Source organism: Pezoporus wallicus, unplaced genomic scaffold (assembly GCF_028554395.1).
Source record: "Pezoporus wallicus isolate ANWC-B61680 ecotype Strahan unplaced genomic scaffold, APGP_CSIRO_Pwel_v1 scaffold_2146, whole genome shotgun sequence".
Lineage (NCBI taxonomy): Eukaryota > Metazoa > Chordata > Aves > Psittaciformes > Psittacidae > Pezoporus > Pezoporus wallicus.
Window position 1 is genome coordinate 4845440 of NW_026639769.1, and position 72089 is coordinate 4917528.

The 72089-nt window shown below is 41.3% G+C and overlaps 1 long non-coding RNA gene across 1 annotated transcript; it reads right to left on the reverse strand.

The window, feature by feature from the left end:
• Positions 1 to 13947: 13947 nt before the first annotated feature.
• LOC130602860 (uncharacterized) lies at positions 13948 to 25360 on the reverse strand. Its single transcript, XR_008972996.1, has 4 exons — positions 25081 to 25360; positions 22257 to 22435; positions 14851 to 14951; positions 13948 to 14057 (listed from the first exon to the last, which is right to left on the reverse strand). It is a non-coding gene; the product is annotated as an uncharacterized LOC130602860 (long non-coding RNA).
• Positions 25361 to 72089: the final 46729 nt, after the last annotated feature.

Genomic DNA, 72089 nt, shown 5'->3' on the forward strand with positions numbered 1-72089 from the left:
CTTTTGCAGTGTAATGACTGCTGATTTGGAGCTTTAATTGCATGCATTTGACAAAAACAGAACTGGAGTGAGTTTACTATTGTTTTGATATAGTCTCAAAAGGGAAGCTTTTTACTAGCATTTTAATATAGCCCTTTGTAAACGCTTGGCAAATAAAAATTCTGAGTCCAATCCTTCTGCTAATGGAGTCACTGAAAAAGTTCCCTTTGGCTTTACTAGGAGCTGGAGTGGGTTCAATATAAGTGATACACTCTTGTGTTACTGAGTCAATGTGTTTTATATATGGATGCTTTTTGCTGGGCAGTACATTGGCTTTTTATGATTTGGTGATACACAAATAAATTATTTGAAAAGTCAATATTTCTGTGCCTTTTTTGAAGGTGAATTTAAATTATTACAATGTGAGATAAAAAATTGTTCTCAAAGTCAGAGGTAGTGTCTTCGTTCATGTATTCATTCCCCAACATCTCTATGCTACAGCTTGTATAGTCAAGGATATGGCCAACCATCCTAAACTGCCTGAGCCCTTTTAGTACCATCTTCCAGCAGTGAACCATAATTCCATATGAGGCAGGGAGAAGATGCTCCCATATCAACATGCAGCTGGGAAGCAGCTTGTTATCAAAGATAAAGAGGGACCAGAGGCTTCATAGAATCATAGAATAGTTAGGGTTGGAAAGGACTATAGATCATCAAGTTCCAACCCCCCTGCCATGGGCAGGGACACCTCCCACTAAACCATATCACGCAAGGCCTCGTCCAGCCTGGTCTTGAACACTGACAGGGATGGAGCATTCACAACCTCCCTGGGCAACCCATTCCAGTGCCTCACCACCCTAACAGGAAAGAATTTCCTCCTTATATCCAATCTAAACTTCCCCTGTTTAAGTTTTAACCCTTTACCCCTTGTCCTGTTACTACAGTGCCTAATGAATTGTCCCTCCTCAACATCCCTATAGGCCCCCTTCAGATACTGGAAGGCTGCTATGTGGTCTCCACGCAGCCTTCTCTTCTCCAGGCTGAGCAGCCCCAACTTCCTCAGCCTGTCTTCATATTGGAGGTGCTCAAGTCCCCTGATCATCCTCGTGGCCCTCCTCTGGACTTGTTCCAACAGTTCCATGTCCTTTTTATGTTGAGGACACCAGAACTGCACACAATACTCCGAGTGAGGTCTCACAAGAGCAGAGTAGAGGGGCAGGATCACCTCCTTCGACCTGCTGGTCACACTTCTTTTGATGCAGCCCAGGATACGGTTGGCTTTCTGGGCTGCGAGTGCACACTGAAGCTGGCTCATGTTCATTTTCTCATCAAGCAACACCCCCAAGTCCTTCTCCACAGGGCTGCTCTGAATCTCTTCTCTGCCCAACCTGTAGCTGTGCCTGGGATTGCTCCAACCCAAGTGTAGGACCTTGCACTCGGCATGGTTAAACTTCATGAGGTTGGCATCAGCCCACCTCACAAGCGTGTCAAGGTCCCTCTGGATGGCATTCCTTCCCCCCAGCGTATCAACCGAACCACACAGCTTGGTGTCATCGGCAAACTTGCTGAGGGCGCACTCAATCCCACTGTCCATGTCAGTGACAAAGATGTTGAACAAGACCGGTCCCAACACTGATCCCTGAGGGACACCACTCGTTACTGGTCTCCAGCTGGACATTGAGCCATTGACTACAGCTCTTTGTCTGCAGCCATCCATAGCCATTCATGGACAGACTCATATTCTAAATGACAACTGGTTAATTTTCTTCATGTAGCATCAGCCTTTCTCTTCAGAAGTGGGCCTAAGGGTTCCCAATAGCTATCATGGAGCAAAAAATTAGTAAGAACCAAGTTCACACTATTATATTAGTTTCCTGATTTATCCCTTGAGGGCACCTGGTAATACCCTTTTTCTAGTCACATGCTCCCAGCCCTTCTGCTTGATTCAAAGTGGCAAAAAGTAGAAATTACAATTAAAATTGCTGCTATGGGATTCTTCTGCTCCATTAACTTGTTTCCAGACTAGCAGCATTGGAGAGATGAAGGGAGGGAGTGGGAGTAGAAGCAGTCTTTGGGGCTGTCTTTTAACAGTGCTGATGCCGAGCGCTGTGAAAGGTTAACGCAAAAAAATCTATTGTCATCTCACTGTGTCCGTTTCTATCTCCTCTAATCATACGGGTATGGATACGCCTGCTAGTGCAATCAGGTGCTGTTGATGTGGTGAGCCTGCCTAAAGAGGGTGTTGGCAGCTGCCCTCTATTTGTGCTGGAGGAATGTACTGAACACTGTAAAAAACAACATTTAGCCTGTACTATTGTGGCCTGCTGCTTTCTGTTGTGCATTAATTTCATACTCATTGCATAAGGGATATTAGGCAGCACTTCTACCCTTAGGCCCTGCCATTAGCCGATTTTCATGAGCAGACTTCCATCTACTCTTTTCTGGCCCTGTGACTCCTACCACCCTAAACACTGCTCCTGGGAAGTCCACCTACTTTCTCTCTGCTTCAAAAATTGCTGCCTTCCACCACTTCCTCTTTCATACCTTTAAAGCTAAAACATGACCATTTCTAAGATGGATTAAAAAATTGCTCGGAGCTGGTTGGCTGCAGGATTCTTGACTTCCAAAGCAATTCACCAGGCTGGCACCAGAATGAATTCAGGTTGACCATGTGTAATAACTTATGTACTCCCTCTCCTTTTTTACCTTTTTATGGGCAATTCTCAGGAGTTTTACTAGAAGGAAATACTACTCAGCATGGCTGGCAAAGGAATTATTACCCAACATGGCTGATTTTGTGTAACTTCAGAGCTCCTATTAGCTCTTTCAAACTCACAAAGGTGTCATACCTAGAAAAACATCATTGAACAAGAATAAGGAGAAATCCCATCTGGCGTACAGTAGTGAGGATAGATCTGGGATCGATAAAGAACAGAAAGAAGGGGCAGAGTGCGAAAAGGGTGTGTTTGTGTGTGTGAGTGTGTAAGTAGGCTGAATTAATGGGGAAAGAGCTTCAGTGTCAGAAGGAAGTAAAACAGGTAAGTCCACAGTGAAGCCGTGTAGAAATAAATAAATGCAGACACAGGCGTTGAGATTTTTTCTTCTCTTTCCAGCTTTGATATTGACCTGCTTCATGCACTTACACAAATACAGTGGCTTTCTCGGCTTCAGTTTCTTTACCTGCAAAATGCCACAATTCTCCTAGGAATGGGGCTTTTCTTTTATTTATTTCAAACATTCTGGCTTTCTAGTGAATTTATTGTGGCTTTCTGCAGCCTGCCATATGTCTGATTGATTGACCAGACTAAACAATCCTGACCCAGGAGGTCTTGCAAGGGCATGGTGAGACCTTAAGTGTTGCCTTTACTCATGTTCAAAACTGTTCCAACCAGAGCCTAAGCAGAAGCCAAGAATAGCTGTTCATCTGCTTAATTTCCTTGACAGACCAGATGCGATAGCCATTCTCACTGTCTCTGATAAAGCTGGGCCCCAGGAAGGAGAACATGGTCATTTTCCATTTAAAGCAGACCTGGTGGAAAGTGGTCCCATATCCATCTCTTGAGGACCTGTGCAGGGAGGTGAGCACACTGCTTCTGCATTTTCCCTTACAGTCCTAACAGGAGTTCCTTTTTTATGTTATCTCTTTGGCTTGTTTTAAAGTTGCTGAAACCAGGTTCCTAACATACTGGAAGTGTTCACTCTACTGCTCTTGCTCTTGAGATTGCTTGGTTCTTGTCAGCTCAAGCTTTGCTTTCTTGTTACATTATGCCATGACTTGCAGCGAGAGAATTGTCTCTTCAAAAAAGGTACCTCTTTTGAAGGGGCTAATTGCTATGTGTGCTGGGAGGGCATGTCAGTCTAGAGCCAAAAAAAGGAACATCACTGATTTGCCAGAAAGTTTCCTCATGAACATTAAAAAGATCATAATGAAAAAATGTGAAAATGAAGTTGCAGTGATCCCTTTGCCCCGTGCAGGTACAGATCCAAACCTTTCCATCAGAGATTCATCAGCACAGAAGTTTAAAACCTTTGTTCTTTATTACCTAAACAGCAGGGCTGAGATGGGGGAGAGGGAAGGGAAGCAGTGGTGAAACTTATCCTCTGTGCTGGGGTATCTGAGTGATTTGCATAAAGAACCTCTCACTAAACACTCCTCCTGCAGCAACCTCTGCTTCCCAGATTGGCATTGTGTCGAATGCAATTACTGTGGCCTTTGACATCTTAGGAGGAGCGCAGAAATAACCAATGAAGTCACTTTTTTCTTTCCCGGACTGCAATTTTTTGACTCATTCTCAATCAAATTGCTGCTCACTCTCCTCTTGAGAGAAGGCTGCGTATTGTGTTTCTGTTTATCCTCTACCTGGTTAGAGTCCTTGGGCTGCTTGGAAGAAAGTTGTTGGGGCAGAGTGGTATGGCCCTCTTAAAAAAAAAATCAATTAAAAATAAAGCAACTTTTTTTTTTTCATTTTTGTGGGTTGCAAGAGCAGGAGAATTCTAGGCAAGGTACTGCAGGCTTCTCTTCCATCTTATCTGCAGTGTTTTCTTTCTCTATTTTTTCTTTTTCCTTTTCCTTACTTCACACAGGTTCTGATGTCAAACTTATCATGAGAAATAAACCGAAGAACACATTAGGGCTTACTTGACAAGAATCTAAGGCCTAAAAATCTGGTTGTGCTTGCTTCGTCTAGGAAGAAAGAATAGCTGAAGCTCAAAAGCTTGTACTTGCTTGTTCTCCTCAGACATTCAGAGCACCATTCTACATTTATTGCATAAACTCCATTAAAAAGATTCCCTTCAGAGAGGCGCATGCTATGGTAGGACACTAGAGAGATAAAGGGGCTTTGCCACACATGCCTTCATAAATGGTCCATATTACCATTAAATAAGGCCTTGCACACCCAAGCGTAAAAGCATAGCTTCTGACTCAATAGAAACACTGTCATAAACCTTGTAAGCTCATGGGGTTTATGGACTGAGTGGAGCCCAGGGGATTAAACTACTGATATGATAATTAGCCTGGCATTCAATGCTGCTATCTATTATGTTAGGCAAATAAACTATTTACTGTGTAAACGAGTTTTAATGTTCTTTTTCACACCTGGAGTCAAGTGAAAGATTAGGAAACAGCTTTAACCTATGGAGGAAAAAAATACGGGAAGGGAAGCAAGAAAGCTATTTGCCACGATTTTGTTAATAATCATTTCAGGTGTATAAATATAGCAGCTTGCCAAGCCTTTGGCTGTCAGAGCAGTGTTTGTGCAATAGCCCAGCTTTATACTAATTTTTACCGCACAGCTCTTAGGAGACCTGTGGAGAAAGGTGACTCGGTATTTAAAGCCTTGACCTAAGACTCAGGAGACTTTTATTCAGAGCTTTCTGCTGCCTGCACAGATCAATATAGTTCTCTCTCTACTTCTGCTCTTCATATCAGCAGTTATAAGGTCTTTAGGACATAGGAATTCGATGCTTGTTTGCTGTTTGGGATGATGAAGCATGATTTTGGTGGAACCTCAGGGCTCTAGTATGACCACCCATTAATTTGAAAAAAAAAAAAATAGAAAGAAGTAAAAAGAACAAGTGGCTGATGGACAGAGTACAACAGAGGTGGCTTTCTTGCTCTTCGAGGTGGATGCTCAGGTGTTCCCTGCATGTGGCTGGAGTACATTGGGAGCTTTGCACAGCTGAATCCTGGTTAGCAGTGTTCTGATATGTCTCTCAGGCTGGAGGACATTGCTACTGCCTTATAAACCAAGTACAGCATTTCTGCACAACATGTCTTATCTGAAGAAAAAAGATAACAAGTCGGGATTGAAATTCTTCCAGAACTTTGACATCTTGCTTAATGCTGGTATAGTAGAGACTCACAGCAAGGATCAACACTGCACAAAATGAGAGCCACAGGAGCACAGGCAATCCAGATGATGACCTGTCATCTACTGAACGGTGATGAAGAGAAAAAAGAAAGCAGCATTATTTTAGTGTCATCTTAAACACTTCCCAAATTTGACCTCCTGCTGATGCTTTTGTCCCACTTCTCTGGGAACAGCAGGGTACACAAGGCTCTAGTTGATGCCTAATTCAACAGGCATCAGTTAAGTGACAGTGAGTCACACCTCCTGATAAAGGGTGATGAGTATAAGAGATCTCATCTAATGGAGCATTTAAAGAGTTTAATTATATACAATAAGAATAGGATTACCATAGCTAATGTGTGATCTCAAGTTTCCCTCCAGCCAGCATTTTTTATATCTTTATACTGTTAAGTTAAATACTAGGAGAATATTAAGCTACCTTGTCTAATTATTTAATGTTTACAAATGTTCCACAAGATCTAGATTTCTGTCTTTTTCACTCAGCTTGTTTAGGGCTCCTACTAATTACAGTAAGAACCGAAATGTGGCTCCATTAACCTAGAGGCATATTTAGAACACTCTGGCAGGTTTAACCTCTCTCTAAGTGCTAGGTGTGTTAATTACACTGACACATCCTCTGCACTTGCTCTTAAGCAGGAGGACACTGTAAACATTTTTCTTGCATTTAAAATGTAGTTCCAAGTATGTTTAAAGTGCTATAGGTCAGGCACAGTACATGTGTAGAAATCAACATTTAGCTCACCAGCATCCATGCCCCAGCCCATGCACATGTGTGTCCATCCATGGGCCTTGTTTGATTTAGATCTGGCCACTCTGTTTGACTATATAGTCACTGCACAATCAGTATTATTTTATAAAGCACTTTGAGTATTAGACATGCAGTATAAAGCCAAATTCATGCCTGAATAAAGACTTGTAGTGTGCAGCTATTTTCCTGCCATATGCACATAATCAAGAAGGAGATAAAAATGCGGTGTGTATTATTATGGGTAAAGGGCCAACATTAGTTGTAACATATTTAAATTAGCTGCTACCATGAGCCCTGGAATACATACCAGTCAATTAAACTGTCATACAGATGTACAGAGAGGAAGGTGAAAGTCATAAAACCAAGCAAGTAACATATAATAATGTATCAAAAGGTGTACGGGGAAAATGTAAAATGTTAATAAGCAGTCATTTTATAGCTAACCAGAAACCAAATCAATGTCTCATAATAGATCTGAGTGAATTATTTGCAGCAAATAATGTATTCAATTTAATTTAGCACTTCTTTATGTTTGCAAATTATCTGTAGGCAGACTTCAATTTTTATAAATTTGTTTATTTGGCATTATTTTGTGAACAGTTTATATGAAGGTATTTTGCCAGTGAATTATTCACCACTTTCTGGTTTTGCAGAGATTTGGGATTTGGAAGTCGGCATTTCCTTTGTGTGATCTCCCACACCACATAATACAGCTCTCAGCTGGGTGGCCGCTTGCTTTTCAAAGCATGGGGCCTGGCTGATGAGCATACCTGGTAACAGGGAAGCTTTCTTGTGAGAGCTAAACATCTTTTCACATCAACTCTGTTCTGTGAATAGCTTATAACCTTTTTCAATCTTGTGAAAGTTTTTTTCCATATGAAATTTCTGAGTGATCTAGGGTGCAAACTTGCCTTTTCCTTATATCATCTCAATTAGGGAGTATGTTCAGTCCAGGAACAGAAAAAAAGTAATGTGGAAGAATAATCCCACCCACAAAACAGTGAGAGCTATGCTCACAACTGCTTCAGCATATCACTATAATTATGTGCTTAAATGCAAGTTTGCTCTTTTCTATATTACAGATATAAAATTAATGCTTAAGTTTGTTAGTTACGTTGCTTGCTGGAACAGCACACTCAGCAGTAGCTATGTTCCCAGCTTAAGAAAAAGGCATGTCATCTGCACTGCATACAGCAGGTGCTAGACTTCGGCCAGGGCCTCTTGAATGGTCATCATCATAAGAACATCCAGATACATGCGTTTGCTTGAGGGTCAGTGAGGCTGGCTGGCCTCAAACACCCTTGCAAACAAAGAGAAAAACAGATTATTTTTATTATTTCTACCCTGCTGCCAGCATGTAAATGAATTGTCTCTTTCCCACATACGAAAGTCAGCAGGGAGAACTATTGTTTCGCTTGGGGTGCTTTCTCTGCATATCTTAGTGAAAAACCTGTACCTATTCTATTGCCATAAAATATATTAATTATATTTAAACTAAAAATAGCTTCAGGGATTTCATTTTCGTTTCCACTATTTGTGATATAAGATATCTTGTTTAAAATACTGCACCTGACCTCATCAACACCTTGTGCTTCATATGCTGAGAAAAAAAAGCAACAACCACTGGCAGTATGAAAGGCTTTGTATACAGAGGATATATTTGCACAGTGCATCACAACAGCTACAAAGCAAACTCAGGTTAGTGCCATGGATGGCTCACAGTCATAATGTGAAACTTCAACTTACCCACTATGTAGTCACAGCAGGAAATAGCTAGAAAACAGAATGAAAATGTTCTTACATGCTTATAGATGCTGGGCTGAATCTTACACCACTTCTGACTCTACAGATTTATGTCAGATGAGGATCTACCCACTCCATGAAAACATGCAGATGGAGGTGTACTTCAGGAAAGTGAAAAGAATTATTGTATGGGGGGTATTCAGAAACAATTTGCTGCTATTTTGGGGAGGTCAGGAGTCAGCTCTCATAAAAGAAGACCTCCCATTTTACATCATTTCTAGAAAGGAAAGGAGGTAGAAAAGCAGTCTGGGAAAAGAATGAAAGCTAAGAAAGCAAAGCCCACTGTCAGGTACAACTTTCATCTGACAGTATCCTGGAACTGCCTCTGCTTGGCAGCCGAGGCCCAGACACAATCCACTATGAAAAGTCCAGAGAATGGAAAAATTTCAGTTGGGCCAGCGACCTTCATCTTTCTGGCCTCTATGTTAATAATGTTGTGTGTACAATCAGCAAATCATCTAAATCACAGGCTGTTTGCAACAGAGAATATTGATTATGGACTGGGACATTTCTAATGTCTTAATGGAAAAGAGTCAGTGTCTTCTCCATCCTTGCAGTTCCCTGGGCATGATGCATGGCTGTGCTGAAGTCAGAGCCAGTGGGAGATACACCTGGTCCCCCCTGGTTGGACTGGCTTCAGCAGTGCTTAAGGGGGGGCATAGGCTCTGGCAGGGAGCTGAAGGATGTACTAGCTCTCATTAAAATCCTTCTCTAGAGCAGTCAGATGAGCTTTGAAGTATTTATAGCTGACTCACTGAGTGCAGAACTGGAGTTCAGTTTTGACAGGAAAGCCCAGGTCATGTCAACAACCTTGTCAAGAAACAGCTTTTCCCTCCAGCATTAGGAGGTACCACAAATGACATATTGCAAAACCAGTAAGAGGTTTGTTTACAAACACATCAGCTGATGTTTTCAAAAACAGGGCAGCAGTCCAGATAGGGGGCTGACACAGAAATTTTACCATTCTCTCACCTGTGTTTTTCCTGACCAGTGTACCAAAACTATACAATTTTAGCCCCCTAACAATACATAAAATTTTTCTCAGTTGGGTCAGCTTGTGAAAGTCAGAATGAAACAACAGTTCTTATCTGGTTATGGATGGTATCACTAGCAGAAGTATAAACTGGATCCTTGTGCTAGACCTCTGCCTGAAGTCACCCCCAGCTGACCAACCTGCAGACTGTTATTTTGGCTCAGAAACGAAAGACCAGAGATTATGTTAGCTATATCATTTGTTGAGTGCTCTAATTGGCAGAAACTGTTATATCTTGGCTGCTTTTAACCCCAATGGGCCAGCTAGGCTCAGATCTTTACTATTGTATCCCATGGCATGCATGCTGCTCAGAAACATGAACAGGCTGGTTTCCTCCCCACCATTACATCTTAGTTACCCAGAATGACATTAGTGTATTCACATTTGGTCTGAGATCCTTTAGTATGAGTGGAAGCATCGTGCTGGGGTAGACCTGAGGCTCAGCCAAGCCCATGGTCTACAACGATCCCTGGAGTGGATGACTCATGAGTTCACCCAGAGAACAGCCCTGAGGCTTCTCTAATGTGGTACAGGAGCCTGTATGTTCCCAGAGGAGGCAAGTAAATGGACCAAATGCAATTCTGTCTGTCCTCTGCTCTGAGCTGAGCTCAAAATCACAAATAACTTTATCAGAAGGGGAAGCTTATGTGGACAGACATGTTCTAAGCTAGAAAGTTCATGCCAAAAGGCATAATAGCATGAGCATACCATATTCAGTGACTTCTTCTGGCTCACGAAATCGAACTCTTCTCTCTGGTTTCCGCTTTTCCCCCACAGCTTGATCTGCAGGTTGCCTTTTCCTCAGTATTGAAGGAGGATAGCTACTGTCATCTGTCTAAAGAGTTGATCAAAACACAAAGAACATGGACATTTAAAATGGAATAATGAATCTGGGTGAAGCTTTGAGCTTTTGTTGCTATTACCATGTCCCTCAAAGGAAATTATATTAAACACATCTGTTTGGACATTTATAGTCAAATGACTGTAATATTTATAGCAAGATAATATGGATATTACTTCATTGTCATGGATCTTCAGTACTCTATTCTAAAGCTCTCTTTTAAGGTTGGTCAAAGTAACAGCAAAGTGTTCAGAAAGGATTTCTCTGATTTGGAATGAACAGTTACTGAACAGCCCTGAGGTAGAAGGACATAAATGTGATACAAAAAATATGAGCTATAATATTGATAGCACCTTTGAAATGTTCTTCGAAGCTAAGCATCTCGGTTCTCAGCGCAGTGTTGCCATTTCAACAACTGAGGCTATGCAGCAGTCTTGGGTTTAGACACTACCCTGGTGGGTATGAGAATGTAATTTGTTTGCACTTTGATATCACAGTTCTGTTGTTGTTCTGATTTTTTTGCTTGGAAGTCACACTCAGGCCTTGATAACAGAATCAGATTGCTGTGGATTCTGCCAGATGACAAGAAACAGGGCTGCAGTAATAGTAGTAAGTCCCTCTTCTGTATAGTCATACTCCCACAGTCAGCTCCCCAGAGTGAATCTTAGAAAACCAGAGATTCTCCACATTTTGCTTACTTTAAGATTGAAGTAATCTTTTCTATGCCTTTTTCTCCCTTCCCTCTGTTTCTCTGCTAGGTAAAGTGTATTATTTTCAGATTATTTGTTTGCTCCTTCTAGTCACTGTCCCTGCTTCTTATTTTTCCTTTGTGCGCCATTTCCCCACTCAGTGATTGCATTCTCCTTCCTCCATGTTTTTCTTCCTGCTTTAATATTTATACTCTTCAATGCCTGCTACTTTTGCCCATTTTTAGACTCAAACACCTTCACCCTATACCTTTTCTCTTTGGATGTTTTCTCCACACTTACCATTTCTCGTACCTATTCATTGTGCTGCAGAAGCAGAATTAAGTCCAATTAACTACAGGCTAGGGGGGTCAGACCCCACAATACAGAGGATAAGTAGATTTCTCTATGCATAACACTGGATAATCTCAGAAAAGGACATAACATAACCAGCAGGAACTGCCATGGAGTAAGGAAAGTCTTCAGCTTTGATACCTTCTCCTGAGGGATTTATGAAACAGATTTTGGCTTAATTTTTCACTATTAAAGATTTTCTTTCTGATCTTGGGGTCGTATAAGCATACATACCACCTCTGTCTCAAGACTGGGGACAGGGTTTGTTGGAGCTATGTGGTTTTTATTCAGGAGCTCAGAAGCTGGAACACCCATCCAGGTTATGGAAAATCTAGATTCAACTTCTGTGTAAGTCCAAAGGAATATGAACCAACATCTCTTAAATACATGCCCTCATTATCAGAGCTATGTTGCACACATGGCAGCAGGGAATCAGTTGCTGCCACTGAAGCTGTCTTGTTTGGCCTTGAATAATTAAATGTTCATTGAGTTAAAGAAAGAAGGAATGAAAGAATGACTTTACAGCTTGGTGTTTGGGTGCTCCCCTCGGGGTGGGAGAAGTCTGCTACTATCCTTGCTCCAATGAATACTTAATATGAAATACTTAAATATTCATTGGAGCAGTCAGTGGGAACAGGATCTCTCATCTAACAGGTGAGTACCCTAATCACTCTGCTATAACCACACACACACACTTTCTGGCATAATGAATATTTAATTATTCTGTGTAAAATGAAACGGGTTTAGGGAGACACAGCCCAGCTCAGGCTAGCAGTGGTTATAGCTTTAGCTAGGAGGGCTCCGTCTGTGGCAAAACCAAGTAAACTAAACTTTATATTTGAAGAGACTTAAAACAAGTGTTGCTTTTGTCCATATGAGCTTTTCCAAACACTTAGCAGCAACATCACATCAGGAGAGAAAAGCATTAAACAACTAGCTGGTTGGGTAGCACCTACCCAAGGAGGACCTTAAAGAGGAAGTAGTATTCACAATATTTACTAAACTTTAATAACTTATGGAAATCAAAGCTGTCAGAAGTAGTGATGCATTCTCCCTTCAGACAGAAACCTGGTCTTAACATACTATGACAAGAGCTCGAAATGTATTAAAGTGCTAGTCAGTAAATTACATGCCCTTAAAAACAAGCCATTTCTGAAAAGCTCCGGGTGTTGGACATAAGGACTTTACTGCCCATCAAGAGATTACTTACCAGCAGCTCCTCTGCACTAGGATCAGAAGGTGGGGCTGGACATATTTGGGACATGTACTCTGGATGCCAACATGAAGCCTCCCACACGAGGCTTCAGTTAGAAAACCACTCGCTCAAGAAAATGAGAAGGATCAGGGAAAAGCGTCTGGAAATCCCTCTACAGTGAAGACTGAGCAGGCAGTGCCACTGAGCAGATGGGAGCAGCAGCAAATGACAAGGGAGTGGAAAGAAGAGTTTCCGCCCTTCATACCAGTGTTGGCTTGGGAAGGATGACGTTACTTGAAATGTACTCAGTAGCCAAAAATAGCACATAGTGATAATACTGATTGTGCAGCTGGAAAGCAGGGCTTCCCTGGCAAATGCAAAGTTCTTCAATGGAGCAAATCGCAGATAAACACCTACATATTTATGTGTGTAATCGTGAAGTTGAAGCTGTTCCTTTTTTTTTATAATTATTGATGCATTTCTGTGATCATGGTGATCTCCTTTCCAGAAGCCATCCCCAATCTCAAAAATCTTGCAAGTGGGATTGCTTATAATCCTTCTCCCATTCAAAATATGTGAGTAAAGCCATCAGGAAATAATACAGATGTAGTGGGATTACATATATCTCTCTTCGCTATAGTTATGGCCTCACTTTATATGCTTTACAAATTTGATCCATTATTATAGTGATAAAGTGGGATTTTAACATTAGACATTTCTACAGATATTATAATAAGATTATTGATAAGAAAAGAGGTGATTTACTGCTCAAGAGGCTTCAACAGCCCCTTGTTAAATGCTGAAGGTTGGTCATCATCAAATACGCAATTTCCAGTCAGAAATACGTAGCATGTCTGCTGAGATATGGTGGTTTGCTGTCTCTAGAAGCAGAACCATGAACATTTTTTGTGGTTCTTTTCCTGGAGCTATTTGTTTGCTGTGACATACCTAAAGTACTCAGTTTTGTGTTATTTTCCAGGTGGTTGCGTGGATTCTCCCATGGCATGCTCAGAATGGTCCTTGGTTTGCACCAACCCAGTAGAGCGAGGGTTGCAAGATGCTTACATTGGCACTAGGAAACACAGGGCACAGCAGCTCTGTGGGTTTCACTGTTTAAATCTTCCTTTCAGAGATTCAGGAAGCAGGTGAGTAGATGTGAAGGGTTGGGATCCTGCCCCAGAGAAAACCAGGCCAGCACAGCAGTGGAGACCCCTTGCTGTGGCTGATGTGGGCTCAGCAGCTCCCTTGAGACTTGCTGCCCTCTGCCAGATCAGCCTCTGCACAGATCTGCAGTGCTTGCAGGAGCTACTGTCCTCAAGCCCTTCCCTTCCAGCTGTGAAAGCAGTGTCAGCATGGTGGAGAACAGATTTCACTAGGCTGGGGGTCTTCACTGAATGTACCATATCTAAAAGCCACTTGGAGAGAGTCACCTTACCTTCTCTTTCCTGTACATTGAGGTGATGGAGGGCTTTTCCTCATGCTGCAACCGGCTCACAGCTGCAGGGCGTGTGAAACATGCTCTCAAAATCCCCTCTCTGCTGCGTCCTGCAAGTGTTTCACAGCAGTTAATTTGGGGTATCTAAGCTAAGCTTTTGGTGGGGGAAGTGTTAGTAGTAGATTCTAGACAGATTGTTGACAAAGCCTTCCAAACTGTGGTCCCTCACTTCTCTGGCTCTTCGTTCCTCCTGTTGTGGAAATCACTTGCTACTAATTCATATAAGAAAATTTACCTGCCTACTTTGGCCAGCAAAACTGATAAAGGTGGGAAGACAGAAGTCAGACTCTAGCCTTCATCTGGCTTTGACTTCCTCCATGTGAACTATCTCATTTATTTTTATCAGTGACATCCAGCAAGGCACATAAGAAGGTCTTGTGCAGGTCTTATTCTTGCAGAGCGGCATTGAGCTTGTGAGCCTTCAGACCTGAATGAAAAACCTTGTTCCTATCTTTTTCACAGAATCTGGTTTTATTTTCAAGAAAGGTCTTATGCTTTTCTAAACAATTGGTCAGAAACTTTTTGGTATTTTCTTAAAAAAAAAAAATCTGCAGAAAAGTTAAAAGGGTTGATTGTTTTTGAGAAATGGACATATGGAGAGAACATTTATCATTTTCAATGCCAGAAACTATTTCTTTTCAGTTCTAGATTCCCCTTAAATATAAATATTTTTTCTGTTACTTTGATTGAAAAATAATTGAGCAGCTTATAAAAGTTTTAATAGAAGATTCCTATCCAAGTGCTAGGAATGGTCATTTCATAATACCAGTCTCACTTTTATCCCACAATATGTTAATCATGTTGATAGTAATGGTTGTAAATGCTTGAATAATTAGTAGTTACCTGGGCAGTCAAATTCCAGTGAATAAGGATGTCAGGAGTTCAAACCTCATAACAGGGACAGATCCATTCCTACTAAGTCCTTTTGATTGCGGTTTAACAACCTAAAATTGGATATGCATTAGGAATAAAACACAGTTTAATGCATGAAGTGAAAGATTCCAGGAAAATAACTTCACTAGCCTCTGCAACTATTGGTAATAAATAAGAGCTACAACAGTAAGATAATTTCTGCTTTGGAAGCTGGAACAATTTCCTTTAATATAAACTTCTTTTTAAAGTAATATTTTTACTTTGCTTTGACCTTATTTCATGCAACATATGCCAGAATCAAAGCTGGACAATGAATTAATAAATAAATAATTTAGCTGATGAGTGTCACTTTTATTTCTTTCAGTCAATTGTTCACAAGTTGACTTTTGTGAATGTATTCATTATTCAGTTTTACTCAGTAAATAATTTCTAGGAGTAATTCTTTGCCTGTAGATTGCTTGGAAGCATTTCACTGTGAATAGTAAAAATCTATTCAGGCTTTCAATATAAGACAAACTAAAAATATCTGTAACTACTGGTGGAGTTCTTAAACACAAACAATATACTGCAATCTTAATGAGCAATACCAGCATTTTCAGGAAGTCCACTACTTCCCATGGTGAATAGAGGGGAAAGCAGCATCTCACCTGTCTTTGTTGTGCTGACTTTAAATAGTGTACATTGTATATGCAAATAAGTTTTTGCAAGAAAAGGGTTGCTTAAATGGTCGAAAAACAAGATAAGCCTGAACAAAACATGATTGACTTCCCAGTGAATATATAAACAGTCCACACAAAGGAACTAACTGCATAGCAAGTATTTTCCTGAAGTATCCCAATGGAAGATGTCTAGGAAATAAACGTAACATGATAAAACTAATTTACACTCAGAGAATAGCTGTGTAACCATATGAACTCTTTTTCCATTTCCTTCTGTGGGAATAAATATTTCAGACAAGCAAAGTACTTTGTAAATGATGCCTTTGTGGGGAATTGTCTGGTCTGGTCCAATTATTCTGAAACCTAGCAATTTTCTCCTATCATTGAATCTGGTTTTATTGCAAATAGGGTCATAGAAATAGTCACTCATTGCAATAATGGACTTCGTTTATCTTAACTATTAACACTTCCAGTAGGTTTACACACACGTATATATTCAATATTTATGGATATGCACAGTGCATATATATTAATAATGAAGTAACTTTATCTCCAACAATCTGAAAACAAAATCACGTAATACCATACAGTGTGGGGTGCAGTGGTAACTGGAAGCAGCATATCAGGATAACAGAACAGAAAAGGAATAAATAAATTAGGAGGGAGTCTTCCATATCTGCTTCAACTTCCAGAGTGTCAATTGAGCCTTTGTTCAATATTCCACCTTTTGTGGTTCTGTGTGCTCTTGATTAGTAACGTAGAGATGCACCTTTCGGCAGCAAGGTAAGTTTTGTGTTTGCCAAGAGTGATTTTCTACCAGTCAGGGGATACATCAGGAAATAAAAAGGCAAATTGCCCCACAGAGTATAATTAGATGTGTTCCTTCTTCCTTTCTCTGCCTCTGAAGAACAGATTTACTAATGAAAAGTGTGGGACACCCATAAGGTGCCATACAGCACCGCTTCTGCTCTTCAAACCTTCCATGAAGGAAAGCACTGTACAAATCCCAGCCTCAAGACAAAAATCATACCTTTGAACCGTACTTTTCAGTGTGTATTCCATGACCAAAAGGGTCATGATTAACCTCTTGTCTGATGGTCACCCCAAATGAGGCATTTTTGTGGAGTTGGGGGGAAAAAAAGTCTACAATAAAGCATAATGGAGACAGAGTAATGAGTAGGAAGATGGTCTGATAACACTTGGTGTGTGTAGCCAGCTAGGCTGAAAGCAATTGACTTTATTTTCCAGAATTTTGTTAATTCCTGTGATGCCCAGAGATCTATGTACCAAGATGCTTTTGTTCTGAAGGAAGGGAAGCATGGTCAGCACAAAGAGCAACACCAAAGGTCCCTGTGATGCTACATGAAGCACCCACAAGGTTATCCTCCCAGTGAGACCTTCTCTTTGCCCTTTAGATATTATTACCCTGTGCTGCAAGTTTTCATGATCACACAGATCTATAAGTTCCCCTCTGATGCAGGCAGGCAGATCTGGGGCCGTTCATCCATGAACTGCAAGCCTAGCTTGCTACTCTTCGCAAAAATTAGATTAGGCATGATAATATCACATGCAGCCATCTGATCCAGCAGAGCAGAATTCATTTCTGAAGGCAGAGCCTTGGCAGGGCACAGAGATTTCTGCTCTGTTGGGACTGGCTAGAAATGATTTAACTCTGTTGAGAAACCTGGTCTCAATTCATCCCTGACATGAATCCTTGACTTATAAAAGGCATGTATCTGTCTCCATTTCTTTAAATTGCCTCTCTTATTCATGCGTCTTTCCGGGTAGGTGTTACAAATAACCACAAAGTACTTGTGATGATATACGGTAAACAGAGAGAGAATTTCTGGCTGCCGAAGTGAACTTTCTAAATAATTATGGAATGATTCCACATCCATTTCATAATTAGACTCCTGAGACTACAACCATGATATTATTTGTGATTCAACATACATTTTTAGCTTGGAAATGTTCCATGATCCATTAGGTTTATTCTACCTGAGGTTTTCTAATTCACTCTTATCATCCTGCCACTGGGATCTTAAATCTGAAGCATGTATTGATCTAATAAGAGTTACCAAGTAACCAAATGCTAATAGCTGGTGTTGGCTCACTGATTCCACATCAGCCAGTGGAATGTGGGAGATGGACAGGACTGGAGTGGGTGAGGTCATTCTGAGTCAGCTTTTATCACATGCTCATCATATTGCAGAAACAAAAAAGAGTGAAACTGGTACCTCTGCTTAAAGCATCTGGGCTGCTGTTGATGGCAGGGCTGCCACCAGCCATGAGATAAATGAGAAGGACGAACCCACTGCCAGCAGGAGGATGACTGAGCTGGCATAAAACAGAAAGGGAGGCAAAAAAGGCATGAAAAGAAAATCCCTTAGAAAGAGTGAAAGCAGAACTCTCTTTAGGAGTTCCATTTTAGCAGTAATTGCTTTGTGCTCTCTGTTGTGTTGACTGGGGCTTTCTGTAACAATTCCCCATTTTCCCAGTTGAGTTTCAGCCTGAGGAGAATTCAGGCTAGGATGACTGCAGTGTATAGTCTAAAAAGGGGATTAGCAGTTTTGTCTAAATCACAGATATCAAAAGGTTCCTGTTGACTTCTGTGAGACGCTGTCTGTCCTTGTGGATTTTAGAAACCTGGTTGGCAATCAGTGCCAAGCTGGTCCTGAAAAGGGCAGCAAGTGGGACTAACAACAATAGGAAGGGAATAAGCCGAGGGAACTGTGAAGCACCTAGATGCAGGCATTGCTACATATGATGTTTTGAAGGCACTGATGTAAATGCTCTTGAGCTCCATTTGCAGTGTCACCTTGGAGGGGTATTAAATCAGATTAATGACATGAAAGAAGAACAGAAAAATGGAGAAAATAGGAGATTGAAACAAAAGAAAAGACCAAATGAGTAAAATATGCATGAATTGGAAAATTTGGATGGTGATAGTGGATGATGAAGAATATAAAAACCATGTGGCAAATCTGTTTGCCATTAGCAGCTACTTTACATAATGTTAAGTCTATTAATGCTGATATTTGTTTTGGATTTAATTTACTATAATTAGTATTAAAGTCTCTCTCTTCCAGCTCTCCAAGCCCTAGAGCTTGGTGTTTTCAGAGTAAAATAAATAGGTTTAAGAAAGAGTAGTTAGTACAATTTCCAAAACTGGCCAAGTGCTTCTGGAGCCTATAGTTAATTGCATCTCACTTTAAGCTGAGGCAAGGAAACTAAACAAGGGAAAAGGCAGGCAGCACATCAAAGAACACTTGTGGACACCAGGATATACAAATGTCAGGTTGAAAGCCAGTTATGTTTTGCACAGGCAAGCTGAAGATTTGTGGTTTTGTTCCAAAGCAGAGTATGTTTTGGCATGCCTGCAGGAGTGTCGGAAAGTCCTGCTCATGCCAAGAAAATCTGTGTCTTACAGTGGGAGTAGCTGAGAGCAGGAGGGGCTCTTATTGGAGAGTGTGGAACTGGGGTCCAGCTCTGACCCCTGGCAGGTTTGGATAAGATCCTTAAAATGTAATGCCCCTAGTATGCAGGTTATTACTACCTGACCTGTAACAGTAACATCCCTCTCATTTGCTCCCATTTCTCTCTCCCTCATTCTTATCAGAAATTTGGTCTGGGACAAGGAAACCTCTCAACTTTAATATGTTGGTCAGAATCATCTCTGCTTCAACAAATGTACTTTTTCTTATCGGGAGCATTTACATCAGCATATTTTTCATCATCTCAAATGTATGAGCCTTTCAATCAGACTTCTCAATGAAACAATGGAAATTACATTGCCTTTTCCTTTAAAGCTAGACAAATGCAAAGGCAAAGAATAATCTTCACAGAACACCTATGGAGATGGTGAATTAATAGTGTCTAACAGAAGGAGAACTGAACCTGAGCTCTTGGTCTATCATATGATTCTGGCTATGTGTCTGTTCCCTGAAAAAGGCAAAACTCGCGGAGAGCTGGTTTAGCTTCTTGCATTCTCTCTTTCATGCATTATACCTGCTCTAACAATCATTTCTAAGAGAGGCATTGAGACTGGCATAATCTTATGCAGTGTAACTTGTGCGATCATTTCTTCCTGGGTATTGGAGAACTGAAAAAATTAGAACCCTTTTGGAGCATACTGAGCCAAAAGGCCCTTTCCAGTTCTAAAAGCTCTAAAATGGCAGAAAAGTGACACCAGCACTCCTCCTTCCCAGAGGAAGACCTGCTTTTGTGACTCCCCTGAGGCTGTAGAACTGAAATACCTTTTCCTGACTTTTGACATGCTTTTGGCATGTTTTATCACATGCTACACAGATAGTGCCAGAGCTGGGATATAGTGTCAGCTTCTTTGATGGAGATATTTGATAGTCCAAATAGAAAAGTTATTAGCAAGAGATTTCATAAGACTTCTTCACTGAAAATTTGCCTTCTGTTTGACTGACATGTTTTTGTTCTAAATTGTTTTCTGTGCAACATTTCTAAAAGAAAGTAAAAGGACACCTGTTGTTACCCACTGCATAACAAGGGATGCTACTGACTCTAATGAAGAGTTCTGCATGTGGAACCCAGGCAGGATTTCACCTCTGTGACTCACATCTATGGACTGATAGATTTCCAAAGCTTATCTCTGTGGGGAAATTTGGGTCAAGCTGACTTTCTACCTATATCCTTGAAAGAATACTGAAGTGAATGGAAATTTGTTAGTGCATGTGTAAGGCATTTGCTTTTCATTTAAGTAAAATAATATGATGTACAAAGACTTGGGCAGGGTACTGTTGATCCCAAAACACAGATATCATATTTCTTTTCTGACCAGAGTAATAATTTCTGTTTTCCTCTAGTTAAAGTAATGTTACTGTGAGGTGCACAGCCTGCCTGTAAGGCTGGCACACTGTTCTATTGAGTTATGGCTCTACTGGCTTCTGCCAAAAGGCCAAACAACTTCATTTCTCACACTCCCACTACTTGGTTTGCTATCACTAGCTTATTACAACTGGTGACTTTCCAGGATATTTTCCCTATGCACTGACACAGAATGTAATCTTCTGAACAATATACACTGTTTGCAGCACATGAGTGAAGAGAGTATCTGCCTGCTTTGTTACTCCTTCTTTTTAAATGAATTTTTGTCACATCTACCTATTTCTCCACAACAACACCTGATTCCCATTTCTAAGCCCAGTAGCCATGTTTGCTTCTCACCTGCTCCTCCTGCCTTGATTCCTTTGGAATGTGCTGGGTGACTTTACCTGGCATAGTGGCAGCAAATGCTGCTACCAGAGAGTGATGGGTGATCCAGGTGTTGGGTGCCTCTCCTGTTTCAGATAGGTGGGTATATCAAGAAAGACATGCTTTCTTGAAGCCTGCAAATTTTCCTTGGATGCAAAGCATATTCGTCAGTTCAAGCACATACAAAAAGCACATCTGAGACTGTAAGAGGAGTGGATTTCCTCAAACTAACACATAGGAAGGTGGCTTCTGGAGCCACCACTCTGTCATGTCTTTCAGGAGGACTTGATATGTATCAGGATCAGTATTGGAGGAGACAAGGAAGTGCCAGGCTAATCAAGGCTGGTGGGTTTGCATGGCCTTGATACACTATTCTGTGCTCACCATTGCTTTGAGAAAAGACTCAGCTCCTTTGCCTTTACCAGATAGAAATCAAACACCTGCAAGGCAGTAAAGTAGCACTGCTTCCCTTTTTTTTTTTCTGGGAATGTGCAGCACAATTAAGCAATACAGAGGTGGAATAAGAAAGAGAATTTTGAGAATCTGGATGAAGTGGCACTGATAGTTGTCACCTTTACTTGTCAGTTCAAAGTTGGATTTTGGGGCAGTGTGTAGTGGTGGATATGGCTTGGCCCTGGACAGGAGAAGCTAGAGCTCCAGTGTACCAGGTACCTCTCATTCCTTCCAACCATCTGCTTATGCAAGAGTCTTTTTTACAAAACTAAGGCTGGAGATGTCTTGGAAATGAATTCCCCTAAATCTTGGTTCTGCCCAACAGTCCATGCAGTAGTAGCTCTGACCCAAAAAAATAAAATAGCTGCTCCAGAACGTACATACAAAACCTTGTAAATTCAGACGCACACCAAAACCTTTTACTGCAAAACATTCCTGTCTGAATAATGACTCATTCACTCTAGGTGCTTTATATGAGCAAAATGGAGGTAAATTCCTGGGTTTGGGAATGGCATTGGGAAGGGAACATAGAGTTTTCCTGATACACAACAACATTAATCAGGTGATACCTCCTTTCTGGAAGCAAAAAGTGTTGTTTAGGATTTGAAATGTTGCCTACCTTGTTTTCAGCATTGATGGCAGAACAGGCTCTAGAGGAAGAGGTTGTCATATTACCTTTATACTGCTTTTAGACAATTCTAAAATGTCTGCTAATAGATTTTAATGCAGCTTCCAATAATGGATCCTAAATAACATGCTCATTTTCATAAGTCTTGTTTAAGAAGAGGGCTGTAGAAGAGCTACAGGTACTGGTAAAGAGACTGTTCCTGCCCTGAAGTCTATATAAACTGAAGGAGCAATGCCAGTTCACACTAAAGATTTGGCCCACAGTTTCCAGAGAGGCTGATTATACAACATAAAGGAAAAGAAGCCAAGAAGCCATAGCATTTTGACAGAAGCAGGTTAAGAAGTTTTATGATAGAGGCTCTCTCAACACTGGGCTATGAAGGCACGAACACAAGCCTTTTTTTTTAGACGTACCTGTTGGTCATGACGGAAAATGTTGGCAGCATCTCATACTGACATGTCTAGCTTGGGAGGCCTGCTCAGAAAAATCCTTCATCAGAGCAGCAGCTGTCTCCTTCCCCCGAGCAAATTCCTTTAAAGCTGTCAAAGATGCTGTAATCAGACTAGGTCATCAAAACCGGTCCTCCCGAGGACTGGAAATAAGATCCAGAGATGAGCATTCAGCTACATGTGTAAGGTCTAAAACACTAAAGTTTCCATTGAAAATAAATGAAGGGACTGTAATTGCTGTGAAAGAAAAGCGAAGCAATCATTGGAAGAGCCCAAAAGCTTTCAAACTACCTCCTGAAACAAAAGCAGGGATCTATGTAATGCATAACAGAATCTGATAACAGAGTAAAGCTTTCACTAGGAAACCAACTTAAGAGAACTATTAAAGCATTTGCCTGTGTGGCTCCAGGAGCTAAGGCAAATTTTAATAGAGATTTCACCACACAGTTTAGTAGTTTTATTACCAGATTAAATGAAAAAGTTTAATAAAGTAATAAAAATGGATTCTTTGTCTTCTTGATTTCAAAACATGTAACTATGGTCAATATGTTTAATAATTTGTAAAAATACTAGAACAAAGCACAATAGCCATGGTGACAACTGAGAGGGCATTGCTGTGCATTTGCACCACCTCTCATATTTGTGCTTGCATCAGCAGTTTCATGATTTTCATAAATTGTTTGTCAGTAAGAAAGAAAAAATGGTCTGAGTTACTCTTTGATGCAATGTTTACTGCTGTTCCTGCAGTTACATCTGGGATAAGTTTGGCCTGGATTTGACTAAATCCAATCTTGGATAAAATTAAAGGGTATTAGTGTATTTGATTTTAGCTGTGTTTACAGTATATTGTTTGCAGTGTCTCTGATTGTAGGTGGTTGATCCCTGGTTGAGGAATAATATTAGAATACATAGATCAAAATGTCTAATATTTCTGCAATGCTTAGGCATTACACAAGATACTGTTTCCAAAATCTTTCCTATCGGCACAATGCATGGTGCCTGTCTTGCCTTTTCATAACTGCAGCAGAAACGAGGATTAAACACCCTGCCTGGTGGGAATAGCTGGGGAAAATCACTGATTGATCTGACACTTGATGTGCTGAAGTTGTAGACAGCCCTTTGGTGCCACTGGGCTTACAGCTGCCCAGGAGGAGCAGGCAGGGCCTTGACTACTGTGGTGGGCACAGGCGAGAGGAGGGGAGAGCATGCCAGCATGTCTAAACTGAGGACAGAAGAGAGTATTTAGGGGGAAGAATCTCTGTGGGGGGAAAGACAGAAAATGAAGGTAGTATTCTCCAATGAGCTTCTGAAGAAAGATAGTTGGAGGAGAGGTTGCTGCAGCACAGGAGAGGTGGAAGTGTGCCATTAGGGCAGGGGGGATCTCTAAAGCAGTTAGGTAGACCTTGAAACAGTAAGACATGGGGAAAGCTGGGGAAAGCAAGGAGTGGACAGCAGTTCCAGGAGGTGAATCATCAGTAATATTGAGGAATCCATTCCCCGTTTCTGATCACTGTGTTTATCAAAGTCTCTGAGAGTGTTTCCCCCAGCTGGGTGTGTGCTGCTTTTACCATCTATCACAAGGGAAACTGAGGCACCAGGTTGCAAAGTGACTCATCCAAAGCCAGCAGCAGAGCTGAGTCCTAGGGTCAAGTGATTCCTCATCCCACCTCCTACAAAATACCCTCTACCAGAGACAAGTGACCTCTCTGAGATGCTACAACGAAAGGCTTCTGCAGGCTGTGAAGCTCACAACTATTGAGGGAGAACACACAAAGAATAATCAGACCATAGAAACTGTGAAATGCTGCAAGTTCGCCAATGGCATCTTGACAGGCTTGAGAGCTGGGCCTGCGTGAACCTTATGAAGTTCAACAAGGCCAAGTGCAAGGCCCTGCACCTGCACTGGGGCAATCCCAAGCACAAACACAGGCTGGGTGGAGATTGGATTGAGAGCAACCCTGAGAAGAACTTGGGGGTGCTGGTTGATGAGCAGTTCAACATGATAAAACATGACCCAGCAGTGTGCACTCACAGCCCAGAAAGCCAGCCATGTCCTGGGCTGCATCAAAAGAGTGTGACCAACCGGTGAAGGAGGTGATCCTGCCCCTCTGCTCTGCTCTCACGAGAACACCCCCCTGCAGCACTGCATCCAGCTCTGGGACCGCAAACAGAAGAGGGTCATGGACCTGTTGGAGAAAGTCCAGAGGACACCACAAAGATGTTCAGAGGGCTGGAGCACCTCTCCTGTAAAGACAGGCTGAGAGATTTGGGGTTGTCCAGCCAGGAGAAGAGAAGGCTCTGGGGAGACCTTATGGCAATATTCCAGTACTTAAGGGGGCCTACCAGAAACTTGGAGAGGGGCCTTTTGCAAGAGCATGTAGTGATAGGGAATGGCTTTACACTGAAAGAGGGTAGATTCAGATTAGATATTAGGAAGAAGTTCTTTGTTGCCCAAGAGAAGATGTGACTGTGGACGTGAACACTCCCATCCCTGACAATGTTCAAGGAGAGGCTGAATGGGGCTTTGAACAATCTGATACAGTGAAAGGTGTCCCTGCCCATGACAGGGGTGTTGGAACTAGATGATCATCAAGGTCCCTTTCAACCAAAGCAATTCTATGATATGATTCTGTAATACGATATAAATCCTTTAACACTGTAGAACAACCCTGTAAAAGTTTTGCAATGAGGCAGACAAGTTTATGGAGCAGATAACAGAGAGGAGTATTGCAATATATATATATAAAGGCATATACTTGCCTGAATACCCTCAAAGAGCAACACCCACCAGAAGCACTGTGCTTGAGTGAGCTGTGGGGCTTCCTCAGCTGTTTATCCTGGTGAAGAATAATTTAACAGCTCAGTCAACTGTCTGAAGCTCAGCAGAAGAGCCACAGTGCCAAAAGCACAGGAGATGGAGCCAGTGAAATAAACACAATTCTACCTTGATTTTTTTCTGTGTCTAATTATAGACATTATGTTCAGAATTCCTGGGAGTCAATTATAACCTTAAAGTTGCTTTTCCTTCCTCAGAGGATTTGTCCTTGAGTTAAGCAACCAAGAACAAAACAAGTGTCTTTATTTTGCAGGTCCCATATCACATTATTCCCGTATCAAATCTGGCAGCTTCCAGTCTTCCCAACACTATAATTAGAGCATCATGCAGTCATCAAAATAGCGCTGACCCTCATCACAGCACTGCCCTGCCTTTACAGCTCACATCTGTCATACACATCAGCTCTTTGCCCACGCAAAGCAAGTGCATAGAGAGGATGCGGGGTTTGTATTTTGTCTGTGCCTGGCCTGCAGCCTGGGTCCACATATTGCTCTGGCCCCCATATATTTGTCCTATGTTACCGGAGGCAGGCTGTGCTCCTGTTTGCCTCTGGAATGGAAGACCCAGGTGAAATGGGGAACTGCAGAAAGGAGATACTTTAATTTGACATCCCTTCACCCAGGATATGTCTTGAATTAATGTAGTGCATGAAACTTGGCTCTTCTGTCAACATTTCATTTGGATTTTGTATACATGAACATGCAAGCAGGGTGGCTGACTGTAGCAGACTGCTGATTTAGGGAGAGCCGAGGACTCAGGATAAATTAACACAGCCTGGTTTCCTTCAATTTGTGTGTTTGCCTGGGCTTCCAGCTCCAGAATCCCCTCACTGAGCACTGTGGAGCCCTGTCAGCTCCCTGAGGCCCTGTAAGGTCTCGGATGAGAGGGAGGAACAGAGGGGTTCTCTGACAAGCAAGAACTGCCACGTTGTAGGCTGATGGGCTAAATTTGCCCTTTATCTGCTTTGAACAGCTAGATACACTTCAAGTGCTCCCAGTGTTTTGCTGAATTTCATTTAGAGGAATTTATCCTCCTTAGTAAATGGAGTGAATAAGCAGCCAGGAAAGGTGTAGGCAGTCACAGGGAGCAGTAACCCTATCCTAAGAGCTATGAAACAGATGAACTAATAGCTCCCTGACAAGCTTTCTCCAGGGAGCCAGGGTGGCTACCATAGCTCAGATATCTGCATTTTATGTGGCTGAGAAGACACTGAGGCTGGGTCCCTTTCTGAGTGGGACCGGGCTGGCATAAGGAGCTGGTGCCTGTGGTTTCATTGCTGGGTGCACACCGGATTCAGCTGCCTTGGGAACTGTAGGCTGTGCGGTTCAAGTGCTCTGCCACATAGGGAACTGGGCATGGACCAGGACTTGTGTCTTATTCCCCACTATCCTTACCACACATGGGCTATCATACTGCAAATGCAGCATCCCCTTCCTCCCTCTCCTGCTCCTTCCCATGCTCACCAGCCTAAACTGGAAAAACTGCAAAAGGTTCAGCCTCATTTCATCTCCTTTTTATGTCAGCCACCTGGCAATAATCAACAGCAAATCCATGCTTATCCAGATGGAGTAAAAGCATGAGCACTTTCACTCTGTGTAAGATTTCCTCTACCCCAGAAAAGAGTTTCTCTCAGTAACTGAAAAGTGAGGATTCAGCTTCTCTGATATTTGCTGCCCTGCAGATACCCCGCCTCAGTACCTCACCCCAGGCTCCCACTACAACCAAGGGAGACAAACAAGTGTTTTGAGGGACAATTCATCCACCCTAATTTAAATGTCTACATCAGCAGCAGATGAGTCCTACCCATGTAGGTGACTGTTCCTCTCCACATAGCATGAAGAACTAGCTCTGGTGCAGATGCCTTCACTCAGCCAGCTGGATCACACTAACCCTACACTCAAGCAGAGAAATATCATTTTCCTGGAAGCCAGAATGACATTTTAATATGTATTGCTGGGAGGCATGGGAGTGGAAGATCTCTTCAGTGAGACCTTTAACTGAATGCAAGTTCACTGTGGTAAGTTTGTTGGGCTTCAAGAAGGGCAAGGAGGATTTACCAAAGTGCAAACTAACCCCTGTATTTAAGTCTTGGTGCAGAACTATCCAGGTGAGCTGCATGTGCCTTGTGTTGGCACCTCTGTACAGCTCTCTTTCTCTCTGTAACTGTGTGTTCAGAGACTTAATTTTAAATGCAAACCAAAGCTTTCCCTCCCTCTTCTGAAGTCTCTCTTTGTTTATCAGAACATCACTTGCATTTTCTTCTACTTTTATGGGAGGTTTGCATTTCAGTGTATGTCAGCAGTGTACAGAACAGACATCTGAGTGGGTGAAGTGGAATTTTGATATATAGGAGGAGAGTGCATTATCAGTAAATTCAAGAGACTAAATCTGCCATGGAGAGGACTTCTTTTGTTTTCATCATCGTCAGACATTATATCCTGTCAAACATCCCAAGGGGCTCTTTTACTGCAGGCACCAGAGGTAATAACTCTGCTTAGCACAGTATGCTCAGCATAAAGTGAATTCAGAAATTCACTGAAATGTATGCTGAAGTCTTAATCTTACAAAGCCTTCAACTGTTGTTCAAATGCAGGATGCAAGTGAAAGAGAATAAAAATAAGAATTTTTAATCCTTAGTCTTATGCCCTGTAATATCCCTGTTTTTTTTTTTCAGCGCAGGCTGTGAGGTTAGTCATCTGAACTTCTCCTGCTATGATCTCATGGCTGAGGATGATGTTGCATGATGAAATTTTCAGATTTGGTTGCAGTGTCACAGCACTGCAAACATCAGCTGTCAGCATCCTGTCACTACTACAACTCCTTCGTCACCTTCCAGTCCTCACAATAGTTATAACACTTGATACTAAAAGGGGGATGTATTCTCCTTCTTGCCTTTATTCCCTTGCCTGGTGGATTATGTAATGGAGAGGTGGCCTCTGACTCTTTGACACCCTGGCATTGCTCCTGGTCCTTGGTCTCTATATGGTGTTCATTGCCCTTGCACAGAGATTGACCATGGTCAAATCCCCTACCACAGCATCACTACTTCATTGACATCACTGCTGCCTACAACATTAACACCATGCATGTCACTTGCTGCTGGCTTAAATATGCTCAGTTATGGTGGTGTTTGTGATGAGCCACCAGGTCACCTTTGCAGCACATCTGTTCCTTCACTGGGGATGTTCATTTGCTGAAGGTCTCTTCCTTTCTTTTTTTTTTTTTTCTTTTTAGGAAGTCAGCAAGTTCTGTAGTCCAGGAAATTACCTCAGATAACAGCATTTTACAGGATACAGTTGGCTTTAGACTGTACTGGTGCCATCACTGTGATACTAGTCTATGGCAAAGCAAGCCATGCCCCTGCAGCAGTTTTTAACTAGAGCCCTCAACCTGGAGAGGAGCATGTCTCATGATGGAATGCTGTCCCTCCTCCTTCTTCAAACACCCCTGCAGCACTTCTACACTTGACAGAGGTCTGGTGAGCAACTGATTTTTGACCCTCTTTCAAACTTCACAGGTCGATAGTGAACCACTGCTGGCATGTCTGAATGAAGCTCACAGAAGCATGTGGTGCAGACACATATGGTGCAATTGACTAAAGAAATATACTGTTTAGTTAGTTCCACAAAGCAGAGCAAGACTCACTGAACAGCCAGCTATTTATGAATAAATATAGCTATTCATAGGGGGAATCACATAAAACAATGGGCTGGCAGTGGCTGGTAATTTAAAATGCAGCAGGCAGACTGTTGCTCACATTAGTAACCTAAGAGACATACCGCTTAAATAGCACAACCAGCCCCAAACAGCCCCTTGGGAATTACTGAACCATTTGCGGCCTGCTTTATTCTTAGAGAAATTTGCTCTGAAGACTCCACCGGATCTGTTTTCTTTATTTACATAAACTTAATAACTGTAAGTGACTATGGTTTCCTTTAAACCATATGCTTTTCATTTACAGAAAGACACATATAGTCAACTCTTAGTATTATTTACTTTGGGTTACTGATACAGTAAGAATATTTAAAAGTCCAATATTATGCAATTTGTTTCATTATTATTGTGATTTCTTTTTATCTCTGATATGCAACAGATTCTTCTCATCACTAAATTTGGAACTAAACTGTATGCATTTCTCATGTATTGATTATGCCTTGTCCTAAACATTTGGTGCTTATATTGTCCCCTTAACTTTGCAAATACCATCTGTTGTACCACACAGACTGTAATGAGGGGCTGTGTTTGTATGGTGGCCTTTCTTCTAACAAAGAGCTATATGGAAAATGAGAGGTAGTTTGTATGCTTAAAGTAAGAGGTGGACTTCTGAGAAGCAAATCAATAAATCCTCATCTGGCCTCAGCTACAAATGAAAGTATCTCTGTTAAATGAAATGAAAGGTGCTAATTCAGACCAACTTGTCTAAACATTAACTTGAGCATGATCATAAAGCAGAATAATGGCACAACTGAAAAAGTAAACTCTTTGTAGTTAAAGAAGGCATTGTCTGTGAGAGGATAATACTAGCATATTCTTAAAGTGGCTTATGCAAAATTTCTGTTTCAAATCTAGACTAAAATAAATATGATCTCAAAAAGACTAGGAGGAAAGCTGACTTTTAAATACACAGCTAAAATGCAAACTTGAATAAGATGACTGACTGACCTCTGATGGCTAGTGGGCAGGATTACAGTCTGCTGGAGCATCCAGCTAAGGCACTCTCCATTTAGCATGGGCATAAGAAACAAAGAAACCAAAGGTATGGAAAACAGCACAAGGATGGACAGCAGAAATACAGAGGTGCCCTTGTCAAACACAGCTCACAATCCCAAAGCTCTTAGAATAAGTGGTAAAAAGAAGTAAGTCAAAGTGTATGATGGCCGGGAACAGGATGCCTGGGAGAGCAGTGATCCCTGGGAGAAAGCAGGAATGGAGGAGCAATTCTGCATGCTCAAGGTGGAAATTTCTTCTCTGATGCTCCCCATGCAAGCATGGGAGGAAAGGGTTGAATTCAGAAGGCAAATTGAACTGTCTACAGAAAAAAATCCCTTCTTCTCCACTGTCAGCAAAAGGAGCCAAGGAATACTGTCCTCTAACAGGTGTCTCTGGTGGGTCTCTGTTAGCTCCTGGCAAGACTGCCTGAGCTTGCAGTCTGTGAGTGTCCAGGTATTTTCCAGCAAGGATGCAGACCTTCTGGCAGTAGAATAGTCTGGATTCTCATGCTGAGGGCCACAGGGTCACTGGTATCCACTTTGCCTGGGTCCTGCTAAGGTCTAACACTGCAAAAAATGTGTTATTTGCATGCTCAGCCCCATCCCTTCTGCTTGCAATGGAGCAGTGGCAGATTGCCAAAAACATTTCTGATCTGACCAAGACAGCTGGTTTTGAATAGTGTTTGATCAGTCCATCCCAAATCTGTTCGTGGTCCCAGGCCGGGGAGGTTGTTGTAGAGGAGCTTGCTCTTCCCTGCTACTTACAGATAATGAGGAGCTGCACATCTGTCAAAGCAATGCACTAGAAGTGCCTTGAGAGACACTTTCGTGTTAGTTTGGTTTTGGCAGCCTCAGTCTCTTCATGCCACAATCATTTTAACCAGTGACACACTAATAATTTCTGACACTTCCACTTCTTTACCACAGTCAAGCTGCAATAAAACATAAAATGCCTCCTAGGCTTCCACCATAGCCTGAAGCGTTTGTCCTCTGTCCTGGAGAAGGCAGAACTGCTTTATCCCCACATGGGATGTCTTTGCATCTGGGCTTCATGCATCCATGAGAAACTAGAGGAAACAGTGAGGGGACAAACTGTGACAACATCCTGTGACTCCCAGACAACCAAGAGATTTTTGTAGCCGGAGGAATAAAGGCAATAGATGAAGCAAAGGGCTCAGACAAGCTATGCAACACTGGCAGTTGAGCAAGTGACTGCAGGTCCAGCATAACCATTCATGTGTGCTCTCACTGATCATGGCAACTGCGAGATAATTCAACTTATCTGATATTGTACTGAGAGATCTTCACTAGGTCACACTATTGTCCATTTTTCTCTTATTAGGAGCACTTATGTAGACCGATACCAGAACTGCCCTGATGTGCAGTAGCATTTTTAGATGTTATTAAAGTGCACGTCTGTGTAGCTCTGGAAGACAGAAAGATTAAAGAAGTTTACACTTTCTATGGAAAATAATAATGGAGACTGACTTTAAAGCAGGCAAATTACACACTGAAAAGTGTGCTTTGAATTAGATGTCCAGGGCAATGTTCGAGAATTCACAATGACTTGAGTGTTCCAGCCAGATGATGTTCAAACCATGGAATAAGACAATAAAAATTCTTTTGGCTTGGAGTCAAAATGGAGATTTAGAGATCGATGGATTTTTTTTTTTAAGCTCAGAAAGAGACGTATTATTTGATTACCTCCATAACACTGGCTCACACTGGGCAAAATACGTAGTGTTTGACCAAAACATGATTTCCCAAATGATGTCTAAACCAAATAATTGTAAAGTCCCACGGCCCAAATCCCACTGCTATGTAATTACTGATGCCTATGTAATACATTATTGATCTACCCGTGCTTCCCTATGCTCATTTTGCACAGTTGCTAATGACTTAGAAAACATAGAACAGTGGAGAAACAGCTCCAGTCTTAATAAGCATAAATCACTGTTCAAAGGTCCTTAATTTCCTTTTCTCCATCTCTATTTTCAGTGTACATTCCCCACCATCCACATGGAAGTGAATGTGACCTGAATGTGTAAATGTTCCATGTTTAAGGCCTTTTATGTGCAAATGTAACTCCACACCCTTCCTGGCTACCTTATGCACTACTTGCTGTCAGCTTTTCCTGATGGTTTTGTGGCCCACATCAGAAGCAACAAACAACTGGCTACTTTTCAAGTGCGTGGCCTTTTAAGGATCCCAGTGGTCCTGTCAATCAATGTTTACTTTTAATGAGCCCAATTAAGGTCTCCAGTGCAGGATTATGAGGATTTGAAAAGGGTCAATTTGTAATGGTTCCTGTGGTGGTTGCTGCTACCTGCAACATTAATGAAGATATATTAAATTAGCAACACATAATTTTTCAGTAATCTAAAATTCACACATACAGTTAATTAGGGTTATACTATATACATTCACCAGCTTGGTGTGCTGCTTATATCTTATGTGTGTGGAATTGATTAAAGATAGTCCTGGAATAACCATCCAGAAATTTTCTGTTCCTATTTATAATCTGTTTTGCTCTTCATAAGATCACAAAAACTCAGTGGAGTGCTGCCTCTATTTAAACCAGAGACTCCCACAAAATGTTTTTTACTCAGCATATTGTAGAGTTCTCAGAGAGCAGGTAAGATTGCTGCAGAAAGCTTTTGGGTCCTGAATGAGAAATTGATTTCATTTTTTAACATTTCTTTTACCCCTCAAGCCTCAAATTAATGTGTAAGACAATAGTCAACTATTTAAAAAAAATCACTTAGGCATTAAGAGAAGAAATGTCACCGTAATACTTCAGGGAGGAATATTCATGTAACCAACCGGCCCATTAATTATGTCTTTTGCTCACATTTTATCACCTTAAACAATACAGCTCAATCAAAAGGACCTAAGCATTTTTACAATATTCAAGGTTAGCTTTAAGGGAAATGTTCAGGCCAGATGTGTGATCTGGACTAGATAGCTATTAAATATTTAATAAATAAGAATCTGCCTTCATTCAGCAAGGAGAATTCAAAATGCCTGATGCTATGCTTTTGGACTTTTTATCTCCCACTGCAAATGGATGGGAGGTTGTCTGGGTCTGCAGAGATACAGTACAAGTCTGGGTATGTTGGACGGTTTTGGAACAATTATCCAATTTATTAAAAATGTTACTTCTGTCCTATGCAAGCTGCTGTCTTCATTCAACCAGAGGTTGATAAAGGTTGAGTAAATAGATTTAACCTGGCTTTGATGATCTTAGTATGGACTCTACTAATAGCATTCCTGGAAATAGCATAGCTGGAAAGGAGACTCTTCCAACATCTATCCAACTAAGGTATTTCCATGCTTCTCACATTACTGGCATTACATCCAAGCATAAATCTTAATGTATTTTCCACCTGGAGAACAGGGTAGGTTTTCATTAAGTAAAACACGTCATGCCTTATTATAAGTGTCTGAATAAAAAAATGTGTGTATTGAATCCATTGCTAGGGCCATACTTAGTACTCCTTTCTATAAGAAGAGGGTATAACAGAACCTCTTTACCTGGCTGCTATATGGAAAAATACATGAAATATCATAAGGCTTCTCAGTTACTATTACAATGGATGCCATACAGGTAATTGAGCCAGACACTGGGCTACTCCGCCATTCCACTTTATGCAAACCATGACAACAGTGCTTAGCTGGGGGTTAAGGCATCTCTGGTGTCCCATTATATGGGTGCTCTGCTGCCTTTCATTTATGGGAATGAGGAGCTGTACTCCTGTTTCAGGTCTGACTTGCTGAACCTGCTCCCTGCCTCCCATGGCCAAGTGCCCTGTTGCTCAGTCTGGATAATCGCTTCACATCTGAAACCAAATGGTTTCAGACAAGTGAGGCAGCAAGGTGACAACACTGCAAGCACAGCATGGCACTGTATGGCTCCCAGGAGAATGGGAAGAGCTTTTTTAAAATAATGGTGGCAATTGCTGACAATACTGAAATTGCCTCTATTACCCCAAGATTTCACACAAGTGGGAATGCCAGCTGGGGATAAAAGAGATTGACAGTCTTCAACTAAAATCATTGACAAAATTCATGCTGCTCTAGCCCTGACTGTCACCGAAAGTATAGCAAGTCCCATACCCACTCTCCTCCCCTTCACACCAGAGCATTATCCTAACCCTGCTTTCCAAGGATAATTTGGTATACAAGACATTGACCTGGAATGTTGCATTGGGCTGAATGTTGGCTCTCACAGAGACCTCATGCTGAGGCCTGGAGAAGTCATGTCCATCTACAACCACAAGTGTACTCAGGCACCTAACTTCTGCTTGAGAAAGTAACACTGATGTCACTTTCCTGGTGTTTTGTTATCCTTGGGAGTCAGCTCTCAGGGATAAGGTTTTAAACAATTTTGGTGAATATGAAACTTCATTGCTTGGTCCTTAGTCTTCTAATGGGAATAATAATATTATCACACCTCACTGGACTGTTGTAAGACGTGTACATTAAAGCTTACGAGACGCTCACATGCTATTGTTATGAAAGCCATGAAAGCACTGAGAGATGAAGTGATACCAGTATGAGCAAGAGTACAAAGATATAACACTGACTGATTGCTTTTTTTTGTCTTGCAATAATGTACATAACCAGCACCGATCAAATAACATAGATTGTGGAAGCTGTTATGTAATCAGATATTTTTGCAGTGCAATTCTGATATGAGGGATTGAGCCAAAGCTGGATCCTTTCATTAGCACATAAAGGTCAAGGTTCTGTATTCAAGACCTCTTGCTACTTCCAGCGTCCTATGTGGCTGTCCTCAAGTCATTCAGGCCTCACTGTGCCTGCAAGTTCTCAGAAATGATTAGTGAAGGTGAAAACACTGAAGCCTTAGAAAACTATTGCAGAATAAACTCTATGGAGGGGTTACAAACATTGGAACAGAGAGGTTGCAGAGTCTCCATCCTTGGGCATATTAAAAACCTTACTGTAGATGGCCCTGAGCTTATCTGTAGTTGGTTTGTTAATGCTTGTTTTGTGATATCAGAGTTGGATGACACAGAGCGATATGAATTATGACTAGGCTGAACCTGTAAGAGGTTATGGCTTATATGACTTAGTCGGAGATAAAGAGAAGATACATGACTAACAGGTGATGTCTTCTTACCTGGTTAACCCAGCAGTGTGCAGCAATGGGACAGAGGCTGACCCACAGCCCAGTCACTGCTTTGGTGTTGCTGGACCCAAAGAAGCCTATGACATATTACAAAGGTTTCATTGGGTATTTTTCTGCCTTGTTGTGCTTGTCTCATGAATATGCTCAGGCGTATGACAGGCTGAGCTTTGCTCTGGTGAGGAACATGATTGTGGACTTGCTGTACCTCTTCTGCACTCCTGGCTAGTTGGTGGAGGTGTGGGGCCAGGAGCTGAGGCTGTCTATGCTCTGTCCCTGTGGATGTCCAATGGGGCTACTCCCCGTGGAGGGACAGTGTTTTGGTGGCACAGCCCTGCACTATTGTGCATGGCTATAAACATGCTCTAAGACCCTGCATCATTTGCAAAGAATTGCAGATGTAGGACACACTGTTTCACTGTGTGCAACAGAAATGTTCTCAGCGTGCAGGAGGAACAGCATTTGTCTTCTACAGGTGCTGCAGGGGTGGTAAGGGTGTATGAGGAAATGCTGGTTTTGTGTTTCCCTCCAAATACGAGACTGGACAAGCTTGCTTTCCAGTCAGAGACAGAATCACGATCCCAGAAATGTGGGAGACAAAACTTGCTCTTGTTGCTAATTAGCTACAGTCAAACTGCTGTCTAATGCCTGTGCAAGAGGTAGTCTTTGTGCAAACCATGGGTTTTGGCTTTTGTAGAGGAAAGCAAGGAAACAATACCTGACCTTGTCAGAGGTTGGAAAAGAGTATGAAAGTGCTTTGGAGTAGCCTCATCTCCCCTTGCTGGTGTTTGGCGGTTATTGCAGCCCTGTCTTTGTTTCTGTGCTCACACTTCGCACTGCATTCCAGCTGCAGGTTTGCAATATTTTCTAAGTATGGCCAGAGAAATAGTTACATTTTCTCTGTGTGTGCCTATGAAGCTAGTGCTGAGATTGCTTCTTTTGATGAGCTTTAGATAAATAAGTAGGTTATTATTTTTCTGAAAAACCTTCATTCATACATAGCACCAATACTCAGACTTACTGCAAAGTGGTTCCAGCATAGATGTAGTTGCTGGGAGCAACGGGGAGATATTTCATTAAAAAAAAAGAAAATTAAAAAAACACACTTAGACCAAAGCAAATTTGCAAAAATACTGATTTAAATACATACCGAGGGCTTAGCCTTTGTGGTCGAGGATTGCATGAATTATGATCTTCGTCTGGAAGGCAGAAGGGAGTGTGAGGAGAGTTAAGGCTGATCTTGATGAGGCAGTTTTGTGTTGCTGTCATAAAGAGCCCTCAGGCACGAGACTGTGTGCCAGGATGTATAGGCCAGCCTTGAGGTTACTCTAAGCTGCTCTAAGGCCAGCAGTCTCCTGGGCCTGGAGGCAGCAAGGGATGTCAGACGTAAGGATAGGGAGGAGGGACATGGCAGCTCTCTTTAGCACAATGGAGCTAAGTGCCAGAGAGCAGGATGAGCTAAGTAAACTAACAGCAGTGCTGGCGCAAGAGAAAATGGGTTAAGAATATGCTCAACTTGGAAATACCAAGAAGATTTCTAGCCATCAGAAGCAGTAGAGCAGCTTGGTAGTGAAAATAGATCTGTATGAAGCCAAACTGGGTTTCTACCAGTTCATGAAGGATATTATATGATGTAGGAACCAGATGTGGTGATTCAGGAGGTTATTTTCAAACAGTGGAACAGAGGGTGGTCAAACATAGGAACAGAGAGGTTGCAGACTCTCCATCCTTGGAGACACTGACTGCAGATGACTATGAGCAACCTGCTCTCACTGACTGTGCTTTGAGCAGGGGGGGTTGGACAGGATGGTCTTCAGAGGTGTCTGCCAACCTGAGCCATTCTGAGGTTCTGTGGGTAAATACATAACCCCATGACTGCAAAGCAGGTCTCCAGGTCCTTTTCTTCTGTGTTTTTTATTTTTAGGTCTTCTTTTTATGGGCAAGCACGCTTTTATTCCTCTTCTATATTGATCTCCAAGCTATACATCACCTGCATTTCAAGCTTGCAAAAGTGAGATGTGAGTTGGACCAAGGGTGGATTTCTGTTCTGAAACTTAAAATCATCTGTGTTTTCTATTTGAAATAAAAGTTGTTGAAAATTGTCTCCCTGTCTAGGACAGGAAGGTGCAAGCTTTCCCCCTGAAAAGTAGAGGAAGAGCTACCTTAAAGTTTTATTTCCAGAAAAGAACACTACACTCAAGAATATAAGTGGACAAGCTATTCTGATGGGCTAAATTCTGCTTTACTCTTCTTTTGCATGTGATCTTCTTTTGATCAGTTTAGAGGGTTTATTCACAGGGAGAGAAGCCTTCATGTTGCTTATTCACACATATTTCAGCTAAGGGTTGTTTTGGGAATGGGAGTGATTTACCCTTTCCAAAAATCTCTGTTTTGTGGTCTGTCTACGCAAGACCACGAATATGTGTGAAGTCAGAGACATGCCAGGATGCTGCACTGAACGATGATGAGCATTCTTACTCAGAAGAGTGCATGGGTTCTCTCTCACATCTGCAGATCCCAGAGCTTGTTCAAAGCCACATCCACAGCTGTCAATCTATGAGATTGGAATCTCTACATGTAGTCCTTTTTTTTCATATTTATCTTTGACTAAGATTTGGAAATGAATTTCCTCACCTTTAAATTATTTCTTGGAACAAGATCCATGCTTCTGGCTCAACTAGTTAAAGAACCATGGCTCAATTTACTGCCTTCTCTGACTTTAACCTGCTGCTCAAGGCTACAGTGATTGAACACTGGCTTGCAAACACAGCTCCTATATTTTTTATGCCATATAACTTTTGCTGGTATTTCCCTAATGGTCTGAGAACATAAATAATTTTTTTTTTCCAGTGAAATAACCACCTATTTACATATTTCCAGCATGATCTGACATTGCATTTAACTCACAGCAAGATATTTAGCTTGTTGAATGAGTACTAAGAGGAGACAAACATATGCAACACAGTTCAAAATAAACAGTCTTTTACCAGGTAGGAATACTGCTCACATAGAAGGATTGAAACGGTGTCATTTTCAGTCCCTTCTTTCTCCTCTTCTGCAGCATAACCCTTTTATGCAATTTATACAAATAAACTTGATATACCAGCTAAACCTTCAATTAAGAAATCTGTATGAGTCAGAACCAGTATGTAAAGATTGTTTCTGTGCTGTCTGAGAAAGAAGCAAAGGGCAGAGTTAAAACACGCCTGTGCAGTGAGGAAAGGCACAATCACACCTGGAAAAAAAGCAGCCTTGTTAACTTTGCCTCATCTCACTGGACTCAGGGTAACAGCCAGGATTTCAGCTTATGCTGATCAACTGAATACACACCTGCAGTATGTACAGAAATCTAAAAATCCATGCCAGCTTGTTTTCATGGGTCAGTCAGGCATGTGGCTACCAGTCCTGCAGTCAATACCTTCCTCTGCAACACCTTGCAGCCCTTTCTGATGTTCGGTGTTCTAGAAGCTGTGGACCTTAACAGACTCCTCATGGGAAGTGTAACCCAAGTTAACTACAGGAGAGGGTATTCAGCATCGTGCAGGATTAGGAGTTCCAGGTGTTATCCAAAAACCACTGAAATCACCAGAATATTTCTATTCATGTCAGTGGAGCACGTTGTGCTTGGATTGAAATCTCTTACTAATGTAGTTATTCTCTTCTAAGGGAGGAAAATGAAAAAGTGAAGATGGCATTTTATGCATCAAGGTCAAACATGCCAGCCAGCTTTCAACATCTTAAATAGCACTTTACAGAGATTTTATTCTTTTCCAGACATAAATACATGTGAAACGCATCACAGTATAACCCTCCCTGCTGCCACTCAAGGTGTTTTTTAATGGAGAACTGATGCTTTGCACGTCAAGCAGAGGGGCTGTCAGGGCATGTGGGGGAAGAGTATCACATCTGACCAGTGCAGAATTAGGGACAGAGGCCACAAACTAGAAGGACTTTGCTGGGTTGATCCCATGACAGCTTTCAAATGCCATTATGGCAGCACCAATCCTGCTCTACTACACACAGTCCTTACAGCCATGACTTACCCACACAACGTACCGATTCTTGCATCAATCCAGCAGAAGGCACTTTTGCAATCAAAAATATTCTTTGTTTGTTAAATGATTGTTTTCCTTTTTTATTGGAAGTGAAAAATCTGTGCTCTGATTGGAAGTATCAGAAAATCTGTATCATTGTCTAGCTTTGTGTTTGTGCTTTGGATGAAAAAATAGATCAGTTTAAGTCAGGTTAGGTCAAATAAAATTGGACAGAATGGCTCTTGAAAAAACAAAGCATATAAAAAATTGTCTCTGGTTCAAAACTTTCTATCCAGGGAAGTTTTAGATAGATAGTTAAGTTCCCCCTAAAACTTTTCAGGAGAAACCTTGTTTGACTATAGCTCCATCTATTTATTGATTACATGAATCATTCAGTTCCAAAAAAGTCAGTCCTCCCTGCTCTTCCTCACCCTAATAATGGACGGAAGTCAAGGTGATTCTTTCCATTAACTTCCATGATCTTTGGATCAAACACTGAAACATGATCATGCAAGTCGGGCATTGATAATGAATCCAGGCACAATGAAGTTATCTCTGGCCGAGGTATCCCATTACCAGGGTAAAACCAGGACAATGAGACACAAAGCTGACACCCTGCAGTGAATTTGTTTGGAGCAGTTGTAAATACAATGAAGCTGGATACTGCAGACAGGAGCTTGGAAATGCTTGTTTTATGGTCTAAGGGAGATATGTACCTTGAAGAAAATGGCTTCTGTAACCAAAGAATGGCCTATTAATTTTATCACATTATCACTTGATAATGGAGTGATTTAGAAGTGTGAATTCTTTTTTGCACCAGACTACATTAAAAGTCCTGCCTTTATATAGGGCATCAGGACTTTTCCATGTCACATTCCATTTCCGTTTCTCATTAAGAGCAAAATTGATTTGATGTGCCAGGGGCTTTCTATTTGCATTTCAATTACAGATTTCAGTGGCTTCTTAAGCTTTCCAGGTTTTTAAAGGACTAGTATTTCCTATAAAATATTCTGAAGAAAATAATTTAGGGGGTGAGGTGGAATGAAGTTCATTAAAAATAAAGCTTATCACAAGGACTGTCATTCCCAGAGTTAAATTCATTGGTGATTGCTTATATTTCCGTTGTTTACTAAACAAGTAAAGAAAAAGTCATTACTAAGAGCTGAAAAACATTATGCATGAACAGATGACTTGTATGATTTTACATGTCCTGAAGTCTTTATTTACCCCAGTTTAGCAGTGAGGCGATGATATCCCAGGAGGTTTTGTGGAAAAGGGTAAAGAATTTGAGAAGGGAAATAAGAGTCCATCTATAAACGCTGAAGTTTGGGCTCCCAGCACTGTATAAGCAGCCAGGGACCCAGAAAAGTTACCTTCAAGCTCAGATTCCTAGAGCCCAAATTTAGCTGGGATTCCCAGGAACTTAGACCCAAAACTGAGCTAGAAATCCTGGTGCTTGAGTTCTCTGGCTCAAATGCATTTATAAAACTGCAAAACAAAATGTTGGGATCATTTTTAAAACAATTAAACTCTTTTCTACCTTCCATCCCCCACCTCTCTTGCACTGACCACATCTTCACTTTGGGTAGAAACTACATATGTGAACCTCAGATCAGAGAGTTTTCGCCACATTTTTCTCTGCTAAGGGAAGAAAATCTTTCCCAAAGGAAAAGCTAAAGATGCAGCTGTTGAATCCAATACTACATTTTGTTGCTCTGTCTTTGTGGAACCAAACAGACATTTTACCAGTCATTTCCTTCTCTCCAAAAGGGATCTCTTAACTCAGATTATTAATTTTTTAATACATGCTGTATATTGTGCACTATGGGGACTCCTGGCAGTGCTGCCATCACTTTACTTCATGCCACTCACTCTCCCAGCCAGGTCCTTGTGAACCAGCTCTCCTCACTTCTTCCTCTGGCTCCTCCAGCAAAGGAAAAGCAGGAAATACATCCTCCTGCAAAGCAGTAAAGGATTTCCGCCCAGTCTGTAGTCACTCTGCTGTTTCCATGTACTGCACATGCCCTTTCCCACTGTTGGAAAGGAAATGAAATAATTACCCTTCCTGCAAGAAGCATGCTTTATGGTTTACATTTCTGATAAAATTATGGAGCTGTTGCAATGAAATATTCTACCAATACATTAAAACAAAGCAAAATCAGTGAGGCAGTAAAAATCTTATTGTCTCTGTTTCATCCCTAGTTTTCTTTTCTTGGGTTTATTTAGTGCTTTTATTAAAATATTTCTGTTATAATACTCTGTTATAATATTCTGTTATAATACTAGTTTTCTTTTCTTGGGTTTATTTAGTGCTTTTATTAAAATATTTCTGTTATAATACTGGTTTTAATGCTATATTGTTTTTAGAATAATATGATTTTTATTGTAACATCACCTCCTATTTAATATCTCTTTTTATTATTAGTGAATTGATACTGAAATGGAATTACTGTTGTAATGGATGTAATACCCTTGTGGAAAGGTTTAAGAGCCATTACTACTACATAATTACAAAAAGAAAGCCAGGAAATGGGATGAGGAAGAGGGAAATACTACCAAACCAGGAACTGTTTGTGATGAAGACAAGCCAGATCAAATAGCCAAAGAGTCTGGTGACTTGCGACTGAGGAAAAATGTCTCAGAAAGGACTCATAAGAGAGAGAGGACACCAGCAGCTGGGCTGGATATCCTTCTTTTCTCTTAATTCTTCAAATGAAATTCAGAAGAGCAGTATGCAGTGATGGTTTTCTGTTCCCTGGCCATAATGAAATGCCCACCCAGACTCTGATTCCCCAGTGAAGGTGCCTTCAGAGTGCACTGTGTAACAGATAGATTGCAAAATCTACCTGTTTGGTGAACAAGGGGCTTATGGAAGAGGCTGAGCTCACTTAATTCCCTTCTACTGCTACTAATGCTGTGTTATGTATGCACCTCTTCGGATGGCTCTTCTTCCTCAGTGGAGATTGATCTGCTCATTCAAGCTGTTTCTATTACCTTCAACAGAAACATCCAAGGTTACCCTGGGGTAGCCTCATCAGGGAAACCGGTTGGTGTGCAGAGCAGTGGAACACCATGCATCCCACATGAAAATCTGAAGAACTCTACCCTGATAGTACAGACATACCTAAAGAAGGGAGCACTCACATGAAAAGCTGGGCCTAATTTTACTGAAGTACCTTTAGCTACGGATTTACGTACCTAATCTGAGGCACTCATATTCAACAGTAGCTTCTGCTATCAAATGTGCCATGTTTTAGTGGAATAATAATAAAATGAATCAATGGCCTTAAAAGTTCTACAGATCACCCCGAAAAGGCATGGATACATTTTATTTTTCATGTGACATTTTGAGGGAAGACTAAAACCCCTTATGTTCACACAGTTCTCTTTGGGATCATTGAAACATATGGGAGCAGATTTATGGCAGTTTATTTGTATATACATGAATACAAACTAAATATGCATGTAAAACTGTAGCTGGCTCTTTTGCACTCTAGCTGAAATTTAGCTCAGGGTGGATCTGCAATTTCCAGAGGGTAAATTATAGTTTGAATTCTGAGTAACAGGACTCACTGGGTTGGCTGGCCCCATATCTAAGGATAATACATTTTAATCTCAGCATCTCTCTGGGGTGGTACAAATTAAGAAAAAAAAAAATAATAAAAAAAGAAACAACACACACAAAACCCCTGAAGCCGGTTTGATGAATTTCTATGTTCTTATCTCTGCAGACCATTTTCTCTTTGGCAGGATAGGTTTTTTTTTGCTTCAGCGGATAATATGGGAATTCAATCATTGTTTTCCAAAGTACGTATTATTTGCAATAGTGTGGTCTGGGCGATTGCCTTTCTGAAAGAGCAGGACAGCATTTCAGCTAACAGGGTGGAAATCAATAGCAAAAGATTAAAGCTCAAAAGATGAACAAGTGCACATGAACCAAAGGCGAAAGTGACAGTGAGAGCTGCCTTTAAGTGATAGCAAGTGCTCCTGTAGCCAAAGAGAAGAGCAAAGAGAGACGCTTCAATTAGCTCATCGCTGTGCTCCTGACAGAAGCTACTTTGTTCTTGGCTTTGAAGGATTCTTTCCTTTTTTCTGATAGGTTTGCAACTCCCTACCAATTTCCTGTTGTATCTTGATCCCATATTCCAGTCAAGCCCTGGTCTGTCTGTTACTCTGCCTGATGGCTTCTTTGCTAACTACATGCTGACTGAAGATCAGTTTAGCTTCCCTAATAACAGAATAATTTTATGGTGCCCCCAATCAGTGCCAGTGCTCCTATACTTGACAGCGATGCCAAGGTGCTTTGTTGCACCTCTTCCCCTAACAGATAAGTTCTCTGTAAATGTTAGAGCCAAATCATCAGACTCATATAAGCAAATTAACAGTTAGAAATTATTAGGATGAAAACAAAATGAAGCGTTGTGCAGCTACATGCTGAGTACTGTGAGCAGCCTTGCTTTGCTCATCTCTAAGATAAGAAAGAAGGGCTGGAAAAAGGCAGCACAGATACACAGATGTTTGGTCGCTCCAACAGGAGAAATGGGTACACGGACTAGGATGCTTCAGTGTGGGAATATTTGGTCTAGATAGGATATAATTAGAGATTAGAAAATGAGGAATGACATGCACAGGGCAAATAGGGAGCAACTGCTCTCTCCTTCTTCTAGCCGGGTGGCTGGGGAAGAGTGGTGCAATTGACAGCTTTGAGTGAGAAACAAAAATACTTAATTGCCAGTGGGCATTTAAGCTGAGCAACTCCACTTTGCAATATGTTGTGGATGCTGAAAGTTTACAGGGCTACAGACTCTGACTGGATAAATTAATGGATGAAAAACCTCTCCACTGTTTCTCCACTAAGAAACGCCCCAGCTTTGAGTGCTGGGTTCTGAGACCATGTTGTAACAACCTTCTGCCATTGTGTTTTGCATCAGAGGTCAGAGGGACAAGTTAGCCTTGTTAGCCTTCTGTTTATGTAAACACTTACTATCTGCATGGACCCTGGATTCTCCATCGTGGGATGGGACCAAAGTCATCTATCTGCAGCACACTGTCTCTCTTCCCCCGTCTCTTCTCCCACCCTGATGAGGGCTCAGGCACAGGAGCTTAAGATGCACTAACTTCGTTACATACCTGAGTAAGAAGAGGGAGAGAGAGGACAGAGGGGGAGAGAAGTGGGAGAAAGAGGAAGGGAGGAAGGGAGGGAGGGAGGGAGAGACTTTTGGCCACTGCCATGTTTTCATGGAGAAAATGGATATTACAGTCTTGATTGCTTTACTCAGTTTTAGGGCTGGGACAAGCAATTGCCTTGACAAACTGAGTTTGACAAACTTAAGCGAACAGGCTCCTTTGCCAGACTGCTCCTGCCAAAGCATTGGTGGTTCCACCATCCCAGTCTCATTCATTGTCCTTCACTGTCACCGAGCTACTGTTACTCATGTCCGCAAAAGTGAAAATATGGCAACATTGATTCCATACATGCTCATAACACTTCTGACTCTGGAAGACCACAGAGAATTTTAACCCTTGAATGGAATCAAATTGATTTGGTGGGAGGTTAGGCCTTGTCTATCACTGTAAGAACAGGTACCTTTGCCAGAATTGGGTCCATTTCTGTTAATGGCCGGAAGCACAACCGGATTCCCAATATACCCTATTTCAGTGGGGTTCTCAGCTGAGCCTGTGATCAAGTGTTTGACTGTATGGTGACAGAGATTTTGTCTGGATTTAAGCTATGGATTATTTTTTAGGATGTGGAAGAAAAAAATCCTGGTGTGTATCATACATTTGATTCAGTACCAAAGGCTGAGAATTAACATATTACTCTAAAATAATAATGGTGGATATCTACAATCATTAGCCTGAAGATGGGAATTCAGGGGAAAAAAAATAAATAAAGAGAATAAACAGCCTGCAAATCCAGCCACGAGGCTTGAATTCCACACTGCCAGTACTGGGAGCTAAGATTAGCAAGCTAAAGAGTTAAGTCTAGCTACTTGGAGATAATTCTAGCAAGAATCTTCTGATTGTTTTGCTTCAGACCAAAATTAAATTAATTAAAGAACTACTCAGTGAAGGTCAGTAAATTAAAGAACAGCTGTAATGGAAACATCACCTCCTCCATATCACGATGATTAAAGCCCAGCATGACAGTAAATATGTTCTGCTTTCTCTATACCCCTGTGCTTGCAATGAGGTGCTGGGGCAGAATGGCTCTGCCTCTCGGTCAATGTTCTTGTCCAGGACATCTCCTCTGCCACTTCAGATGACAGGTAGGTTGCTTTGGCATTTGCTCCAATTACTTCTGTTAACAAATAGCAATTCCTGAAAGAATTTCCTTTCTGTCTGAGCTGGGGGACTGCTTTGATTTTCTGAATCGTGAAAGCCAGAGAATCAGAAAATGTCAGGCTGGGATGCCCACCTGGTAATTTCCAGACAAGGGAAAGCAGTGATTGTAGCAAAGAAGGAGGTGGGATAACATCAGTAGCACCAAGGGATGTCTAATCTGTGTTGACAGATCTCTGGAGAGGTAGCAACAGGCTTATAGGCTCAACAATTCTTAAAACATACATAATTTCATGGACACTAGGAAGATGGTATCACAGTACCAGGGCAACCTGCATCACCAGTGTTCAGTGTGGAGGAATCCACCTGTAACAGACCCAGAGGTCAGTGCCATAGGTAGACAACATACTGTTGCAGTGACCCACTGCTGAAGAGCTGTGGGTAAATCCCTGAGTCTGTATAATATCTGATGGAAAATGAGCTGGGGTGAGGCAGGGGATAATACAACAGATTTTGACAGTCCCTTCCAGCCTTAAGCTCTACAGACTCAGCCTATGTGCAATTCCTTTAGAAATGCAAAGATGGAAATGCTCCATACCCCCAGGTCATGGAGCATTGATGAGGATATCATCATACCCTTCCTCTGAACCTCAGCTAAAGCCAGAGGCCAGGTAAATATCTGACACAAGCTGCCATTCCTAGGCAGAGTGGTAGAGGTGTGTAATCCCATGCTAGGAGAAGCCATTTGGATGAACTATTAACTTTTTTTCAAGATAATTCCACACTTACCATGTCAAAGGCAGCACTGTAAACAATATCCTCTTCTTCCAGCCACTGGAGAGAAGCAAGCTGAGGAGAAAGCTGCAAATGCCAGGCTGTGAGACCCTCTTTATTGCTCAGCACCCTCTTTAACTTCAGTTTATTGTGACCCAAACAAGATTCATAGTCTCCTGTTCGCAGTTAGCTTTACTGAAGAAGTGAAAGGTTGATGTTGCCAATAAATAGCCCTAATACCCATTGCACATCAATGATACAGAGGTGGAGACCATGAAGGCATTTTGAAGAGATGAAAGGAAAGAAGACTGTAGCTTAAAAATCCTGCAAAGTGCAGCTACAGAGAGAAAAGAAAAATAAAACTCAATTTGTATTTTTCCCTGTGAATTATGAACTGGTGCAGTGATTTTGCATGAAATCAAATGTGCCTCTGGCTTTCAGGAATTTTACTTCTCTTCCTGTACTTTTGTCTCGAAATTCCTACCAGTGCTTGTGTAGCAATTTTATGGACACCACAAACAGTGAGAAAAGAGTAGGAGGAGAGTCATACTCACTGCCTGTTCTCTGATGTTATTCCCTCCCACCACCTTCGGAATGCAGTTTTATGGCACAAGGTCAAAGTTAAAGGTTTATAACTGGCATGTGACATAAAAGTTCAGGGAATAAAAATAGTTATAAGTCAGTGAAGTAATTATACTTGCATTTTATTTCTTTTTTCTCTTGAAATTCTGCTAGCTGGGATCTTTTTCCAAGATTTGCCAGTATTGGTATCTGGTTGTATTCCTCATTACATACATTTTCACTATGTCTTTTCTGACTCAATATTAATTTACTTAATGTTTCATTTACTTACAGTAACATTGACTGATGAGCTTCATGGGAGGTCTCCAAGCACTGAAGGAAAGAAGCCAGGTAACTATTAGTATTTGGATTACAAAAACACCTCTCTGGGGACTCAGGAACTAAATTCCCATTTGCAGAAGAGGATAGATGCTAGTGTAGTTCTCCTTTGGCACCTGACATAGCTAGCTAGTTTAGATGCACAGTTTCTCAGAGGTCTCTGATATTGACTTAAGACCAGTTCTCCTTTGCTCTCGTGGCTGTGCCACACACAGCATCATTTGAAGAGTCACAAGCCCCTGGGGAGTCACCTGGTGTTTAGCAGAGTGTGGAAAATTCATGGGGAACTTAACCTGTGATGGGCATGAGTCATCCAAAATCCAGCAATTCCCACACCAACATGAACTTCCCATTAGAAAAGAGAATAAAACAGCACACAGAAGTGCAGAAATGTTGCACTGCTGAAACACTGGGTATTTGAATGTTAACCAGATTGGAGACAGAGCAAAGTCCCTGTAACTTTCTGATCGTACCTATTGCAGGATTATACAGCACCTACATCATATGACAAAAGTAACACCTGCAGCACAGCTCAGGTAACTGCTCTGTCACTGTTTTTTCCTTCCAGCCCTACATTACCTCCCTGCTCACAGCTGAGCAATAGCAGGTGAATTCACAGCCTTGCATTGACAATATCCCAGAAACAAGAGATACATACAACCTGAAGAACAAAACATGCCACTGGTATTTATTAACATAGCCTTGTAAATCAAAACAGTCTGCCTTTCTGGTGTCTTGTCCAGAAATTATTGGCTTATTTATCTTAGCCAAATTAAGCAGGCCACATTTATCAAGGTTGCAAAAAAAGAGATATAGAGAGACTCTTCCTAGACAATAGTTACATGTAGGCATGAGCCTACAGCAACTGCCCGTCTTGTAGGGATGTACCAGTTGGTTGGCACTGACATGCTGTATAAAAGGAGAGAGAAAAGGTGCATAGCCTCTCTGTGTAGGTATTCAGAAACCCAGGGAAACTTCAAAAGTCAGGTCAAAATAATGGCACAAGCTGAAACACACTGAATTCAAGGACCTTATTCTGGTTGCGTGAATATTTTAGCAAATGTTTTTGTGAAACTGCAGCAGGTAATAAGAATATTTTCTATCCTTCCAATATATTGCCATGAAATACTGGAAACACAGAGCTGCACTGTATATACATTGTCAGAAACACCTGGAATAAACTTTATTTGCTGCTGTTCACTCATTTGTTAAAGCAATCGTCTACAATGCTTTCATTTGGGTAAACTTCCAGCAGGACACGGGTTGCATCTCACCAGACCCAGGTGCCAAGTACTATTCCATTCTTGGCTACGCAGTGGTCAGATCTCTCAGGTGGCTTTTTAGTCACCTCAATGAAGGTCAATTTTCCACTGACCAGCTCACCAAGGTCAGTAGGTGCAGAGCAACTATTTGGAGCTACCTGTTCTTTTCTACGATTCAGTGCTTATCTTCTAAATCAAAATCAAACAATTTTTAAATGGTTGACACTAAGTCCATGAAGCAAAAGTATATTTCTCCCCATGATTGCTATGTTTAGTACACAGGGGGCCTCTATCTGAGTATTGTATTATTGTGCTGAGCAGTGCACAGACACCCAAGCAGTCCCTGCCTGTGCGAGTTCCCACACTGAGAGACAATCTTTTTCTCAAAGAATTTACAGTATAATCAGACAAAACAGAGGATGGCTGGAAAACACATATCAATAAAGCTTTCTTGCAGAAGAAGCCTGTCAAACTGTTTAAATAAATAAATAAATAATCTTGTTTTGTTTGTTTTCTTTTATTTAAAACAAGTTATAAAATCGGGTGTTTAAAAAAATTAGTGCTTTAAAAATCCATCTTTTTTAATCTGCTTTATTGGAAAAAAGTTATTCAGGAGGCAGTACAGTAGCATCTGGGAAAATAATACGCCATAAACATTTTCATATTTTGCTTAGACATCATCATGAAAGGCATAATATAAAACCCCTGCTCATTTCCAACATGGTCAAGATCACACATGTAATAAGACTTTCTAGTAAGTATTTGCAAACACAATATTTCGTATTTATTTCTTTTAGACCTGTAGAATCTTTTAACTGCATCTTTCATTTTTTACCCACTTCACCCATCTGTAAACCCGCTTTGACCTAGTCACTATCTATATATATTGAATGGCAGAATAAATGCTAAAAACTTTTAAATCATCAGAGATAGATTTTTCATACATCACTGTCATAACCCTAAGGCCTGAGAGCCAGTGAACCTCTAGATCTTGCTGGAGACTGTTCCATCGTTAAAAATCTAAACATCTCACCTCCCCAGGATAGATATTTCTAGTGATGATGGGTAAAGCTATCACACCTTAAAACGCTCCCTGCTCAGTGCTTATATAATGCTAGTATAAATGGTCAAAGCAGAGTGATTTGGGGAGCAGATTACAGAACAAAGACACCATGTTGTACATGTGTTGTTCCAGGAAATTCCTGTGAACTGCATTATTTCTAAAAGGAAAATTCCACTTAAACAACAAATGTTGAGGATTTCTGAATTATTATTTTCTGTATTGGACTGAGAGCCAGATCTTAAAATTGCCTATGTCTGTGTGTGTCTAAGTGTAGGGCAGAGGTGGGAATTCTGCCTTGTGAAAACTGATAGTCCCAGATGGGGAATGAAGGAGATGAAGGACTCCCTGCATTGAATCTGCAGAGATCCCAGCCAATGCTCTGACTGTGAAGCCAGGCTCACACATGAATGCTGTGGTAGTTTACTCAACAAGGAATCACCTGGCTCTGTAGGCCATTTCCTGTATTATGTCTCCTAATCTAACATACTGCTGTTGTGGTCCTCTACTGATATCACTATAATGAGGAACTGGGTAATGTTTCCAGCTGCACTGAAACCTGTAGGTTTCATCCTACTAGTAGATGGGAAAAAAAAATAAAATGCAAGACAAAGCTTAGAAAAGGGAAGGAATTGATAGGTCTTAACTGTATCATTATGTAAAATATACTTGCTTCATGTTATGTATATAAACTTGGTATAAACATAATGGTGGTTAGCTGTTGATGTGGCCATTCTACATGACCAGAAGAAATGAACACCAAGGAAGATGCATATTGAATATTAGAACTGTCCTAAATGGAGGGAGGGCAAAACACTACAACAGGCTGCTGGAAGCTGTGGAGTCTCTTTTGCAGAAGAGGTTAAAATACGGGCAGAGAATCACATTGTGAAAGAATTCCAGAGGCTGGTGAACCTCCTTTGAGTAATGCTCCTCACCAGAGATTCTCCTGGAGCTCCTCCTGACTCATCATTTCTACCTTTGAACATTTTCTGGGGGAAAAGTTGTCAGCCCAGCCACCAAACCACTGCACTACAAAATTCCAGAGCAGTCCAGCATTTGCCCAGAAGGCAGGAAGAAGGTTCTAAGTCCCACCAGAGCTTGTTTGCTGCAGTGTGATGCCAAACAGCTAATGGCTCCTTACCAAGAGCTGAGCCTGCCTGCAGACGTGCCATAGGGATTAACCAGCTCAGTTCCCTTCCTCAACTTGGGCAGCTCTGCACTGCATCCTCAGCCCTCAGTGATGTTGCACTGCAGTAAGAGGGGAGGGAAGAGGCAAATATGTTTTCTAGGTGTGTCCACATCAAATAAATCACCCTGTATGAATTACGGAGTGAGATGGGGTAGGCGGCATGATACCACTGTTATAAATGCTGGTGCTGGAGGAGACATATCAGTGTGGACGGAGTGTGGATGTATGGTATGAAGATTAGGTGTGATGGATTAGTGTCGCATTTCTACAGGACTACAGCACTCTCTCAGACCTGTGTGTGGTCAGGCAGCTTCAATGGCCAGAGAGGCAGAACCAGAGCGGAGATTTGGTGGCATTAAGTGGGTGGCCATATTGGGATATGCAGAAACAGTAATTCATCACTCACGTTTATTTCTGATTTTCTGCTGCTTCTGAACAACAAATGGAATTGAAAATGCAAGCTGAGCAACAGTGGGACTCTTGGGGTTGGCTGCAAGTAACTGACAGGCATAAATTGCAGCTCCTGCAAGCAGTTAGGAGGCCCGTGGGAATAAGAGATATCATAACATGAAAATGAAGGTCAGCTACAATGTTGTGAACATGGAAGGATCACCCACTGTGTTATAGGGTCTTTAGAAACTAGCAGAACTACCCAGCCTTTCACAGGCATCGTGAATCAGAGGACTGTTCAGCAATGCAAATGAGGGGAGATAGTTGCAGGATAGGGCAGAGCCCTGAGTCCCCCTGGGGGGTTTGGTCTGTTTGTAGCTGTCAGGCAGGAGGAATCTGCTTTGGGTGTTTCTCCACTGTAGTATAACTCCATGGGATTTAATAAACACAGAACAGGAGAGTTGGAGGGAACTCAGGAATCACCCCTGGCAATAAAATCCAAATGTTTCTGTGATGCTTATATTCAAACTGGGATAAAACCCAAAATATCAACTGACTTGCAGTGATCCAACCAACACAGCTTATTTTTGTTATTTCACTCATTGCAAAATACAGTCTATATTTCTACCACAGAAATACACTCTTTTTAATTTTTTTTTTTATTTTTAATTGTTATGTTTCTGTGTTCAAAGGAGAAAAAGTCACAGTTTTGGGGAGAAGGAGGATTTACCCCTTTTTCCAGATGGTTTTCAGGTAAAGCATTCAGAAATGTGTGAGTAAGTGACTTAGGAGAGTATGTTTTTCTCTTCAGAAGGGACATGGATAGTTTGGAATTATTACCGGGCATGCACTTGGTGATAAAGCTGGATGCAGAGATTTCAGAACAAAAGCAAAACGACCACAAAGAAAGGCCCATCAGAGACTTCCTTACTTGCTGGGACAGGGAATCCAAAATCGTCAGCATGGGTTTGGTGACAGTTTGTAAGCCCTGCTGTGTGCTCATGAGCAGAGGCTGGTGGGCTCAAAGACAGTTATGGTGGACAGCATTTGGCTCTGGGCTCTTCCTTGCCTATCACTACTGACAATTCCGCACCTAGGCAGAGGGGGGAGGCTTGGGAGATAAGTTGCCCTGAGCCCTCATCTTCTTTTAATGGATTGCTGCTTGCATGCCAATGGGTGGCTTGTCCTCAGGGACAGGTACCTGGAATAATGCAAATTGCGAAAATGAGCTTTAGTTGGAGATGTAATGGACTATGTGGATGGAGTCCAAATGGGGAGATAGAACAGACACTCAGCAATGAATCATATCCCCAAACCCCAAGCAGCTTTTACAGATCTGATGTGTAAGTATGCTTTTCACAGCTGCAGATGAAGAGCATCCTGGTAACAGACTCAGTTTCTGGGAAATTTTGCAGGGATTTTGTGGGCTCTAATCCTTGCTGTACCCTAATTTCCACTCTCTTCACTAGGGCTCTATATGGGGAGAATCTGGTTTTGTTTTCTGTCCAAACCATACAAAAGGCAAATTCTCATCAGCCCCTAGCAGATGTGATGGGCTGCTCGTTATTGAAGATGATGTATTTGGGATTTGTAATTAAAATTAAAGCTATTTGCTATAAAATATGTAGAATTTAATTCCTTTCATTAAATATTTTAGGCTAATTGTTGCATACAGCAGGGAGCAAATGGCGTTGTAATTGCTTGATATCTCATTCTGGTTTGATTAGAAGATGGTAGGAATGGGAAAAAAGAAAGTTAACTCTGAGAAGGGCTTTATCTTTCTTTGACTTCTGCTTGGTGCTAAGCATTTCTAAACTAAAATAGTCATTTTCAAACTGACTGTTATGTTCCTGTCTCAGTGAGAAGGCTATGGGGTTGAGGACTGAAAATGTTATTTTTATTTAACCCTGGAGAGGTGCATAATAAAGTGCCCACTGGTAATATAGAAGAGTTCTCATAATTATTCTTTCCATCCCTCTGCCAGGGAAACTGAGGCACAAAATGACAAAGTGATGGCTTTCATGTCACATAATGTAAGTGGCAAGGACAAAGACTGATCTACAAAAGCCTCCCTTTTCTTTCAAGATTAACAGCTCTGAAATGACTGGTGGAGGTCAGGAATATGACGGAGGTGTGAGATACTAGTGAGTTCTAGCAGACTTCTCCCATTCCTGTTTTTTAGTTTCTAAATTATAGTCCTCATTCTTCCATGCAGTGCACACTAGGCAGAAGAGTCTGCTGTGTGTGGTATTTGAGATAGGTTGTGGGGTGTGCACATCTCTGTACAGGAAATCCAGTTTCTGTTGTAGCTTTGAATACGCACACAGCTTCCTAAAGACACCCACACTATGTACATACCAGCCTCTCTGCAGCTGCCTTATGTGTGAATAGCATCATTTCATCACTAATCCCAGGATTAGCACAGCTAACCATGGAAGAATTTCTTAGTGAAGGAACAGTGTGGTGGGTCAGACCATGCTTCCTCTTTGGCCATTTAAAGAGATGGGAACAGGAGATAGCAAGAGTAATGACAAGGATGAAAACAGACAGAAAAGTCAAGGGACAAGAATATCAAAGAAAAAAAGCTAAAGAGTGGGGAAAAAAAGAGCAAAACTTGTTTAAAGAAACACCAAAAAGCAACTCCACCTGTGAAATACCAGTTTAGAGGGAGCACAATACACTCCTGATATAGCAGATGGCAAAGCTGTCTTAGTGATTGTGTGATCCAAAGAGCCACGTGCCTGGTGGGTTATGCTGCAGGCATCCAAAGTGCCTCAGGGCACTGAATAGATGTAAAGGGAAGAAGGGAGGTGAGTAGACAAGGCTGACAGAGTTTGGCCTTTTCATGCATATTTGAAAACCAACCACAGAGGGAAACCTTTCCATGGCAGAGGTAAAGACACGGAAATTGCCTTTGTCTATGTCAGAGACTGGCCGGACTGTGGTAAAAGTGGGAAGAACAGCCTCCACAGTGAGTCTCTTCTTCTTTCAGACTTTAACAGGAGACTTTTTCACATTCCCCTGGTACAATAACTGATACAATACCATTACTGTGGCCTCAGAGAATCCAGTAGAGTCGGCCACCCCCATGACAATCCATCTTCATCAGTGTGCAAGTCAAAGCCCATGCAGCTAACACCAGCCTCCAGCAATGACCCTTTTATTAAGAAGCAGGCTGCGCATGCCCCCAGTCACAGTGCAAGAAGCAGGTTACACCTCAGTCTTTAAAAGATGTTACTATAGCACTTGCTGCTTCAGACTCTGAGCACCTTATAATCTTTATTAACGTCCTCTCCCAGCATTTCTGCAAGGTAAGAAAATATCATTACTTTGATTTTTTCAGGTGAAGAATAGAAGTTGGTTCACCAAGGTCCTTCAGGCACCACAGGTGTCTTTTGACACTATGCTGAAGCATATGCCCTGCCTATTGTCTTTGAAGCTGGACTCAGCTGATGGGCTTCAGAAACTTTGGGAGTGGAGAAATTTACCTTTGTGTCCCCAAATATTTAATGTGATGACTACTTCTCTTGTCCTCCTTTTTATTTATATTGCAAAGAAGTTTGCCACTGGGTTTTTGTCCAGCCTGCCTACCTCGTGACATTCTCTTACTGGAATTTTTGTTTCCCATCTGTGCTGCCAGCTATGACTGGTTTTTGCTAATACAGGTATGCAGGCACCATCACCGTTTTCAGCTTTTTAAAATAATCCCTCCTCCCGTTCTTAAATAAGATTCTTGTGCATGAATTTTGTCCATGTTAAGTCCAAAACCCAAACCTATAGCTAGCTGCTCTATACCAGGCTCTATTAAGCCTATCTAAGCAAGTATTCTTCCAGGGAGCAGAAGGGAAAGAAGTCTCTGTGGCTGTTGTACTGTCAGCTTTCCTATCCAATTTAATTAGTTCTGTGGGGCTCCTTGACTAAATTTGCATATAATTTACTCTTCCCTCCCTTTCCTTGTTATATGCGTTAATTATTTTCATGCAGCACACTCAGGGCTCACAGATGAAGTGCATATCTGGGCAAACATCTCTGCCTCCAGCAGGCTGTCACCCCAGGGAAGCATGGTCGTGAATAGGTACAGGAAGAGAAAATTCCGTATGATAAATCTAAAGTTAGTCAGATGGAAAGGGGGCAACAGAGCGGGGAAAACCAGTGGCAGTCTGTATCTTTTTCAAGTCTCTGCACACAAATACAGAGGTTGAAGGAGAGTTGCTTTATGAAATAAGCTTCTGCTGTTAGCTTAAGGGTCAATCCTGCATCAGTCCTTTCTGGACAAGACTTGGAGCACATGGTTTGGAGCACATGGACAAGACTTTAAGAGAAATAAAATTGCAGCTCTGTTTTGAAATGCGTTTTAGGGGTGCACTCAGTGTGTGCCAAGGCATTGCCTGGTTGCAGGTTGTCCACAAGAGGGGAGTGGTTTAGCACTGGAGCTGGTGATATGTCCAGAGCATGCATGGCAGATGTCATAGCTGAAGAGAGCAAGTGGGACAAAATCAGCTACAAGTTAAAGACTGATGCTCCTGTCATCGCCATCAGGGCTACCGAAGCAATAACACCTTTCTTCAAAACCCAAGGGCTGCGGTGAAACCTGCAGAAACCAGTTTTGTTTATTGGTTAGACAGCAATACATGACGTGAAAAGCTGACAGTTTCATACCTCTGTCTAAAATCACTACAGTCATCAATCAGGACTTGAGTTTCCCGAATAGTTCTCCGCTCCTTTGGAAGGAGAGGTAAGGTGCTACCTCCTGGAGCCAGCAGTGACTGCAGGCTCCAGCTCCCAGGTCCTTCTGCTTCTCCTTTTGTTGTGAGGAAGTAAAAAAATATGAAATTTAAAAATCTGCCTACATACTGACAGAAAAGCAGATTTCCTCCTCACACTCAATTGCAAAATCTAGGTTTATCTTCACCTTTCCCTTTCTATTTATTTGCTTACAGGGACATAGAGGAATTCAGGCAAGCATCCCACCTTTTTCTGTGGTGGAGCCCTGGTTTGAGGAGACGAGGAAGGGGACTGGTCGCTGCTCTGCTGTGCATCCAAATGAAGATAGCAGCAATCTAGCTCTGCATGATAAGCACAAAATACAGTCATTTAATGCAAGATGATCTCCTGTTGTGCAAGGTAAAATGGTTCTACATCTCTGTATTACAGAGCAGAACCACTTAACCATGGTCCAGAAGTACATTTTGGTATCTCCCTAAGTAATGGTTTTACTGGTAACTAGCAGCCTATCCTGTGGCCCATAGTTACTTCTAAATTTATCGGTGGAGAAGCGGTTTGTGGGAGCTACTGCATCTTGATTTTGTTATTAATCCATCTGTACAGCTGTGCTCTTCCTCCATGGTAAATGTCAGATATGGGAATTTGCAGAGTGGACAGAGGAAATGCGATGTCTGGAAGGCCCAGATTATTGGCTAAATAAACCTCCCCCAGGAAAGCTTTTGGAGAAATGGGAGCAGGGGGGAGAGGAAAAGGGAAATCTGTAACACAAAGAGAGAATTTAGTTTAAATACCTCAGCCAATGAAGCAGAGATTAACACAACATGAGCAAACAATTTATTTTTTTTTGACTGCTTTGTTTACTGCATAATTTAAAGGAAGATTTTTGTCGCCCTTTGCTACGTAATTGAATTTTTATAGTGCTGTTAACAAAAATATGCATCAAATGTGACAATTATTATTTTTTCAATAGAATTTTATATTATTTCAGTCTGAGAGAGATATGAGAAAACATTAAGGTTTACTCCGAAGATGTATTCTGAAACCACATCTATGATTTAGTACTTCTTAAAATTAGTGAAATAGTAGGACGTCTTCTCTACTTCTGTGAAGCAATTCTGGGTTTTCAGTGAAAGTAGTTATATTTTAGGTCATAAAAGAGGGGCTAATCTTGAGACACTTTCGGGTAAAAATCCTATTTTTTTCCATGGGAGTTTTGTCAGGGTAAGGGAGAAGGCTGCTTCAAGATGCATAAATGTGCGTAATAAATGTCAGTTTCAGTATGTCATTTATTTGAGTGTTGAAAATAGCATCATCCTTTCATGTCCCATACAGTGAGGCAGTAAATAATTTTTAAAAGGTTTGTAGATAAAGAAAAATACATGTAAGCCTTTGTGCTTGATTCTGGCCCCTTACTTATGTCACTACCTTGGTTTCTGAGGGACATTCTACAGAACAAAGCTGCAGAATTCAGTTATGTTCATGAGTGGCACAACAGTGTGAATGTCTACAGCTTGGCTCTATAGTCCATGAGATATAAACTGGTGGAGTTAAAAAAATATTTCCTTTTCTTTTTTACTAATGGGAAAAAAAAAGATATTTTGAACATCTCTTGAGATTTATTTGGGGAAGTAGGGAAGCATTTCTTAGAAGTATACGTATCCTTTGAAGAAGAAATGGCATTATTTCCAGAATGAAGAAAATGATGATTTAAATATGTCTTCTGATAATAGAACCACTCTGTTGATGAACAGTAGTTTTCTGGCTACCTCCAGAGGAATTAAGCTCATGGATTATATAATACATCTGTGAAAGCTTGTCTGATTGCCCAGTAATTGTGACCTCGTTGTGGGCTGTGCAATTAAGCATTAAGCTACTATTTGGCACCGTAATTAATTGTGTTTTACTTTTCTGATAGGATTGTTGACAATACGGAACAAAATTACCGGTAACAACAAAGGGGTGGGAATAACAGCACTATCTAAGCACCAACCTCATGCAGCACTGCAGGTGCTCCTCTCCAGCATGGAGGAGATAATTAAGCAGCCAAAGAGCTAATGACAGTGGGGAGACTGACGCATCCAGTGTGAAGGCTTTTAGGGCAGACACCAAAATCTTTTTGCTTTCAATCCAATCCAATGTGTTATGCCTAAAGAGTTAGATGGGTTCAACATGGAAGGGAGTAGTTTTGCAAGGCAAATTTGAGGATACGCCTTTTTGTATATTTTCCAACACCAGAACAGGGCTTCCCAAATATAAATGGTTGTCTGGGAACATGTAGAGCAGCAACATTTTAGAAACATTTTTTGAAGAAATCGTGCCCAAAATATAGACATTAGTCAAGTTGAAGGTGGGTTTTGGGGTCACAGTGAGAGAGAGAAGATCAAGATGAGAAAAAAAGCTATGTTTACAGGAAAAGACAAATGGCTCTGGTAGGGATCTTAACTCTATGACCCTCCAACCAAGGTGCCAAAATCTTCAGGTGACCAAGAGCCAGGAGGAGCTTACCTGGTACCACAAATAGAGAAGGGACTTTTGGAATGGTTCATGGACAGGAAGCTATGTGATCACAACATTAATTGCTAAGCAGGAATTCCCATGTAGCTCTCCCATAGGACAACTCATTGCAGACACCTCTCTCAACTCAGTGGATTTTCTTGTCCTGCCCACTAAGGAATTTTTGCTGTGCATTGCTCCCTGCACCCACAGTGTCCTCCTGCTCACTGCATGATGTGGCTGAGCCTGAAAGCCATCTCTGAACTGCTGAAGAGCTGCAGGTCCCCATGTGATAATACACAACCAGAATGTGAAAGAAGAAATAATTTTTTTGGTTCTTTCATGCTGAGAGAAACAAGAAGTCTAAGTATCCCCTGTGACTGATTTTAGTAATGAAAAGTGAGGAAGTACCAAAGGCTTTTTATTGTGGTGTAGGCATCCTTCTCAATTAAACACATTTTGTCTTGGACCTCCTCCTCTTTGGACTCTGCCATCTTTTGAGTAGTACATCAACAGTACGCCCTTTTCTGTCATGATGTATTGTACTCGTATATCTTCAGACGGAGCTTTCTTTCTAATGATCTATTAGTGAAATGCGTCATTTGAGTGAGGATGATGATGATGATATACTACTCCATAGATGATGCCATCCAAAAGAAAGAAAAGGTCAGACAACAAATTCAATAGAGTTATTGGATAAAAGTCAGGCAACACATCATCTCCGAGGTCGCTTTTCTAATGCCAAAGAGGATTGCTGATACAAGCAATGCATTTCGGGAACCATTTCTTTTACGACTGTGCCTGAACTGGCCACTGAATGTCAAAGGGAAAGCACTAGTTTGTACCACATGAACTGAGAGAGTAACTAAATAGTTTTGTGTCTGAGACTATGCATATGACAAATTCAGCGTCAAATCCCCAGGCAACATGTATCTTCTGTTCTTCTGGTTGTGTTTCCATCTTCTGGGTGCACATTCACAAATGTTGCATGAATGCCTCTCTGCCTAGGCTAGTTCTAGATTAGGTGCATGCTTGTGGAACCTGATCGCTTGGTTCACTGCAGTCATTTAAGATGCTAGCAAATAAGATTTTATTGTGAGTTTATGTTACCAGTGTAGGATTATAGAATAGTACCTACAAAATTCTTATTTCATTGCAATGGTTCCCTTCATCAAGTCTGAAAATATATTTTAAGATCATTCCCTCTGCCTCTTTTTCACAGCATTCAACCCCCCTTCTATGCTCAGGCTGAAAAAAAAAACAATATTCAGTGTACCTTAGAGGGAATTAAAAAAAAAAAAAACAGTATGATTTTTCTCTTCTCTCATTTCTTGTTTGCTTTCCTAAAGTCATAGAACCTTGCTATGGAAGGGCATTGAGAAACACATAAATAGTGTGCCAAGCTGTATCCCAAAATGGCTTAATTGTTTAATGCCTACTGAAATATAAATGAAGCTTATGAGAGCTCTAAGAGATTCATCTATCCATCCAAGGTCAATAGATTGAGTAAGGTGCTAAGTGCTATGGGGAGGGGTTTTCCAATGAATATTCTTGATTTTCAGAAAAAGGCTTCAGCCTGGCTTCTACTTTCAAGTCCCTATATCTGCATTTGCTGATAATGATGAACAGTTTTGTAGTGCTTAGATGTGACATCTGACTGCTTGATTTTGCCATTTCACATGTGAAAATGACATGTAATGCAGCAGTGGAAATGAGAGCTGGCACTGGCCTTGGAAAATTGGAAAGGATGCTTTTGAAGTTAAGGGCAGTTCTGTGCTATATTTCAAGATGCTGGGAATGAGCTGGTACCAGTGGCTAATCCGCTAACTTCCCCTTTTCTGCAGAGCATGGGGTGTGCTAGGAGTTGTATCATTGTAAGGGTGGTCAGACACCTCCCAGCTGGAATCTGTGTATGGCCTGTGAAGTACTGTGGAATAAATTCAAAACATGATGCGTACACTTCATCTGTTTCACCAGGATTTTTCTGGAGGTTTTTAGGCTTTTTTTTTGTTTTGGTTTTTTTTTTTCCGTGCATCATTGACACAAAAGACTGATTATTGCCATGGAAATTGCACAGTGGGAAATCTTAGCACACCTAAGTCTACCTCCAGTGGGGTCTTTTTTGGTAATGAAGTGAGAAGTTGCTTTTGGGGAGAGTGTAGAGAAAGATTCATCCTGCCTTCAGCTGGCTTCCTGAAAAATTCAACTCGTTAATAGTTGGAAACAACTGATTTGAGGCCTGCAATTCTTGTCTTCTAGTCAGAGGTAACATGCAAAACATTGAATGGGAATTCAGAGATTTATTACACTTTAAGGAGTAGGAGTCTAAACCAGCACAATCACAGAGATTCATTACGCACAGAATAATTCCTGCAGAAAGCTTAGAGAGTCTTAGCATTTCTGCCCAGCTCCATAATCTTCCTGTCACTTCCTCTTGTTTCAAGAAATGTGTTTTCAGGAATGCTCATGCTTTTTAATCTGAAGATGTTTCACTGCACTTAATTTGCTTCAGTATTATTAAAGCTTCTTGGCAAACATGATTTTCTTGGTTTGAGTTAGGGAATCTAACAAGACAGAAAAATTGGAACTGTGAAGGTGTCCTTGTTTTAATATCTTGAGCAAATTTCTGGTAATGGTGTGTTGTGTCAAATGCAGTTTGTGAATTATACAATGCCATTTCATGATAACATTTTCAGCTATTCCAGGCTTGATTCTGGTTAAAATTAAACTGAGAACCAGTTTATCATATAGAAGTGTATGTCCATGAATCACTGAGTTAGCCCTAGGAAGGATGGATCTACGTATCTGCAAAAGCTAAAGATGTTGCAAATACAACTGCAAAATAAGTGATGTAAGTATATGTATGCATGTATAGTTAGACAAAAGAACCTATATACACAGACAAGCAACTTCTGAGTATGTCTGTAGTTATCTAAGTTGTAGATATATTATCTATCCTATCAGCTTCACTACCCTCTTTGAGGACAGCTAATATAGAGCTGATTGACAATTTAAAAGATGCAAACACATGTCCCTATAATATACAGTCATAAGAATTACCTAAGAGTAAAACAAGACTCATACTGATGAGAGAAATGTTCCAGTATGAAGAATTAATAATACCTTAGTATTAAGTATTTGTAAATACATTTTTGCCTCTCAGCATTATGAGTGAGCATCAAGCTAGCCTGAACCCAATCTAGTTGCCTGCTATTTTATTCATTGTTTCCAAGTAACACCAAATAGAACTTAGTAATTGGTAACAGATCTTTTCCTACCAAGACTTTTTTTTCCATCTTTGTTCCTTTCTTTACCTCTCCTCTCATTATTTTTCTGAATCCCTGCTTAGCCTGGACTCAGTTGAACTGTGCTCTAACAGTGCATCAATTCACATTATAGTGCCAGTGTCTCCCCATCTCAGAGTCCATGAACTGCAAAATTAACTCATTGCACCTGCAGCCTGATTTCGCAGTATGCCAAACTTCCTCTTTAATAAATAAATAAACAAATAAATAGCTAGATAAATAAATAAAATGCCATTTTGCTGCTAATATTATTTGCGTCATTTTGCAGCTGTGTTCACTTTGAAGTGAGCAGTCGGTGATTTTCGAGTTAGCTATGTGAAGTGGAAAAATAATGATGGATTAGGTAGTCTTTTGTCACTTTTGGGCCAGAATTTTCCTTATGCCTGTGAGAGTGCTGGCCATGTACTGCCTGCCAGTAGGGAAAAACAGATTCCAGTGCAGGTCCTGCTGGAAGAAAAATTCTGAACATTTAGCTTCTCATCATTTCCCCTCTATTCCCTTTTTACAATGAGTGTTAATAAATAACTTTGGGGAAAATGGCTTGTAATCTTTCATCACTCAAATGTGCAACAATGAAAATTAAAATGAAGGAGAAACTGATAAAATGCCCAATACCTTGTCAACATTCTTTACCCAAAGCAATGAATAATAAGAAACAGAAGCAGCTCTTAGTGGGAAGATTTGGAGGTTTGAGACCAATCTTGATTAGGCTTTTCCCCCTAATTTGTTGTACAGCTTATAACATCTCTTTCAAGACAGAATAATATAGGTCAATAGCCGACTTAAAAATCTTTAAGAACCAGAATGATTAGTGGTTTTGAGCAGGAGCCATTAGCCGATTCACCAACTTGTGTTCTTTTAGAGAAGAGCTTGTCTTTGGGCAAGAAGCATAAATCTGACCCTCCAAACTCCACTGTTTGCATAAAATAAATCAATACTCAGCTTTATCAAGGCACACATTGATTTGCTCAGAAGGAAGGAGAGCCTGATGATTACATGCTCTTTTTTGATTTTGTTTTCTTCAGGAAATTATACTTACGGTGCTGTGTGTCCCTGTCTTCCTGATAGACTCTCTCACACAATTTCTGCCAGATTTCAGCCAGTGTGCAGGATGTTAAAAATATTTTATATCTGAAAAGTTTTGTGGAAAAAAAATTAAAACAAAGAAGTGGAGACAGGCTGAGAGTGTTTGGCTTGTTCAGCCTGGAGAAGAGAATACTCGGGAGACACCTTATGGCAACCTTCCAGTAGCTAAAGGCGGCCTACAAGAAAGCTGGATAGGGACTTTTACAAGGGCATTTAGGTATAGGAAAAGAGGAATGGCTTTAAGCTGGAAGAGGGTAGATTTAGACTAAATATTAGGAAAAAATTCTTTATTGTGAGGGTGGTGAGACACTGGCACAGATTGCCCAGAGAAGCTGTGGCTGCCCCATCCCTGGCAGTGTTGAAGTCCAGGTTGTACCTGGCTTTCAGCAACCTGGTCTAGTGGAGGGCATCCCTGCCTGTGGCAGGGGCATTGGAACTAGGTGATCCCTTCCAAGCCAAACCATTCAATGATTCCATGATTCTATGATGTTAGGTAACACCTGCCTGTAGCAGCAGAGACTCCTCCAAAGCCCTTGGGGCATGTTTTCTGATATGCTCATCCATGGGTAGCTGCTCAAATCTCTTGTTTGACTCCTGAGCTCAGTTCATAGCTCAATCTAAGCTATTATTTCATGCCATACTGGGCGACACTGAACAAGAGAGCTTGACTTCTTGGGGCCGCAAGATCCCTTTTTATAATCCAGGGAGGAAACTTCCTTTTCCTGTCCTGTCTTAACCCATTTTTGGGTCTAAGCTTTTTTGGAAGAAATCAAGGTATTTCAGGTACATTATTAGAGCCAAAGAAAGAACTCTGTCCTCACTGAAGCACCTGGGTGCCACTGAAATATTGACGTGTCCACATACTTCATAGACCGTCCTGTCTCTTCTGGCCCTTATCTCAACATCTTCTCAAAGCAGATAGGCAGCTCAATGCATGTTCACCTGAGTATAGGCATGTGCAGAGATGAGGGCATTTTTCCAAGTCTGGCAGAAATGTAAAATAGGCTACCATAACTCTTCTCCTTCATTGTCCCAAGTTTCCCAGTACTTTTGTTTGGCAGCATGTAGGTGACTTACTTGAACCCCAAGCTCCCTCTGGCAAGCAGTGACTTCATATAAACTCTTTCTACCTACCAGACACCAAACCATGAGCTGCTGGAGAGAGGAAAATATAGACAGGGGACAGAAGATTATATATAAGGCAGTGCAACTGGCTTTTTTTAGGCCCATTTAAAGTCAGCAGCCAGTGGAAAGAGAGGCGGTGGGTGCTGGTGAGGTGTAACTTTTTGTGGTTTGCACAATTTCCTTCTATAAACTTATTCCTGCAGCTGCTCTTATTAAATGGGAAATCAGGCAAAAAGCTTTTGATATTGCCTTTGTCCGTACATGGTGGGTTTCCCCTCTTCCACACTGTTGTGTTGAGGGGAATTTTTGCCCTGGCTGGGCTTACTAGTAGAAAATGCAATGGGAAGAGAGCAAAGAGGGTTCAGATCTACACTGGAGCATGTAGCTTGCCCTAAGTACTGAAGGGGGGGGGCAGCCTGGAAGGCACGATTAGCAATGATTGTTATCATCAGGAAAGTGATTCATAAATATTCCATAAAACAGGGCCCAGAACTGCACAAGCAACAGCAAATATTGTAGTAGATTTATTAGTGGAGCATGAAACATTTATATTTTTCAGATGACAGGGCAGATGATGACTGTGTTATGCTAGCAGGCAGGATGAACCTCATTTGAAAAGTGCCTCATAGGTGATGGCTAGATATGACAGCAAGATGAATTAAGGTCTTTCAGCATCAAGATGGTGTGATAGACTCTGGGAATTGAAAGCTAAACACCAGTAGTATCCTTCAGAAAGCAGCTGAGCTTTCTTTGTCTAAGTCAAGGCACAGCCTTGATAATTGTGATGCCCCAGTGACATTGGCAGGGATTGAATTTTTCTGCCATCTTTTAACAGGATGGCTTACCAGAATAAACGTTTAGGGCTTCAAATTAAAGTTATATTTAGCAAGAGATTGAGTGAAACTGTGCTACCGAGAGACCTGGACATTAGCAAACAACTTTGTTGAAGGGGTTTTAAGCCAATGACAACTTCTTTTTCTATTATTCATTAAACACATTATACCCCAAACCTGCAAAAGAGCTGGACTGGGGTGTCTTTGTAGAAAAAGCTACTTGAGAAGGACAGTTGAGTTCGATATGACTTGAAGCTGAAGCCCAGGTAGAGCGAATGAAGTAAGTAATTGGACAATATGTAACTTAAACAGTCAAGCTCTTTGGAGTTATTGTGTTTAATTATAACCCATGTCAGTTCTTGAAGGAGAAGGAAAAGGCCATGGAGTAGAATCAAATAGGGCTTCCCTCAGCCATCAGCTGCCCAGGCGAGAGACTGCCATTTTTATCTTTTCTGCATTTTTCATGCTCTTCTGGGTTTTTCCATTTTGAGCTGACACTTTATTTTTGATATAAGCCCATTTCCAGATGACAGATCTTTCCACCTTTTGCTCTGTTACCATGTTTAAATACATTTTCTTGAAGTAGCCCAGCATGTGAATGAGTTTCACACCTCCTTTAAAATGTATATGCAGGTGGATCGAAACTGTGCCTGAGATGGCAGCTAGTCTGACTTATATCCTGGGAATGTGTCCCCTGTGAAATTTCAATGTATCCATCAAGATCATCTACTTTTCACACCCAAATGCTTTGAACTCAGCCATGGTCTGACAAATGGCAACAGTCTTCTTCAGAGAAGGGAGGAAGTTGTGCACCAAGGTGTGCTTTTTCTTCTCTTTCTCAGGCATGAAACAAGTTTTGTCTTTTTTCCCCCCTCTCTTTTTATTTTTTCCCTCTTTTTTTTTTTTTTTTAAGTGAAATCTACAAAATTCAAAACCCACAAAAACTGAAAGCCAAAATCTGATCTCTTCCTTCTTTTGGGGGTGTTTTATATTGTGCATAGTTTAGTCAGTACTGGACTAATTCATAACAGTGTGTTTGCTTTCATTTCATTGAAGAATGAATTATTGTTGTATACTATAATTAATCATCTCAAATTGTCTGATCTCTCTGAGACATTAATTTATCTCCCCCTTTAAAAGCCACATTCATTCATGACAATCACTAAAAGGTTTGTGTCTTCATCTTACCAATGATCTGAATTTCATGGTGAATATTTTTGTTGCTGGAGGACTTGAGATTATGGGAAGCCTGCAAGATGAGCAGATTGCCTATCCTGTATTGATATTGCACAGTGGCTGTATTGGCTGCAAGCAAGCTGGGAGCCCTTGAGATTTAGCTTATATCTATTTTCAGCCTGGTCAGCTCCAGCTACAAGCATTGCTAGACTAGCGAGAGAAAAAATATAGGTAAACTATAGAGAAAAATGTGCACCCGAAATTAAAAGCGGGACTAAGGCTTGGCAGAAGAGCAATGTTTCTTGGCTTTTATCATAGGTGTATTACAGCATCTGTGGCATTATCCTGGTATTTTGAGCTGACATGGCCTCTACTTTCCCTCTAGTCTGGATTAAAGGCAAGAGATTCCCATGGTCTTATGTTTGTCCAATATTTCTTAGTCCAGCTAAAGTTTGTAGGGAGAAATTCTTTTAATATTAGAACAGCTGTTAAAGTTGGAAGAAATGCAACGAACTTTTGGGCTTCAGTTCTCTCTGAGGTGCCTGGCAATGCAAGTAATGTGTCATTTATGTGGCTTGATTCATCCTTCTGGACAATGGATATAATCCATTTAGTTATTTTGTCAATATGATGCAAAATTATTTTATGTGCTTTTGAAGAGTATTCAAAGAGTTGGATGAAAGAGCACTTACAGCTAAAATGGATTTGTTATATGACACAAATCTTCTAGTGCAGGGCGTTCAATGCAAGCTGAATTGTCTTTTGTGCCTGGCACAATGCATTCCTTTTTTATTTGCTCATACCAAGACTGGAAGTTACATGTTTGGCAACAAGTAGGTCTCACAGGAGTTTGGATGTCAGATTTGAATGAGCTTTCATTGCATAATGAAGAGAAAAGAGGGAATGACCCCCTAAAAAAGAATTTCACCAAATTTTTCCCATGGAAATTGTGTTATTAGAGTAGCTATTGAGTTAAAACAACATTTGAAATCCCAACAAACCAAGACAAATCATAAAACTGCAAGGAGCAGGAAAAACGACACACAGCACACAAACAATGTAAATTAAGACAAAGAAAATTACTGTAACTGCCAGTAGTCCCTAAAACATTAGGGACTAATTTCTAACAAACCATTAGCTGCATGGGGAATTGTCAAACATTATTAAATATAATTTGCTGCATCTGTTTTATTATAGAATTCATTTGGTGCATATGCTATGTATGTTGTATACTATTTTTTTCTTTATGTACTATTTCTTTCTTCAAGCCTTACCTGACATAAAAGTGTAGTACAGCAAGTGGATTAGGATTTATTGTACCTCTGCTGGTGGAACTCAATTTGTGTGTTTGCATGCACTCTTACATGTGAACCACTTTTCCTTCTGCCTCAGCTCTCCTCCCACAAGCAGCTGCACATGAATGTTTCTGCATTACAATCAGCAACCAGCCCCCAGCAAGTGCTCTTTTGGTTGCCTAATGCTATGAATGTATGCATGGAGGACATGGTTTGCAGCCTCTGCAGGGGTGCTGTTACCATCAGTATCATTGTGCCATTAATATTTAAAAAGAACCATGCTCTGAATTGAATTGGGTTTTCTTAAGCTAATATTCAAAGACTAGGTGAAAGCTTGCTAGCATTGATATTATCCACATCAGCCAGCCAATGCTGTAATCTTGATCAAAAATAATAATGTCATCCATAACACTGTAAAGATTTATTAGTTGTGACAGACCTATACGTTAACAAATCACTACGTGGCCCTGAATACCAAGTAAACAGAGCCAGTCTCATAAGGAATAGTAAGACCTTCTGGGAACCCTATTAATGAGTGTTTCACATGAGAAAAATTAGTCCAAAAATAATAAAGATCTCTCTCTGTGTGTGCGTGTGTTTGTGTCTGTTAGCTTGTGTGCATGAGTGATGGACGCCTGTCTGTCCACTTTGGCTTTTCTAGAGTCAGGATGGGGGACGGATGTCTAGCAAACCAGAATGGGCCCAGTAAGTATCTTCTGGCGCAGTTCTGGTTTGGGTTCTGTTGTAATTTGAATTTGTTCTGATTTTGTTCTACTTACCTTTCTATAAACTTTAGGATAACTCACGCTGAGTTGTTTGGAGAAGGTACTACAGTTAGAGTGACTTTTAAGCTTGATTTGACTCCTTCATTACAATTGTTTAAAATGTTCATTCCTATGTTGATTTTCTGACACTCATTCTGATAGCTTTTCCTGGTCGGATGTGCAACACACAGAGTCAGGAATCTCCTTGTGATGTTAAGGCTTTAAGAAAAAAAATTAAAATAATGGAAAAAGCAGACTTATGTTATCCATTTACATGTAGCTCTTTGTGATGTCTCCATCTCAGGTGTTCTAGTGCTGGAAATATCTTCAAAAAAGAAAAGACGTGGTTAATGGGGCAGAATCCATCTGGAGGTCTGTGACTAGTGGAGTCTCTCAGGGGTCGGTGCTGGGACCAGTGCTGTTTAATATTTTCATCAACGACCTGGATGAGGGAACTGAGTGTACCCTCAGCAAGTTCGCTGATGATACTAAACTGGGAGGAGTGGCTGACACACCAGAGGGCTGTGTTGCCATTCAGAGAGACCTGGACAGGTTGGAGAGTTGGACGGGGAGGAACTTGATGAAATTCAACAAGGGCAAGTGTAGAGTCTTGCATCTGGGGAAGAACAACCCCATGTGCCAGTACATGTTGGGGGCTGACCTGCTGGAGAGTAGTGAAGGGGAAAGGGACCTGGGGGCCCTGGTGGATAGGAGGACGACCATGAGCCAGCAATGTGCCCTTGTGGCCAAGAAGGCCAATGGCATCCTAGGATGCATTAGAAAGGGGGTGGTTAGTAGGTCAAGAGAGGTTCTCCTCCCCCTCTACTCTGCCTTGGTGAGGCCGCATCTGGATTATTGTGTCCAGTTCTGGGCCCCTCAGTTCAAGAAGAACAGGGAATTGCTTGAAGGAGTCTAGTGCAGAGCCACAAAGATGATTAAGGGAGTGGAACATCTCCCTTATGAGGAGAGGCTGAGGGAGCTGGGACTCTTTAGCTTGGAGAAGAGGGGATTGAGGGGTGACCTCATCAATGTTTACAAATATGTAAAGGGTGAGTGTCAGGATGATGGAGCTAGGTTTTTTTCAGTGATGTCCAGTGATAGGACAAAGGGCAATGGGTGTAAACTGGAGCATAGGAGGTTCCATGTGAACATCAGGAAAAATTTCTTTACTGTGAGAGTGACAGATCACTGGAACGGGTTGCCCAGGGGGGTTGTGGAGTCTCCTACATTGGAGATATTCAAGGCCTGCCTGGACAAGTTCCTGTGTGATGTACTCTAGGTTACCCTGCTCTTGCAGGGGGGTTGGACTAGATGATCTTTTGAGGTCCCTTCCAACCCTTGGGATTCTGTGATTCTGTGACATTAGTATCTGGCATCTGAGGAGTCCTGTCCCTGAGAGCAATACTGCTAAATCCCCTCCTAGCTCTGCAGACAGTATCTGTTTCCTGCCTGGGAGAAAGCTTCATTGTCAAGACAGCTGTAGAAAAACCTATCAGCACCAACATTCACTCTCCTGACAGTGTTTTGACCCAGATTGACCAGAACCTCTCTTCTTGGTCCCCTTAAAAGATATGGCAGGGTCAGCTGGACAGTCTTGTAGCCCACATTTTCTGCTGGAACATGTAATTTATGGAGCTGTAATGGATAATGTGTTAGGGTAACATTTTTTAGAGTGCTCTATCTCATAGGTACAGAACCTCTGATATTATTGGAGGAATGCATCATCAGCTATGAAGTGCACCCTTGAGGCAAAGTCTAAATATTAGAATACTCTTTATATATATGCAGAAGTGAGACCAGAGCGGTGTAGTGATTTGTGTAAGGGCATATGGCTCCTCAGAGATGGAACTAAGGACTGAACCTGGCCTCCTGCTGACACTCCAAGTACTGCAGTGCTGCCTTTTCTACCCATCTCACTCACAGCCTTTTCCCATGGTTTAGACATCATGATAAATGTCACATGTTGGTAACACATAATTGATAACTGATAAATTTTCTACTTGGAGTTGGATGATGTGAGAACACAGAGAAGGCTTGAATGCCTTTAACAGTGCATATTAAAATGCATAAAAAACAGACAAATTGCATTTGCAGGTACTTCTGATTGAGAGAAGGAGCTTTTGCCAGAGCATTTAACATCCATGACACTGGGATATTAGGACCAATGGTTAGGGAAACTGTGAGATGGGACCAAAGCAGCAATTTGGTCCTCATATTGTGAACATATAGAAACCATGGTAAGGTAATGTGAGATGCTTTGACAGAAAATACCTATAAGGAAGTTAGCAACAAGGCAGATCCAGGCTTTCTTCACAGCAGTGCATGGTGGGAAGGTCAGAGACAATGGGTATAAACTGAAACAGGATAAGTTCAGACTCGATATGAGGACAGTGAAACACAGCAACAGGTTACCTCTAGAGATTGTGCTGTCCCCATCCTTGAAGACTTTCAAGACATAACTAGTTAAAGCCCTGAGCAACCTGGTCTTGTCTCACAGCTGATCTTGCTGTGAGCTGTCCTCAGCTGCCTTATGATCAATGGGACTCTCTCCACCCCAGAGGCTTACCTGGGAACCAGAAGTGTGTTGTTCCCAACAGCAGTGTGAGGATGTACCAAGAATTATTCAGCAACAGTACAATGGAGTTAGGGTGCAAACAAAGAAACCAGGATTTGGCCTTTGCTGACCAGCTGCTCAATATTACCAGCTAATCTTTGTTTTCCCTCCTAACCCAATTCAGGCCAAAGAAAGCTTTTGTACTTCTCTTTGTCTCTCTCTTTCCCCTCCTGAAGTTTGTGTAAGGCCATGGACGTGAGGTCTCTTCTGAATTAGAAGAAAGTGCTCAAATATAATGGCAGATAATCATATATGTCCTTCTATGCCAGGCTTTTGCATATTATTCCAAGCTCTGCTTGCTCTGCTGGAAGGGAAATATTAAATACTGGACCGATATCCCCCATGTGGCAGCATCTATGCCTAGACCATCAAATTAGTCAGTGACATACTACTGGTGGAAAATTTCATCCGTCTCCGTAGTGACATGTCTCCTGCCAAGATACTTTGGGCAAGGCACAGCCAAGAAGCAAATTTACAAAAGGTGGGACTTTTTTATGCTGCAGATGCTGTTTGTGGTTGTTTTTTACGCTTGTTTGGTGTCAGTTTGTGGTTTGTCTTTTTTTCCAAAAGGGTCTTGATGCCATGTATGCATAGGTTAGTTTTTCCTCATTTGTGCACTAGTTTCCCTCTTGTAAATATGTCTATGGAAACAGATGCTGGATTACGATGGAAAAAGAAATATTTTAAAACCTGGATCCAGGGTAACAGTAATAGTATGTAAACATTTCTAGAATCACAGAATAGGTTGGGTTGGAAGGGACCTTAAAGGTCATCTAGTTCCAACCCCCTGCCATGGGCAGGGACACCTTCCACTAGACCAGGTTGCTCTAAGCCCTGTCCAACCTGGCCTTGAATACTTCCAGGGATGGGACATCCACAGCTTGTCTGGACAACCTGTTCCAATGCTTCACCACCCTCATAGTAAAGAATTTCTTTCTAATATCTAACCTCAATTTACTGCCTTTCAGTTTAAAACCTATATGCCATTGTAAAAAAGCCCTCTCCAGATTTCTTGTAGGCCCTCTTTAGGTACTGAAAAACTGCTATAAGGTCTGCTCAGTGCCTTCTCTTCTCTAGGATGAAGAAGCCTAGATCTCTCAGCCTGTCTTCATAGGAGAGATTCTCCAGCCCTCTGATCATCTTGTCCTCCTCAGGACTTGCTTTAACAGGGTTCATGTAGTTAGAAATCCCCCAGCTCCGAACTCCCAGGACTTCTATGTGTGGCCAGGGTTAAAATCCAGATCTGTTTTTTCCAATCTGAGCTCACCTCTAATAATTAACAACACTCTGCTGGATTAATGAACATGCCAGTGCAAGAATCTCATGCCCATTTTACTTATTTTCGGACCTGTCTGTATTAGCACATAACTTACTTAAAAAAAAAAAATCTAGTGTTACTCATTGCAGTATTTGGGAGTTCTGAAAAATTGCCTGCCACTAGAGGTTATTCAAATTCTGGTCTTGATGTATTAGCCTAGACAGTTTTAAAGCCATATCTACAGCAAGTAGTTAGCCATACTGCTGAACAGACATTTTTCTAAATGAACTACAAGGAATAGCCTATTGTGGTTAGCTTATTTTATTTACAGCATTTCGCATGGTGTAAACATTAAAAATTTACAGAGTGATATTGATTTGCAGCTCCATCAAACCATTTCTACCCAAACTACGGAACCAAACTGTTTAAGGAAAGGTGCCTTATTCAAATGACTATTTGTGCTGCTCTGAAGGCAGCCCTCCGAGGGGCAGACATAAATTCACCTCCTGGCAGAAAGTTAAAGAGGAGGTTCAGA